The sequence below is a fragment of the Eumetopias jubatus genome, unplaced genomic scaffold, assembly GCF_037043125.1.
Source record: "Eumetopias jubatus isolate StellerSeaLion01/CBP00866 unplaced genomic scaffold, mEumJub1_p1.0 scaffold_14, whole genome shotgun sequence".
Classification (NCBI taxonomy): domain Eukaryota; kingdom Metazoa; phylum Chordata; class Mammalia; order Carnivora; family Otariidae; genus Eumetopias; species Eumetopias jubatus.
The window spans coordinates 66,893,516-66,965,604 of record NW_028274820.1 but is presented as its reverse complement, the minus strand read 5'-3'; positions in this window follow the sequence as shown (position 1 = coordinate 66,965,604).

Here is a 72,089-nt window from a genome sequence, read left to right as displayed (position 1 = left end):
TGTAGCCCAAATTGTGAATTTGGTATGTGAATTACTAAAGTTTCGGAATGCTTTTCTCAACCAGGGTGTTTTTCACTAGACAAATCACTCCCCATAAGAAAACATGTTTTATCCATAGCTTTAGTGAATGAGGTCCACTAAAATATTAATTATCTGAGCATTCTTAAGCATAACTGAATCAGCTTCAATTTGCTTAGATAGATAGACATTTTAGTGGTTCATAGCAAAATATAATAAACGGAATAACTGTAGGCTTTAATGTAATCTCACACAATCCTATTACATCCCAATTACTTTTTTGACCTTTTTAGGGTATTCCTTCCCTTAAAAACACACACAATCTGTAGTTCTAAATGTCTCCCCCGTACTATGCCAAGCAAATCAATAGATCAGAAAGAATGACTATCTTGCCATCTCTTCCATTTGTTATAATGCTGTCCCAGGAAAGGCATAATGTATGCCTCCCAGGCATTATAAATGTAACATTATAAATATTTACTTGTTTGTTAAAAGCTCCCCATTTTTCATTCCCATAAATTTTAGGACCTTGATAACATCTTTTATTTCCCTTAAACTAATAAACAAATTTAGGATCAGTCTTATTGCTGCCTCAGAAAAGGTGGGAGATTGGCTGAGTTAGACATAGATTTGATGCATGAAAGAAACTCCTCTTTTTTTTTTTAAGATTCCATTTATTTATTTGACAGAGAGAGACACAGTGAGAGAGGGAACACAAGCAGGGGGAGTGGGAGAGGGAGAAGCAGGCTTCCCGCGGAGCAGGGAGCCCGATGTGGGGCTCGATCCCAGGACCCTGGGATCATGACCCGAGCCGAAGGCAGAGGCTTAATGACTGAGCCACCCAGGTGCCCTGAAACTCCTCTTGAAAGTAAGTTTGTAATGCACATAGAGGTGAATGGCTGAGTCAGTTACACAGATAGAATATCTGTGTAATCTATATCTATATCTATATCTATACATATATATATAATATAGAATATAGTTACATAGATAGAATATCCAGGCTCTACATAGAACAATCCACATAAAGTCCAGTTGTCTCCAGCCACTTCCACATAAACAATGAGTTTGCTGAATGATAATGATATTAATAAGTTAATGCACTCATTCAAAATTAAATAATTAAACTGTCATTTATTGAACATCTGTGTATGTCAGGTTCAAAGCTATCCTTGGAGTGAACAAAGCTGTGTGAGACATGCTGACTGCCCTCTGGAGACTCGTGGTTTGGTAAGGAGGAAAGCTAGACCAAGTAAATCCCAGTACAGTGAGATGGAGCAAAGACAGAGGAGAGTGCCAGGTATGGTGGTGGCACAGAGGAGGCTATGATCGGCTTTACCTGGAAGAGTCTGAGAGCATTTCTGCAGCAGTAGGGGGATGAGCAGGGTCTTGAATGCAGAGGAGGAGTCAGAGGAGCACTAAATAAGGTGAGGGAAGTCATCTCAAAGTGGAAACAGATTCTAAGGAGGAGGATTAATTCTAAAGCATACTGAAGTACATTCTACAATCATTACTATTTGGGAAAGATAATTTTTAAGGGTTATTATGGCTGCATTCTTTTGCAGCACACAGAAAGCCCAATTAGTGCTTTAATTGGGCAAGGATTTATTTGTTTCAAGCAACAAGAGTGTGGTGTAGACCAGCTGGGTCTGGGATGATGGTTTGGGGATGAATTTGCAAATCAGGTTCCTTTCATATTTTGCTAGCGTTAGCTTATGGCCTTAGTCTTCATGTTTGTGCCTCATGGTCACATGCTGTGGCTCCAGACTCACAGCCACATCCAAGCAGGAAGGTAGAAGAGAGATGAAAGGATGAAGTCTATTCTTTCTAAAAAGCTAACTTGGAATTTCCTATTAGAGGCTTCAACTAACACCACTGGCTAGAGCTAGCTTACATGGCCATCCCATCTAAGTGCAAGGGAGTCTGGGGATCCAGATGTTAGCTTTCCAGCCCATGGCTGAGGAAGGCAAGTGAAAAGGGGGCTGTGGATAACATGTGAAGAGCCAGTGCACAAAGTCTAGAGCAGAGGTCTTGCAGGTGAGACAGTTCTAAGCCCAAATTGCATAATTTTAGCACTAATGGAGGTTTAAACATCTAAAGGAGGAGAAAACATCTCCTCTAAGCTCCTTATTTTATAGACGAGACAACTCAGGTCCAGAGAGGCCAAGGACTTGCTTGGGATCACACCAGTAGCATGACAGAGCTGAACTAGACCTCAGATCCCTTGGTTTCCAGCCTGTGGACACTGAGCCGACATGCTGAATGTGGACTATAGTTTACACTGATCTTGAATCGAACTGTAATACAAAATATTGAAAATTTCTGTAATTATTATAATCAGAACAGAAAAACAATAGTTACAAGCAATAAAAACTCTAGAAGAAACTGAAAACAAGATATATGAGAAAATATTGATAAAATAGCCCAATGTGTACTTGGTATCTCAGTATCTTACTTTTCCCTGGAACGGAGATAAGAGCTGGAAGACCATGATTATACTGGGCAAGAATAAAACCTCCCGCCTTTTGAGGAACAAAACGCCAAAGCAAAGTTCTTTCTTCCAGGAAGAATTCAACAGCCTAGACAGTGATTATCAAATCTTTCTCCTAACCCTTCATCAGATCTTTCAACGCAAGATGATATTCTTCCACAAGAAAGCTATTTTTCAGTGTTGCAGAGCCCATTTCTGATTACAGCACTCCTTCTTATCACACTATGTCTAAGGGTTTGGCAAATGTTAGTTTGCAGAGAGGAGGATAATGGATGGGAAACACATTCTGCAAAGACAGTATTCTTCCCTTTGCAATGAGAAAAGCCTGTTGTCCAATTATTGCCTCTTACCTAAAGGAAGGCCAATGAACATCCATAGTATAATTTAAACCATGTGGCACACAGGTTATTATAACTCATGTGAAGATTGATTTGGAAAAGAAAGTATATGAAAATGTTGTCATGACTTGATAAGGAAGCAAGTATGCCCAGTATTACCTTCCACTTGTAAATATTTTGAGAATGAAACATAATCGATGCAGTCACGCCTTATACATGTCTATAAATTCTATCCATCAATACATATTCATGGAAGTGGTTACCCAGATAACCTCGTCTGAAGTCTGTTGTCTTGATGTGAGTCAGGTATGTTGGTGGCTTATGAAATTTTATCTTCAGTGGTTTCTCACATTTTGTGACATTCTGTATTTTCAGTATTTTAAAATTTGTTCAAATTACCTTAATGTCTGCTCCGAATTTCACCATTTTGTACCCCTATAGCAATTAGTGGCCTCCTTTGACCTAGCACTAACTCAGGTAGAACTTTATTAAAATTCCATAGTATAAACAATCATGTTTAATTTTCTTGTGCTTAGCATATGGTAGGTACCCAAATATTGATTAGTTGAATCATCTTATATATATCTTCTCCGCAGTTAAACTGTGTGTGCGTTGTATTGAAATACGATGCTTCATTTTACTGAACCACTATGTAGATTTCCTGCAGACATTGAGTGTGGCCATATTCCCCTCATTTCAGTTAGTCCAAACCATAAATGGGTTGTATATACTATATGGATAACAGCAAGAATAAATGACCTCATTAATCACAATCAGGATCATAGGGATGCAGGTGTGGTGGACAGTTAGTGGTTTTTAGTGAGTTATAAAGTGCCTGAGTATCACAGATTGTGAGTGTTAGTCCTGCAAATAACTAACGTGCATTTAAAAAAATTAGTTTAGGATATTAATCATTGTCATATATTTTTATGTTTGATTTTCCAAGGCTGCACCACTCTGTTCACACACACACACACACACACACTGAAACAAAGTTTCACTTAATTGAACTCACCCTTAAAATGTGGGAAGCATGCTGCTCCCTGCCATTCTTTTCTAGTCTCTTCTGTTTTATACTGTCATTAACAAAAAGGTGGTCAGGCCACTAAGCTGATTTTATTACTGATTGTAAACTGCAAATTGAATAACACAGCTATAGGGAACACAAAATTTTGATGGGCTAATATATCTCCAGACGCATAGCACATGCTTAATAACTATTAGTTGGTGTATATGATCTCTTCTCTTCTCTTACAACCATGTAAAGCACACACTGAAAATAAAAATCCTGAACAAGAAGTAATGATATAAATCAGCTAAATAAATGAAGTTGCAAGGCTGTGGTATATGATTAAGAAATGAAAAAGTGGTATGGATGATAAATTTCATGAGTTAAGCTAATAAGGTGTTATTCCTTACAATAGAAACATAAACTATTTTTGTGATTAAAAAACCTGATTCTTGATATCAGTTTTAATTTGGTCTTTGGTTTTGAGACATATATGACATAACTAGACAAATCTCAAGACTTTTTCTTCTTAGAGAACTTTTGGGGTTTATTATTATAAATCCTGTTTTACAGAAGGTTCAAGAGGTGATCCATAGATTAAGGAATCTATGATAGCCAAAACCTACCATCCCTGTGAGGCTTTTCTACACAGCTCTGTTATAAGCAGTGATGGAATACGTTTCTACTTGTGTACCAGCTCCACATGATTGGTGGTGATTTCCTCAAGCACAGCGAGAGAGATTCTGAGGCCAAGTCTACCTTCAGCAGAATGAGTACTGGGCTGCTTATGATGTCCACTACAGATATGGAGGTGAATGTGCAAATATTTATGCCACCTTTTTCCTACCTTGGGTATCAAAGACAGAGCTGGAGATGTAAAGTGAAAAAGGGATAAACGAGAATTCCAGTTCCACTTCTGTGGTGATTTTAAAATATGTTGCAAATTGTTTGACACAGTTGTCCTAAAAAAGTGGAGTCTATTTTCCCCCCTCTATTGAATATGGGCTGGTCTTAGTGATTTGCTCCTAATAGAATGTTGTCGAAGTGATGCTATGGATAGCCAAGTGGATAATTTCCACTTGGCTGTCTATATTTTGGATTGCGTACTCTGAAGGTGGCCACCATGTCATAAGGACACTCAAGCAACCCGTTGAGGGTCCAGCTTGGGGAAGAACAGAGGACTCCCACCCACAATCAGCACCAGCCTACCAGCCATGTCCCAGTCAAGCATTCTGAAGACTGTAGTCCCAGTTGACAGCTTGACTGAAATCTGAAGCCAGAAGCACTCATCCCAACTCTCTCCCAGCTCCTGACCCACAGACACTGTGTGAGATGGTAGGTGTCTATTGTTTTAAGCTAAGTTCTGGGATAATTTATATTATGCAGCAACAAATATAGCTTCTTAGTAGTTTTATTCTTCCAGCTTTGTTTTCCTCATCTATAAGATGGAGATAACAAATATTTCATAATGCTGTTTTTAAGTGAGTTAATAGTAAAACCCACATTAGTTGAATACATTTGAGTACTATTACATAATCTTGCACTGTACCAGCCTGTGAATTATTTCCAGGTGCGACAAAACAAAGCCTTTATAATGCAGGCTGACCCATGCAAGCAATCCCTGAGCATTGTGAAAGGGAGGTATTTTTAGTAATATATGTGCTCTTCTTGCATTATATAAAGTCTCCTCTTTCTACCAGTCCTTCTTATTATCTTAAGTGGAAAGAAGTCAGACTTCTTGAGGGTTATCGTCCACATATACAGAAATCCTTGCACTGTGAGAGTTCAGAGGAGGTAATCAAGCATTTAGGGAAGGCTGATCACCCATTACTATGAAAACAAGGAACCACTATATGATGACTGTCTGGGGGAGAAGTGGAGGTCGCAGGGTTTCGAGCTTCTTCTCTGAGAGATGAGCCCAAATTTCTTGTGCTGATGCAGAGAAACTTCTTCCTGGTAAGGGGAAGGCTATGTTGTTCAAACTGGAGGTCTTGGTGGTTAACAAAGAGGCAGAGGTATCATCGTGAGTTGCCACCTGGTCACTCAGGTGGGTCTCTTCTCAGATAGGGTCAAGGTTTATAAATCTAGAAACTTCACTCTCCAGGTACATTAAAAACTTTGTTGATTCATATATTTCAACAAATATTTATTGAGAGCTTACCGTACAGCAGCCATGGGACTGAGAGCTGAATAGGAACCAGAATGGTAAATTAGTGACATCTGATGAAAAATATGAGCTTCAACAGGCTAGAGTGTGTCAGGGATGGGCTCCTTTACATAGTTCTGGTTTATTTATCCACTGTGTACTTGGAACAGGTAAAATACATGTCACAAGGAGCAGACTTATCTTCAGTCTGTTATTTTGAGACTACCTCCAGCCAGCTCTTCATTTTCTTATTTCTTTGCTTCTTTTCCTTCTTTTGGCTCTAGACCTTGGTTCCTGGGCTTCTCTGACCCCCAGCATGGACTTGGTTTTGACCTTAGACCCTCCCCCAGGAAGCATTTTGATGTTCACCCTCAAACCATGCAACCCTGGTCAAGGCCTCGTTGGCCTTGAGGGTTGGTTGCAGGTTCCATTGATAGTATATGATTCAAGTTTGTTATGCTTCAATAAAAACTGCAAAAAACATTAGCAGGTACAAAGTGACTAGACTTGGTAGTACAGCTTTGGATACAACTGTCCCATATGACACTAGAATTAAAACATAGGACTGTCTCTACAGAATATGAATATAAAGTTTAGAATGAGGGCAAGTATCCCAGTAATCTAATAAAACTCATTTTTTTGTTTGTTTTTGTCATAGTGACATGATTATTTTAGGAAGAAAGGAATTTTATTCCTCTCTTTGTCCTAGAAGAATTTTTGGTGCAGTCATCATCTCTGACTCAAATTAGTATAATGGTTCAGTGACAGCTAGCTGATCACCCGTATGACCATGTGTGAGCTGTAGTTTCCTCATCTGTCGGATGGCACTATTTATGCCTACTTGGCAGTTTGCAGAGTGGATGTGAGGAGATGTGTTGAGATGCCTGTAACATGCCAGGTATAGTGCTGGAACATGCACGTTCACAATAGTTTCTTTTCCTTCCCCTCCTTCCCCTGCCCTATTCCTCCTCCTCCCTTCCCTCCTCTTCCTCCTCATTTCCATTCCTGTTTTCTCTCTAAAGGCATCAGTGGGTATGTAGTATGGGTGTGCTGGAAGGAGCGCCCCATTCCAGATAAAGTGGGTAGAGTGCCAGACCAGTGCCTACTGTAGAGTAGATGCCCAATGATATAACAAAGATGATCTCTCCTTGGATTTTCTGCAACAAAAACAATGCACTCCAAAATAAAGAGTTGACTGTGTTTCCACTGCAGCCCCCTTCTCTAGGCAAAGTGACCATTCTCTCCCTCCCTCCCTCCCTCCTCCCTTCTCCCTTCCCCCTTCCCCCCTCCTCCCTTCTCCTTTCCTCCCTCCCTCCCTCCCTCTCTTTTTCACTCTCTCTGTTTCTCTCCCTCTTTCCCCATCTCTTTCTTCCTCCATCTCTTTGATTTTCAAACTCTAACAATGTTTAATGCTCTCTTCCAGAACTTTTTCAAATCTCCTCTTCCATTTCAAGTCTAAACTGGACCCGGAAAATCTAGGGCTGGGTTACAGTATAAATCACAGCAAGGAAAATTGGGAGGAGGGTGTCAATAAACAGAAGTGTGTGAACATGAGCAGGAGAAACTCTGTTGCTTCCGGGGTTACAGGAACAGGGGCCAGTAAGCTGTCGCTGTTGTTGGAGGAGGCCGGCTTCTTCCCAGGACCTGTGGCCTTCACTGGGGCTGGACCCTGTCTCAGGTGCACCACCTCTGGTAACTGGCTGACTTGCTCTGATATCTCCACTCCACCTTTTGGCAACATCACATGTGTAGATCAAATCTAGCAATTCAGTGCTCAATGAAACCACAGAAAACAGGCCATCTCTCTCAACTTCTAAAGGTATTGCCTATTATTATTCTAGGGTAAGATGGAAAAGTCAACAGCACCATTTTGTCTTAAAGAGCTACTTTTCTAATCTGCCAAGGGAAAAATAGGCAACAGATGAAGGGGTGCTGGTGTGACAGTGTCTGTTCTTTGGTCATCTGGCAATGAAGGGGATCAGAAATAAGTCAGCCAACAGAGTGTGCTGGAAAAGCATGGGTGTTGTAGACAGGTAAGCTGGGTTGAGACCCCAGTTCTGTTACTGGCCACCTGTGTCTGTGGTAGACCATTTAGCCTCTCCAAGCTTCTCCTCCCTCATCTATAATAAAATGAGGGTGACAGTCATTCTTTCATGGGCTGCTATGAAGAGTAAGGAGAGGACTGTGCACTGCCCAGCTCTGTGTCTGATACATAGTTGGGGCTCAAATGTGAGTTCCTATTCCTTAGACCTAATCTGAATCTGTATTTCTTCTATCCAGACCATATGTCAGCATGTATTTAGAAAACAAAATCACTTGCTTAATCCTCCAAAAAATATTTACTCTTTCTAAACTCTGTCAGACTATCCAAGGGAGAGTGTTTGGCTAAGTAGGAATTAAGTGCACGATCCTCATTCCGGCTCAGAGGGGCTCTGGAACTGCTCTTTTCCTTGGATAACTTCTGGGTAAAATCAAAACATAGCAGTTCCCCACTGAGAAGGCCTTGCTATTTCTGGAATGAAAGAAATGGAAAGCAGGACAATTCTGTTTCTGCAGCGCCAAAGCTCCATTCCCCTCATTGCTTGGTCATGCTCTGGAGGTCTTGTCAGCCAAGGCCTGTCCGCTCACCAAGGCTGGGCTCTTTGGTGTTGTGCTGGGCCTCTCCAGGCTGCAATGGGAGGCAGTGGCAAGACTTTAAGTCACTTTACTCTTTTCCATTTTGTGTATTTTAAGACCATAATGATTTTGGTAACATAAATTATCATCCCTTACATTTTACATTGCTTTTTAATTTCCAGAATGTCTCAGCCTGCACCATCTCATGATCCTCTTACCACAGCTTCACAATTTTCAGAGATAGGAAAGTATTAGTCCCATTTTACAAGTAAAGAAACAGAGAAGTTAAGAGATAGGCCTTAAATAAGGTTTAATAGCTGGTGATTTTCCCGGTGCTCTTGGCACACCCTCATCAGAGTTCAATGGGTAAGAGCAGAGCTGGGCATCCCACAGAACCCTTTAGAACCTTGTTCCAACACAGCTCCACTGCTTGTTGGTTGTGTGACTTTGCTGGGTTAACTTTGCTGAGCCCAAGGTCTAGGGAAGGGGCATTGGGGTGGAGTAATGATGGCGCCTGCTATTTTTGGATGCCTCCAAGGAAGACAAGACATTATCTTTACTCCCCTGGGACCTGAGGAAGGAGGCATCTTAAGCTTTAAAATCCTGGAATTTCTTCAAGGAGGGAGATAGTCTCTGTCTTTATCATATATGCTCACTCTTTCCAGCTTCTAAGGCGTGTTTGCTGTTCAGTCACTTCTGAGCAGAGCTTGTCAATGCCTTTGCTCAGAGGAACCAGACTGTGTAGAAATGACAGGAAATGTGGAGAAAATTGTCTCCCAACATCGGCAAAACCCGACCTGCACTGATAAAAGATTATTTGGAATCAGTATTTATGCTGTTTGAGAATCAGTCACAGATTTTGCTGTAGAAATGTTCATGTGTCTGATTAATTGGTGTCACCCTACCTCTGGTGGGGTATGTTATATAATACACAGTGTGTGCACATTGGCTTTTCCAGCACCCAAAAGAAAATGCAAAACACACTTCTGGCCCCAAAGATTGTAGCTAAGAGATCATGGCCCTGTATGAGAAGAAATTTTAGTGTTTCCTTTCTGTGCCCCAGTATGTCTGCTTGCATGTGGCTCGTTTTGGAGACTGTTGCTCTAGAGAAGTACGACTCCGAGTGTGGCACATCAGCTGCTGGCCTGCCATAGAGTGACCTTGGGCCAACATGTAAATCACGTCTGTCCCTGTATCAGCTCACTTGTTTCCCACCAGACTTAATAAAAAATCAGCAGGTTGCTTTTCATTCCGGTGAGTGCTCCTTATCTCACCAAAAGCTGCACTTGGAGAAGCACTGCTCTAGGGCAGGAGCCTCTCAAAGACTGGAGCCTTAGCCTAACCATCTTTGGGTCTGAGTTCTATCATGGCGCCCTGAACATGATGGATGCTGGACACTCTTCTTTATACTTGCTGCATGGTGCTGCCCAGGGATGGACTCTCTCTCTAGCTTTGGCCTGCCTCTGAACCCCACCCCCTTCCTGCTCTCTCTTCACTTACAGTGTAAACACCCCCTCCTCCAAGCGCCTTCCCAGTGTCTCCTACGCAGGAGAAATTGCTCCGTTCTCTAAACCTCTCTAGCGACACATCCACTGCTCACTTCTTACAGTCATATCGCTTTCCTTTCAGTTACTTCCGTTCATGATTCCTGTCCTCTACCAGCTGTAATTCCTGCAGGCAGAGACCCGGTTGTACTCGGTGTGCTTTGCACCCAGCCTGCTCCCTTTCTCACGCTGGGGGCTTCAGAAATAGTTTTCCATGAACAAATATTATGTACTATGATCATTGCTAAGTTCTCAGTGATCATCTACTGCCAGGACACACGTCTCTGAGGTGAGAGTTTCAGAAATGACAGCTGTCTAAATTTACATCAATATGAAACGAACTTCCATGTCCATAGAAACCATTTCTTCAAAACGCTGCCCTAGTTGGCGCGACATTGATGTACACTAAGCTCTACAATTTGTAACAAGTTAAGCACTGAATCCAATGCTTGCCACAGAGGAAGTACTCAATAAATATTGCTGTTATCATTTTTATTGATGTTAATATTACCAGACATATACTTTTAGGTGTGTTCTCTGGCATTAAGAAATGTCATTCTTTGTTTAGTGAGTCTGTAATGGTCTTAAGACCTAGAATGGCCAGTCCCCTGGCAGGGATTTGCTCATCTGTCAGCCTGGCTATTTTCTAAAACATTCTTAGGTTGGGGTGCCTGGGTGGCTCAGTTGGTTAAGCGTCTGACTCTTGATTTCTTTTTTTTTTCTTTTAAAGATTTTATTTATTTGACAGAGAGAGATACAGCAAGAGGGAACACAAGTAGTGGGAGTGGGAGAGGGAGAAGCAGGCTTCCCGAGGAGCAGGGAGCCCGATGCGGGGCTCGATCCCAGGACCCTGGGACCATGACCTGAGCCGAAGGCAGATGCTTAACGAATGAGCCACCCAGGCACCCCTGACTCTTGATTTCGACTCAGGTCGTGATCTCAGGGTTGTGAGATCGAACCCTGCATTGGGCTTTGTGCTGAGAATCTCTGCTTGAGATTTTCTCTCTCTCCATCTACCCTGCCCCCCGCTTGCACGCTCTCTCTAAATTAATTAATTAGTTAATTAATAAGATATCTTTAGGCCAAATCATGTTGTGTGGTGCTAATCCTTTCCAGGACTTTTGGCTGGTGGCTAGCTGCTGATGGGCAGTCCTGACACGGCTGGTGTGTCCAGAGGCATGACTGTATATTGTGTTGTTGGCTCCACACGTTGTCATGAGGAGATCTTTCTGTAACTCTGTGGCGCAAGGACAGAAAAGACAGAACCATACTCCAAGGATAAGCGCCATGGTCACTGAGCTATTTGGTGTTTGGCAAATCATTTTAATTTTACTGGGTTTTCACTCCAGGAGCTGCTGAGTTGTTGGATCTTTGGCAAAACCATAATCTTATGTGGAAGTAGGAGGAGTTTGTCTTTTCCTCCCATTTTCTTTGGATCTGCCTCTCTTTCTCTGCAGTGAACCTCCCACCAGCCACTCAGTAAGCCTTTCAAATGTGCCCTCGGGCAAGTATACACCATCTGGAATTTATACTTCCGCATGATGTTGATTCTGAGAAGTGCCTCCCTAAGAAGTAGTTGATTCTGTCATTATTTGCAGCAGTTATGTCCTGTAAAGTTGCCACGAATACTGAATTAGCGAATATGGAGTCATCGCTCCCAGAGGAAATAAATACAGGGTGAGGCTCCCACACATCCCTGGTCACAGATTAATCCATAACCTTGTTTTATGTGGGTTTCTGTTTAAAGACACTATTTAATATATATTTTTATACATAATGAATTAAATGTGTTTTCTAATAAAACTATATTTTAATTACAGTAGGGGATCATAAATTCCTTTGGCTTTCAGATTCACAACAATGCTGCCCACTATGCTTTTTTTTTTTAAAGATTTTTTTTTTATTTATTTATTCATGAAAGACAGAGAGAGAGAGAGAGAGAGAGGCAGAGGGAGAAGCAGGCTCCCAAGGAGCAGGGAGCCCGACGCGGAATTCGATCCCAGGACCCTGGGATCGTGACCTGAGCCGAAGGCAGACGCTTAACCATCTGAGCCAGCCAGGCGCCCCACCCACTATGCTTTTTAAGAATTGGTTGTCCTCTTATGAATCCACAAATTGAGCTGCTTTTCCATCTTTTCTATCCTGTCATCAAGCACCGTAGGTATTGCGTTAATCTCTCTCTGCCAACTAGGGACATCTGTATGAACCTCTACTGTAGAAGTAAGCCACAAGAGAAAGCTGGCGCTAGCTGGATTCGATCTTTTGGTATGGGGGGGGGGGTGGCAGAGGCACCTCCCGTGTGTGTGTGGTGTTTTTGTTGCATCGTGGGTTGGGCATTGCTCCAGCTGCCTAGCCCCTAACACCGATTCTCTGACCCCCCCTCCCCCCGACCCCTGGAAATTCTGCAAGTTGCTTGATTGTCTTGAATAGATTCACTTCTGCTTGAATGAGGTAGAGTGGACTCAGAAGTTTGCAACTAAGAATCTGACAGGTAGAGAGTCAGGGAAACTGCTATCATTTCAGAATTGATTGCTCACTTTCACTGGTGGTAGAGTGTGAGGCACGGATGGGCCAGGCTAGTGGGAATGGAACCAGGATGATGAAGGAAAGACAATCAATATCCTAATTCTCCACATTGGCAATATTGACATTTTGGACTGGCTGATTTGTTGTGAGGGGCTGTCTTGGGCATTGTAGGGTGTTTAGAAACATTTCTGCCACTACCTACAAATGCCAGTAGTACCTCACCCCAAATGGTAACAATCAAAAATGTCTCCAAACAACCAAATGTCCTCTAGGAGGCATTGGTTGAGAACCAGTTTAGCCTAATCATGCCTGACAGAACTCCCTAGTGAGAAGGACTGGTAGATAATTCCAGAACCATGTCAGACTTGTATGGTATTTGAACTTGTAAATGTATGTATTTATGCTTACATTAACCTTCAATAACATAGATAAAAAGATGGAAAGATAGACATGTAGTTTAATGTATATATAGTTGCGTAGTGTGTATTTGAAGTTTCTTAATCAAGTTAAAAGAAACTCTTTAGAGGAGAGATCTGAACTGGTAGACAAATTATATGTCAGGGTTAGCCATCTTGGGCTTTATTTGGGCACTGAATAATGAGAATTTACACATTTAGTGCCTTTGCATGGACTAGTCATATTTACTTGACTCACTATTTACAAAATGGTACCCAAGCAGGGGTCAGCCATTGGGGTCTGCAGGTAGATGACTTGTGTCAAGTGGTTCCTGCCCTATTTCTTCAAACAATACAGCTATCTTGATTCTCATCAGGAACACTGTGATTTTCTAAATTTTAAATGGGTAGAAGAGGCTAGCAGTTTAAGGTCTCCTTTGAAGTCTCAATTAACTTATGCTGCATGTTTGGAAAACCCAGTTATAGCTAATAAATGTATCAGGCTACTGCTTTAGGGTTACATATTTCCTGTCTAGATTTTTTTTTTTTGACATATTCAGATAAAAGGCTGCATGGCAGAGAGATTTATGGGTTTGCTCTGACTGTCCCTTCCTTATCTCTTGTTACTGAATTGGAGCTAACAGCCGGCCGGCCAACCATAGCAGCTCCCACTGTGGAAAGAGCTTGACCTTTCCAGCATTCTGATACTGTGTTTTTTTCCCACATTAGGCTTGAACTGAGCTGCATATTTTCCAGCAACCAAACCAGTGTCTTTGGGGGTCTTTATCCCATGATGGCAAGAACTCATTCCGCCTAGCTGTTTAATTGCCATTGTGTTACCTCAGTTTCCTTAAGATAGTTATCCCTGGGGGAGGCCAAAGATACCACAGATTGGAGAAACCACAGACTGAAGTAAGTGCCCAGTGGGCAGGTAAAGCATAAGCATGAAAACCAGCACGTGGTATCAAGTTTATGGCAGGGGCTCAGCAATTGCTAGTGTTCTTACTCTCCCTCCCTGCTCTTTGACACTCCTCTCAAATGGAACTACTTCTGATAGGCCCTTCAGAGCTTTGATCTGAACTTCCAGAACCATCATAGTTTTGGTTACATACCATGTAATTGATACAACTTGGAAACCATAGTCATCCAAAGCATCTTACTCATTGGTATTCTTCCTCTGGATTCTAGATTCTGGTTCAGTCTTTACTCTAGCATCAGGTCATACCCCTGTTGTCTGAACTCCTTGATAGGGACAATACACTGTTCCATCAGGAGGGACCAGGCTGAACTGTATTAAGCAGTATCTACCAGCTGGCAGAAAAATTCTCATCTAGCCCAGACAAAATATTTCTCTGGAAAACTATGTAAGATCCAATCTTAAAATTAAATTATTTTAGGGTGCCTGGGTGGCTCAGTTGGTTGGGCATCTGCCTTTGGCTCAGGTCATGGTCCCAGGGTCCTGGGATCGAGTCCCACATCAGGCTCCCTGCTCAGCAGGGGGTCTGCTCCCTCTCCCTCTGCCTCTGCTTGTGTGCTCTCTCTTTCTCGCTCACTCTCTCCTCTTTCTTGCTCACTCTCTCAAATAAATAAAATCTTTTAAAAAAAATTAAATTATTTTAGGGGCACCTGGGTGGCTCAGTACGTTGAACGTCTAACTCTTGGTTTTGGCTTAGGTCATGATCTCAGGGTTGTGAGATCAAGCCCCACATCAGGCTCTCTGCTCAGTATGGAGTCTGCTTGTACCTCTCCTTACCCCTCTCTCTCTCTGCCCCTCCCCCTCGCATGCACTCATGCTCTCTCTAAAATAAATAAATTTTAAAAATCATTAAAAATTAAATTATTTTAAAAATGTGCTTTAATTGTGCCTGTGCACGTGCTATTTCTTAATTGAAAGCCTTCTATCATCTGAAAAAGATAACCCTTCTTTCTATTACCTCTAACAAGTGTTATTCTATTCCTAAGAATTGTTACACACACACATATGCACACACGGATTTAATTGGGAAGGGGCAAGAACCATAACTGATAGTTTTTTGATTCACTGACTTGAAATGTCCCTTTTTCTTCCTTCATTCCTTCTTTGTTGTATCTACCGCCTGGAATTGTTTCTTCTTATTGTGGTTGGCTTCCTGTGTTGTTAAAGAGAATCTTCTATCCCTGATGACTGACTGACTCCATGCTACTGCTCATCACACGTCACAAAGACAGGTGGCTTAAGGGGCAGAGGAAGTTCAACTGCAAATATACATCTTCAGAATACCTGCCCTTGGGACTTTTGATCTAAGATTCACATTTGAGCTCTGTTTTCTCCACCGTGGCACCCTTCTCTATTGTGCATGTTCCCCACCCCCCCACCCACCACTTAGACCCCTTGTTAAATGTCAGTTCAGGTTGACTGTTGACTTCTTTTTTTCTTTGTTGAATAAGAATGGTGGGAGTGGGCATCCTTGTCTTTCTCCTAATTTTAGAGGAAAAGCTCTCAGCTTTTCACCACTGGGTATGATGTTAGCTGTGAGTTTGTCATGTGTGGCCTTTATTATGTTGAGGTATGTTCATTCTATACCCATTTTATTGAGAGCTTTTATCATGAAACGGTGTCACATTTTGTCAAATGTTTTCTTTGCATCAACTGAGAGGATCATATGACTTTTATCCTTTATTAATGTGGTGTATCATATTTATTGATTTGCATATGTTTGAAACATCTTTGCCTCCCAGGGATGAATCCCACTTGATCAGAGTGTATGATCCTTTCAGTGTGTTGTTCAATTTGGTTTGCTAGAACTTTGTTGAGAATTTTTGTATACATAATCGTCAGGGATATTGTCAGGATGAAGCACATGGGCTCTGCCACTTACTGATCGTTGACACTTCTCTGGGCCTCTGTTTCCTATTTTGTTAAGTGGGGTAATAGTCTCTAGCTTAATAATGAGGTTGCCGAAAATATTAAAAGAGCTAATGTATGTGAAGTGTTTGGTAAATAGTATGTACTCAAAAGATACTATTTTTATAAAAACTTACTATATATTTGTGAATAGCTTCAGCAAATTAATCTCTGAAATATTCAGTTTTCTCACCCATAAAATGGTCATGATAATAGATTGTTAACAGTTAACTATACAAATCAGTTATTTTCACTATATTAAGTTTGCAGATGGTAAAAATACTGTCTTTCTCTGTTATATATTTTGATGCTCTCTGTCTATTGAAAATGGTGTCTGACAAATAGCATACGTAATAATAAAGATATGTTTTTATGGTTAATTTTATTTCCTTTATCCCTCTTGTGATACTCTCTCGTCCTCTTTGATTAATATTGAGTAGCTACTATATGTAAGAAACTGTTTGAAGCTCAACATGCACAATTTGTCATGTTCTCTGCAGCTCCTAACATGTGTACATATTACCCCCATTTTAGAGAATAAAAAATTTTGGTTTAGCTAAAAACAGAGCACCTTACAATATATTTAGAAATAAAGGATACCATCCTAGTTCTCACAGAGCTCACTGTCTTGTTGAAAATAACCTGAGATATTCTTGTTTGAACCCAAAGTGGTGGCATTTGGGGCATCAAATGGCACTGTTCTCTCTCTACAGACACTGTGAAGCTCAGCCTTCGCGAAGTGCGAGCCACACCTGCTCTCAGCAGTTAAGAGTTTCTTGTGCTCCCCAAGGATGTCCTTTAGGGCAAGATAAGCACTGCAATGAAGGTAATGGAGTTAGCTAATTTACGGCAGTCTTCTTGGCTAAAATAAGCTATTTAATTTCCTGCTCTTGGAACTGGATCTACTTAGGGAAGATAATGACTCTGCACAGCCTATCAGGGTATACTCAGAATTATCTGAATGCCCCAAATGAGGCTGTAGCAAATTTTCAACCAGACACCAGCTAGCTAGCAAGGCCTTGAGAAATTCAGTCTTGGTAGAACTTGGCATTCTTCCTACCTGAGATATTCTTCTTTTTATGATTATTATTTTATTTCTTATTTTTAAGACATTCTTATTTTTAATAATGTGGCTTGTAGGATAAAACCCTTAGGTAATTCATGAGTAGGTAAGACATTTCTAGCTCAAAAATATCTGTAATCTACCCTTTCCAAATATAACAAACGGAAAGAAAAATTGTAAAATTTTCTTAGAGGAAGATTTCATTCCAGAAGGCCCCATTTTTCTAGAAGTGGTGGTTGACACCCCCAGCTTATCCCCTGGCTGGTGCTACCTCTCTAAGGACCTGATACTCTTTAAGCTGAAGCCCACATGCTGTGGGGTTCATGGTTGCTCGTGGAGCAGCCCAAGCCTATCACAGGTGCGACAGGGTCAAACACTCACCCCTAGTGTGTGTTCACTGTCTTCCCAGCATCCCACTCTCTAAGGCAAACACTGTCGATGCTTGCTCTGTTCACTGCCTGCTTTAGGGCCAGAAGAGGCAAAACTGAAAGAGAGTCAATGGTGATTTGGCTCTGACGTGGTCCAGGTATACTTACCAAAGAGAAGAAGGAATAGATATTGAAGGAAGGGGACAGTGGAAGTTCAGAGAAGGGCCATGAGGGCCCATATTGGGTGGCGAGTTCCTGGTAGGCAGTTGAGAACGAGGTGTGAGGAGAGAGAAACAGCCACTGGCTGGGAGACATAGCTGGTGCGATGAAATGGAGACATAGCTGGTGTGATGAAATGAAGGCTTTGTGGTGTGGCAGAGACTGTAAAGTGGTGTTTGCTTGGACTTTCTTCGCAAAGTGCCAGTAAAGCTTGGGATTGATTTCTTTTATAAGGAACTGCTTTATTATTATTTTTATTATTTCTTTAAAGTAATTTCCATACCTGACCTGGGCTCAAACTCATGACCCGGAGATCAAGAGTCCGATGCTCTACCAACTGACCCAGCCATGTGTCCCAAGCTTGGGATTGATTTTAATTATTTGTGGCTCCTGGACTATGTTTACTCAAATGAAAAATTGTGCCAGCATAGACTACTTGGTGCTTTAGCTATGTAGTGCTGTGTGACAAATTACTCCAAAACTTAGCTTAAAATAACACACATTTATCATGTCACAGTTTCTGTGAGTCAGGAATCTGGGCATGGCTTACCTGGGTCTTCCAGCTCAGAGTCTCCAATGAAGTTGCAATCAAGATGTCTCCACCTTGGCTGACAACCACCCTCAATTTCTCCCACAGTGGCCTCTCCAGCTGGCTTTACTTAAGTGGTGGGTGGAGGGTGAACAGTTGAGCAAGCCAGCAAGTTGGAAGGTACAGTCTTTTGTAACCTAATCTCAGAAATGACGTTGTATTACTTTTGCTGTATTCTATTTGTTATAAGCAAGTACCAAGTTTAGTCTACATTCAAGGAGAGAATTACACAAGGGTATGAACATCGGGAGACAGGGATCATTGGCGATCATCTCAGAAGCTGGTCTACTATGCTTGGCACTTTCAGTGAGGTTTGGGTTCTATAGATTTTTCCTGAGTAGTTGATGAGGAACTGATTCTCACCAGGATGTAAACCTCCATGAGAAAAGCCTGCCTTTAGTTCTTCTGAACAGTTTTGGTTAGTGTCATCTTTTAACTATTGCTTTTGAGATGCAGTTCCTGTCATTGTGATCAGTTCCTAGCATTGTCTCACACTGAGAAAGGGAGCTAACATTTTTGAGGGCAGACTATAGGATATAGCATAACGGTGTGCTATAGTTTGTAGGTGTACTACAGTGTGCAGGTGTACTGTAGCACACAGGCGTAGGATAGCATGTAAGTATAGTCTTTTTTTATTATTATTATGTTATATTAGTCCCCATACATTACATCATCAGTTTATGATGTAGTGTTCCATGATTCATTGTTTGCGTATAACACCCAGTGCTCCATGCAGAACGTGCCCTCTTTAATACCCATCACCAGGCTAACCCATCCCCCCACCCCCCTCCCCTCTAGAAACCTCAGTTTGTTTCTCAGAGTCCATAGTCTCTCATGGTTCATCTCCCCCTCCGATATCCCCCCCTTCACTCTTCCCTTCCTGCTATCTTCTTCTTCTTCTTTTTTTTTTTTTAACATATAATGTATTATTTGCTTCAGAGGTGCAGATCTGTGATTCAACAGTCTTGCACAATTCACAGCACTCACCATAGCACCTCCCCAATGTCTATCACCCAGCCACCCCATCCCTCCCACCCCCCACCACTCCAGCAACCCTCAGTTTGTTTCCTGAGATTAAGAATTCCTCATATCAGTGAGGTCATATAATACATATCTTTCTCTGATTGACTTCTTTCGCTCAGCGTAACACCCTCCAGTTCCATCCACGCCGCTGCAAATGGCAAGCTCTCATTCCTTTTGATGGCTGCATAATATTCCATTGTCTATATATACCACATCTTCTTTATCCATTCATCTATCGATGGACATCTTGGCTCTTTCCACAGTTTGGCTATTGTGGACATTGCTGCTATAAACATCGGGGTGCACGTACCCCTTCGGACCACTACACCCTTTATATCACCCTTTGTATCTTTGGGGTAAATACCCAGTAGTACAATTGCTGGGTCTTATGGTAGCTCTATTTTCAACTTTTTGAAGAACCTCCATATTTTCCAGAGTGGCTGCACCAGCTTGCATTCCCACCAACAGTGTAGGAGGGTTCCCCTTTCTCCGCGTCCCCGCCAACATCTGTTGTTTCCTGACTTGTTAATTTTAGCCATTCTGACTGGTGTGAGGTGGTATCTCACTGAGGTTTTGATTTGGATTTCCCTGATGCTGAGCGATGTGGAGCACTTTTTCATGTGTCTGTTGGCCGTTTGGATGTCTTCTTTGGAAAAATGTCTGTTCATGTCTTCTGCCCATTTCTGGATTGGATTATTTGTTCTTTGGGTGTTGAGTTTGATAAGTTCTTTATAGATTTTGGATACCAGCCCTTTATCTGATATGTCATTTGCAAATATCTTCTCCCATTTTGTCGGTTGTCTTTTGGTTTTGTGGACTGTTTCTTTTGCTGTGCAGAAGCTTTTTATCTTGATGAGCTCGAAGACTAAAAATAGTTTAATTTTGCCCTTGCTTCCCTTGCCTTTGGTGATGTGTCTAGGAAGAAGTTGCTGAGGCTGAGGTCGAAGAGGTTGCTGCCTGTGTTCTCCTTTAGGATGTTGATGGACTCCTGTCTCACATTTAGGTCTTTCAACCATTTTGAGTCTGTTTTTGTGTGTGGTGTAAGGAAATGGTCCAGTTTCATTCTTCTGCATGTGGCTGTCCAATTTTCCCAACACCATTTGTTGAAGAGACTTTTTTCCATTGGACATTCTTTCCTGCTTTGTTGAAGATTAGTTGACCATAGAGTCGAGGGTCCATTTCTGGGCTCTCGATTCTGTTCCATTGATCTATGTGTCTGTTTTTGTGCCAGTACCATATTATCTGGATGATGACAGCTTTGTAATAGAGCTTGAAGTCCGGAATTGTGATGCTGCCAGCTTTGCTTTGCTTTGCCTTTTCAACATTCCTCTGGCTATTCGAGGTCTTTTCTGGTTCCATACAAATTTTAGGATTATTTGTTCCATTTCCTTGAAAAAAGTGGATGGTATTTTGATGGGGATTGCATTGAATGTGTAGATTGCTCTAGGTAGCATTGACATCTTCACAATATTTGTTCTTCCAATCCATGAGCATGGAACGTTTTTCCATTTCTTTGTGTCTTCCTCAATTTCTTTAATGAGTATTTTATAGTCTTCTGAGTACAGATTCTTTGCCTCTTTGCTTAGATTTATTCCTAGGTATCTTATGGTTTTGGGTGCAGTTGTAAATGGGATCGACTCCTTAATTTCTCTTTCTTCTGTCTTGTTGTTGGTGTATAGGAATGCCATTGATTTCTGTGCATTGATTTTATATCCTGCCACTTGACTGAATTCCTGTATGAGTTCTAGAAGTTTTGGGGTGGAGTCTTTTGGGTTTTCCACATAAAGTATCATATCATCTGCAAAGGGTGAGAGTTTGACTTCTTCTTTGCCGATTTGGATGCCTTTGATTTCTTTTTGTTGTCTGATTGCTGTGGCTAGGACTTCTAATACTATGTTGAATAGCAGTGGTGATAGTGGGCATCCCTGCCGCGTTCCTGACCTTAGGGGGAAAGCTCTCAGTTTTTCCCCATTGAGAATGATATTCTCTGTGGGTTTTTCATAGATGGCTTTTGTGATATTGTGGTATGTACCCTCTATGCCTATACTCTGAAGAGTTTTGGTCAAGAAAGGATGCTGTACTTTGTCAAATGCTTTTTCTGCATCTATTGAGAGGATCATATGGTTCATGTTCTTTCTTTTATTAATGTATTGTATCACGTTGATTGATTGGCAGATGTTGAACTGACCTTGCAGTCCAGGGATAAATCCCACTTGGTCCTGGTGAATAATCCTTTTAATGTACTGTTGGATCCTATTGGCTAGTATTTTGGTGAGAATTTTTGCATCCATGTTCATTAAGGATATTGGTCTGTAATTCTCCTTTTTGATGGGGTCTTTGTCTGGTTTGGGGATCAAGGTAATGGTGGCCTCATCAAACGAATTTGGAAGTTTTCCTTCCATTTCTATTTTTTGGAACAGTTTCAGAAGAATAGGTATTAATTCTTTAAATGTTTGGTAGAATTCCCCTGGGAAGCCATTTGGCCCTGGGCTTTTGTTTATTGGGAGATTTTTGATGACTACTTCAATTTCCTTAGTGGTTATAGGTCTGTTCAGGTTTTCTATTTCTTCCTGGTTCAATTTTGGTAGTTGATACATCTCTAGGAATGCATCCATTTCTTCCAGGTTATCTAATTTGCTGGCATAGAGTTGCTCATAATATGTTCTTATAATTGTTTGTATTTCTTTGGTGTTGGTTGTGATCTCTCCTCTTTCATTCATGATTTTGTTGATTTGGGTCATTTCTCTTTTCTTTTTGATAAGTCTGGCCAGGGGTTTATCAATCTTGTTCATTCTTTCAAAGAACCAGCTCCTAGTTTTGTTGATCTGTTCTACTCTTCTTTTAACTTTATTTTTTTTTAAAGATTCTTTTATTTATTTACTTATTTTTGCATGCACATGCGCACGAGAGAGAGAGAGAGAGAGAAAGAGAGGGAGAGGGAGAAAGAGAGCATGAGCAGGGGGAATGGGAGAGGGAGAAGCAGATTCCCTGCCGAGCAGGGAGCCCGATGTGCAGGGCTCGATCCCAGGACCCTGTGATCCTGACCTGGGCCAAAGGCAGACGCTTAACCGACTGAGCCACCCAGGCACCCTACTTTTTTTTTTAAAGAATACTTTTTATTTTTTAGGATAGATTTTTTTTTAAAGATTTTATTTATTTATTTGAGAGAGAGAGAGAATGAGAGATAGAGAGCACGAGAGGGAAGAGGGTCAGAGGGAGAAGCAGACTCTCCGCTGAGCAGGGAGCCCGATGCGGGACTCGATCCCGGGATTCCAGGATCATGACCTGAGCCGAAGGCAGTCGCCCAACCAACTGAGCCACCCAGGCGCCCCAGGCACCCTACTTTTAATTTTAAATATACTTTTAACACTTATGACAAATCTCTAAGGCAACTATCATCAGCCTCACTTTCCAGATGAGGAAACTGAGGCTCAGAGATTAAAGGATCTTGATTAATGTCACTCAATTAAGAAGTGGCAGAGCTAGGATTTGAACTTGGGCCTATATTCCTCAAAGCCTATCCTCCTGCCAACTCCCTTGCAGCAGCAGCTAAATCCCTTACCAGATTCCAGGAATTTTCTGAAGCCCGAGTTCAAACTCAATCACTTCTGCTCTGCCATGCCTAGACAATGGGCTTTCCACTCTGGCATAGGGCTGAAACTATAAGCAAAGAGAAAATGAAGAAAACACATTGCTTGCCACTTGGCGGTACACATGAGTGGACAGACCAGGAACGTTGGAATTAGACAGGCCTGAGGCCTCCAAATGCTGGCTCTGCCTCTTTGCCTGTGTGATCTCAGGCAAGTTACCCAGTCTCTCTGATGCTGTTTCCCTAACTGTCCCAAGGGAATTATCGTACAGATGAGATGGTTATAACGTATATAAAATGCAGGGCTCAGCACACAAGAAGCCCTGAATACATATTCTCTTTCTCTCCTTCGGTGTTCCAATTCTCATTCAGTTAATGTGTGTTTGTTTGTTGTTTTTGTCAGTCTCTTCTGGGCGAAACCAGTGTCCTAGCCACATCAGTGTATTTGCCAGTAGAAGCTAATTCTAGGTGCATGTCATGACTTACATTATGTTACAGATTTATTTTGTGCAACATGGAGCCTGTTCAGCTGTTTCACCAAAATTGCCACCAGCACAATCTGTTTCTCCACACGTTTCTGCAGGGAACCCACAAAAACAGCAATGCCTTCTGTTGGTGGGGAGTTCTACAGGTTCTTGGGGACACAGGTGCAGCCTCAGACAAGTGTTTGCTTCTGATCAGTCTGGTACTTCACTCCTCTTCTATAGGGGGAAGGAGTGGCCAAGAGAGTCAGTCATGTCCCTCATGTGGAAACATGAAGCCAGAGGGAACGAGGTTACCCTCCCAGCCCAATTCCAGGGGTTTGCCCTCCTTGAACTTGGCTATTATAATGCGTCATTTTCTCATTCTTAACCCCTCTATTCTCTCACCCTGCTCTTCAGCAGTCATACGTGGGAGGGTTAACGATGGCTCAAGGAGGAAGGGGGAAGTGCTTATGTGACAAGAACCCAGCATCAAATGTCTAGTTAAAATGTCCCCACTGATTTACTGGCATGGGTAAGATTCTTGCCCCATCCTGCTTGTGTTGTCTTCTGGTCCACCACATGGAGACAACGTGTGATTCTTTGTCTTAGAATATTCATATTTTACCCTCTCCCCAGCTGAAAGGAAGGATCTACGTGATTTCAGTCTCCTCTCTTCTTTTGCTGCTGGACATAGAGAAAGGACCCAAGAATCAAGATACTCAGCATGTGGCAGAAGCTCAGTGCTGACAGAGAGAAGGCAGACATGGCCAAGGCAGGTGAAGGTTGCTGTGGCAGGCAGATGTCTTTCATTTCCCCTGACAAGGTTTTCCCTACCCCTGTCATAGGGTGTGCGTTGTTAAGTGTTGGGGAGGAGCTGAGAAATGGGAGTGAGTCATGATGTGTTGTCGTAGGAGAAGAGTGTTTTCTTTTGGGAAAAAAAAAAGCCTTGTTCAAAATGTCTGGGAGGGGCTTTACACGCTTTGCCTCAGCTTCCCTGGGGTTCAGCCAGAAATCAGGCATCAATAAAATTTCCTATGAGATGGTGAATTTTCTATGATTTGGTGAGTCTCATCAAATTCTAAGTTACTCGGGAACGCCCAAGGGGCCATGCCTACTCAATAATGCTAAGGACTCCCCCATCTTTGGTTGCTGGCTTATTGTGATCTGCATGGCCTTCGGACATGGGGCTCCATTACTCTTTATGAAATTGGACACCTCTCCCATTGCTCATGCCCCATATTGCACAGGAGGCCTCTCCTGGCTAGAGAAGCATGACCCACCAGCTCTTCCCCAGAAGTTGCTCTGTGTGTTTGTAATTTGGTCACTGTCCTGGTATTTTACTATTTCTCTGTTCTTTCCCTATCACCTTCCTCAGTTCTTGTTCTGCCTAAGGCTTTAACATTTTTGTTTCTTAGTAGACAATGGCAACCCCTTTCTCTTTTCATTCACTTTCTGCCTGGGCCAAAAAACTCATTCACTGTCACAGTTTCCACCACTGTCCTATGATGGAGTCATATTACAAGCCTGTGATTCCAAGTAGAATTTTCTCTGGAGCTCAAGACTCTGTGTCCATCAAAATCTTTCCTCGAATGTACCAAAGGCTTCTCAAACTCAACCTGCCTAAAGATAAATTAATTTCTACCCCACCTTAACAAAATGTCTCTCTTGTTTTTCCTAGGTACTTGGAGACATCACCATTCCCTGGCTTCCGAAGTCTTTATCTTCCTACATTCATCCTCGATTCTTCCCCAAATCCTCCCCTCCCCACATCCACTCAGTGGATACGTTCTGCAGGTTTTACCTCCCAAGGGTCTCTTTCATTTGTTTCCTCTCATCTCACCTTTCAGGAGGAGTGTGGACCCTCCTCTCTTCTTACCTGGACCATTCAAAGTTTGTCGGCATCAACTTAAGCTTGTGCCTTCTTATGTTTTCCCTGTAAGACCTTTCACATATAAAATAATACAGTTTGGAAATTTTCTTTTTTTATCTTTATAAAGTCTTTCTTACTTGAAAAGAGCAAAGAATATTTAAAACAGTGACTCATTACATTATTTGAAATAAAAACATTTGAGTAGATCTTTGGAACGGCGAATTTCCAAGAAAATTCCCCAAAGGGAAAGAATGGTAACATTTGCTGTCATGTATCAGGTTCCATGGGATCCAGTTATCAGTGATGTATCTGCTCCAAGATCTTCAGATAGAGGTTTGGATCAAGCCCTGGAGGGAAGCCCAGAGTCTCGAATCCTGCCTGGCACATTTTGGACTCCTGGCAAATCCTTGCTGAATGAAAGAACCCCTCTGGGTCTTAGCTTCCTCCAGAGTGAGGGGAAGGATAAGACCAGACTGCATCCGAGCCTTCTTTCTGCTCCCATGGTTTATGATTCTGATTTAATTACAGACAAAGAGAAACTCAGAAGGAATGGTATAACTGCTTGTCACTGGAGAGATGGCTCTATCCATGAATGGACATTCTCTAATGGGGTCTCTATCTTAAAAAAATCTTTAACATTATTATTTTTGCTCACAAAAGTAATGCACGCTCATTAGGTACCTTTAATTTGGTGTCTAATCTTTCAGATGATTTCTTATGCATACACTTACACAATTATTTTGTATTTTCTTGCTATAGATTGTTCCTTTTTAAAAATTTATCAATATATCATGGATGTCTTGCAGAGGCAATTTTCTTTATGGAAAAAGGCAGTGAAATTCTTTGGTGGCTGATGTCAGTGGCTTCCATTAAAAATAGAAATAATACTCCCCTCTTTGTATCACACTCTTGACCAGAAAAGTGGTCTAGTTTTCTGAAGGAGGAGGACTCTCTAACGTGGACTTCAGTCGAAAGTACCGATGCCCATCTCACATATTCCATGAAATTCCTGGTCATACCTTAGGAGTGCCGTTCCCTTTTAGGCCCAGGAATGCCTTCATTGGCATCTTTTGGCTGCTGCCATTGAACAAACCAGGCTTTTGGCACCCATCAGAAATGCCAAGAGTGGGTGCCACGGAGCTCAAGTCCCTAAGACTCGTAAGTGTTCCCTCCCCTCCCACCACCAAAGAGGCTGGAACTCTTCCAGCTAAGTAGCCTGAATCCCTCCTCCTCTCTGCACCCCAAGTCTCACTTTGGGGGCTGCTTGATATGCAGCCAGCATCTACTCAACATAATGTGCCTTTACCTGCCAATGTGCTTTGAGGGATATTGTTAGCATTAAATTTGCCATTTACATTTTCATGTCTGACATAATTGAGGAATGAATGCTCTTATGAAAATTAAACTTGTGGTTCTCCTGGGCTGCTGTAACCCTGTTAAAATGTAATGTGATTTTTGATGCTTCTTCTTGAGGTTTTTATTAAATAGAATATCAGGATGACTAATTCCCTGGGCCTAAATGCAGGCTGGGAAGCAGCATTATTGATAGAGCTGTGTCCAAATGGTCCTCCGTGCTCAGCCTCTAATGGCCTAATAATGCATTATACTTGAATCAGAAATACTTTGAGTTGTAGTGCTTATTGCCATTATTGAAAACACCTGGATGCTCCATTCATCAAGGTTACATCCAAAGGGGCCCATTTGTTTATTAGGCTGTCAGTAAACATCTTTATTTGGTCTCAGTTCAGCCACATTTGGCCACACTGGAAAGAACTCAGATCCAGCTGGGGCTTTCTTGTGGTTTCTCCTGATTAGTTTTCTCGTTAAGAAAAAAGCAAGCTAATGAAAAGTTGGGAGTGGCTTTATAAAAACACATTTTACCTCACATAATCTGCTGTGATGGTAGCAGAGATCAGGGAGGCAGCCGCCCTGCCTCTCTCAGCCAGTGCCAACACTCACCAGCTTGGACTCCCGGCGGGGTGCCCAGAGGCCCCTCCTCCAGGCTGTCTGCAGCTCTGCATCCCTCTGGACCTGGAGACATGGATTCCTGCACTCTAGAAGGGGTAAATCTCCCATGCGCCACCTCCCACAGAATGAAATCAAATTCCTCTCTCGCGGTGCTTAGAGAGTGACATTTCCCTTTCACAGACATTTCCTGACTCATGCACGGCATCACTTTCAGGAGGCCTTGGCAGCAATATTGTGATTAAACTGGTAATGCTCAGGATGCCTTTCTTTTAAAAAGCCATGCTTCAAAAAAATTATGAAATACGACAAACATTCCACTGCATAAAACATAAATATACAACTGAGTGAACTTTTGTGAAGTCAAAGGACACTTGTGTCACCCCAGCCAGGGCAAGATCTAAAACTCTGGCCAGACCCAGGAATCCTCATGGCGTGTCCCACCCAGATCCCTTCAGCTGCTGTGGTAGTGGCCTGGCAACCTCATCACCACCATGAAGTTGGAGCCTGTAGACCACCGGGACTAGTCACCAGATCCACCCAACTTTCCCTTTCATAGATGTCCTAGAACAGGCTACTGGCCTTTGCTTTCCAGTCCTGATTAGAGTGAAAGAGGGTGTCTGACGATGATGGACTCAGAGGAATCCATCCCGTAACCAAAGCCTGAGACCGAAACCCAACGCTTCTGCGTATGATTGTCCTGCCCTCCTGGGGTGGGGGGTGGGGGCTGGTCTCCTGGCATCCATTCAACCACTGGCTTGGTTTGTGATTCTGATCATAATGCACATGCTTCCACACCCCTAAAATTGTATTATGTGACTTATAGAATGAAGCAGGAAAGACTGAATTTGCATCCGTTAAAAATTACATCCTCAGGGGTACTCCATAACTGTCATCTGAAAAGTGGAACAAAATCATCAAAGATGGGTTGTGTGCTGGTCCCCAAAAAGTGTGTGCCCCTTAGCTTTCACTGCTCCACACCGCCCCCCCCCCCCACCGAGATGGTTCTGTGATCTTTTTGGGCTTCCCTTGCTGTGGGAGGCCAAGGCAGCCTGGGCTGTGAACCCCAGAGGCTAGGGTAGTGGGAGAGGTGGGGCTCAGGCCCACTGGAGAGAAAGGGCCTCCTGCCCAGAAGGAGGGTCAGGTGCCTATGTTGGGCATGTGACCTCTGTTAGCAGTATTTGTTGTTCAAGGCTCTGGGGCCAGGTGGGGAGTGGGATAGGACAAGTCCTCCTCTGCAGACCGGAACCACTTGAACACACCGTTCTCCCTTCCGAAGCCTTCACAAACTGTCCTGTTTTCACAGTCCCCCTGCTGGGAAATCCAGGGGTCAGAGCGGGGCAAAGGCCTATGGACCTGTACTTGCTGCTTTGAACCCCCTTCTTTCTTTGCAAGCTATGAATGCACCTTCACCTCTGCCCTCCAGGCCCCTCAGGCTTCGTCATGTGCACCACAAAGACCTGATCTCACCCAGAATCTCAGTTACCTAACTCATAGGCTAGCGTGACAATGAAATGAACTTGTTTTGCACAGTGGCTGGGCCAAGTGCTCAACAAGTGGAGGCTCTTACCACCATTGATCAGGGGACTTTGTCTTGTTCTCTGTACTTATTCCTAGACACTGCAGAGCATCTGGTAGTCAGGAAGCATGAATTGAATGCATGGAAGTGTCTTTTCAAGGGAAAGGGTGCTTGCTGTTTAACAGAATAGGAGGGTCTTTGTTGTAATATCTTTCCTCTGAACAGATTCCACTGCTCTGACCACCCCACTTACCCTCCATTCAGCCAAAATCAATTGTTTTAAAGAACTGGACCATCTGCGGTTGGGCATCTTCCGGTTGTCAGGCCCGCCCTGGGAGCTAGGATACTCTGGAGCTGGGGGATGGGAGGGGCTCAGGAGGTGCTGTGGCTTTGGCTGCAGGTAGATGTGGTTTGAGACCCAGCTCTGATCCTCACTAGCTGAGACCTTGACAAGGGCTTGACTACCTAGGCCTCGATTTTCCGTCTTAAAAATGAAGTCAAGCCTTATCAGGGTGTTGTAAGTTTTCCAAGTCCAGCCCGTGTGGGTGTTCAATAGATACCATTGCCTTCCCCTGCACATAGGATTAAACTGAAGCCTAGAAATCTAAGGGAGGTGCTTAAAGACACAGACTCTTTCCTGCAAAGTGTGGGCTTTTAGGGTATTAAGCAAAATAATTGAAAGCAGTCTTACTGCGCATCTGAATGACCTGAAGCCTTGTCAAAATACGGATCGCTGCTCTGCCCTCAAGGGTTTCTGATTCAGTAGATCAGGGTGAAGCCCAAGAAATTGCATTTCTAACATACTCTCTGCTGCTGCTGCTGCTGGTGGTGGGCCTGGCACACGCTTTGAAAACCATTAATATAAAGGCAGAGATACCAGGGAAATGGGCACCCAGAAAGCCTGAAGGAAAGCAACAAAATAAAATGGACTTTCTTAAAATCTCCAGGATGCACATATCTCAGGCCACATCCAAAAAAACTGAAAACAGCAAATACTTTGTGAAAGAAAATACTCATTTATGATATGGACAGCTGACAGGATTGATTGGCAATAGTTCATCCCTCCAAAAATCCATTTATTTAGGAAATAAATGAAAGGGAGGTCCTCTGAAATGGATTGATTGTAAGGAACTGTAATCACTTATCCCGTTTCTGGCTTTTGATGGTGAGCGTGGGGATTCCGGGGTAGAGGAAGCCGTTTCTGCTTAATGGCCCTGGCTCCAGTGAAGATGGGAAAGATGCTGCTTCCTCCCTCCTTCCTCATCCTGGCCTTGTCAGGAGCTTAGCTTCTTGAGGTCAGAGCTCCAAGGACAGCTTTTCTTTAAGAAGCCTACAGCCCGTAGGGGTGTCTTGCCTGGGGGGAGCCTCTCTGACCATAATTGGTAGCTGTGGGGGGGGGGATACCCAGCCTGGTGCAGTATGTTTCCACCCCACCTGCACTCTAGACTCCCCTGGGGAGACTGACAGGTGTGCAGATGCTGAGCTCTATCTGGACTCAGATCTTCGGAGGGTGGAGGTGGTTTCTTTGCTCATCTTTATGTTTTGCAGGGGATTTCCCTGTGTTTCAGGGCTGATAATCCCTGCCAGAGGCCCTGGTTATAACATCTTCCTTGATTCGTCCTGCTGCTCTCTAGCCTCCTACTCCATTTTTCTGCATTTCCCCCTGATATTTGTTCAGAGGCTAGCACAGGGGTTCAGCTGGTGGTTTGTTGACAGAGTCTCTCCTTGATCAAACTTCAGCCAGGCTCCTCTGATTCCTCTTCCCAGCTAGGACTTGAATTTTGGGCTTCTGTGTCCATCTTGCATCATCCAGTTTTAGCAAGAATCCTGCTAAGTCAGGTTAGCCAGAGTCTCCACCCTCGATATCTGATCTGGTTCCTTCTCCTCCACCTGAGGTCTGATCACCCCAGCCTGCCTTCAGCAAGAGTCCTCTTAGGTCAGTTTAGCCAGGATGCCCCCCGACCACAGATGTTTCCTCTTAGTAATTTTCCATCCACTCACTCCCACCTGGCTCCTTGGCCATACCTTCTCACTTTTCCTTGTCATGTTGGAGTTGGACCCAGTCTTTCTCCCGTATTGTAGAAGCCCATTGCTGTGGCCCCTACACCCGTCGCAGTGGTATCCAACGAAGTCTGCCTTAGTGTTTCAGTCAGTGTCATGATTCGTGTTTTCTTTGACATTGTTTAGCTGGAGAGCTCTCTCTGGCTTGATAGTTCACCCTTTTGATGCAGCATTTTTCAGTCTGTGGTGTCCCAGTAACATGAATGTCCCCTGAGATGTTAGGAGAAGTTCTCTGAATGAGAGAGATGAAGGGAGGGAGGAGGAGCAGGAGAGGAAAGAGAGAGGGAGAGAGCTCTGTGGTCAACTATTTTTGGAGAACACTGGGAAAAAGACATTCAAAAGTTCCTTTCCTGCAGGATTTTTGTCAGAGCCTTTATTATACTAATAGAAATTCCCACTTTATTTTTCAGGGAACGGCATTCACATCTCAGAGAATAGATTTGTGTCATGACTTTGGGATCATTGCTGTCTGCCTTCCTGGACCAGTTTTGCCACTGCCCAGGTGCCTGGGAAAAGTCCTCCTCTGTCCCGTCAAGTGTACAGTGGGGACAATGATGATCCCACTTTATGGCATTGTTGGGAGGATTACATGAGCTAATGCATGCTAAGCGCTTCGCTTAGTGACTCTGGAAATAGGAGGTGCTCAGTGTAAATTATTACCTAGCAGAAGCATCAGCAGTGTCTGTGAAGAACTAGAACAGGAAGGGGGTGAAATTTAGATGTGGCAGAGTAATTGGCCAGGCTTGCTTCTGGGCACAAATGAAAACTGGTGTGGAAAGGAGACCATAGGCCTAAGCTTTTGCAGCTTGATTTGTCATTTACCTGAGATCTACATGGAGAAGAAATGAGGAGACCACAAACCATAGGATGGGGACCACCACCCCTTAGGTTTTTTAATCAAAATAATCATGTAATGTAAATTAACCATTTTAAAGTCTACAATTCCATGGCATTTAGTATATTTCCAGGGTTGTGCAAGCATCACTAGATAGTTGCAAAACTTCATCACCTCAAAGAGAAACCCCATACCCATTAAGCAATCACTTCCTACTGGCCCATGTACCCCATCTCTTGTAGCCACTAATCTATCTTTCTGGATTTACCCATTCTATTTCATATAAATGGAATCATAAAATATGTATCTTTTCGTGTCTTGTTTCTTTCACTTATTTTAATGTTTTCAGAGTTCATCTATGTTGCAGCATGTATGAGCACTTCATCCCTTTTCATGGCTGAATAATACTTCATCACGTGGCCATACCACACTTTGTTTATCCATTCATCTGTTGACGTACGTCTGGGTTATTTCTACCTTTTGGTGATTGTGAATAGTGCTGAATGAACTTCCAAGTACAAGTTTTTGTTTGAATATCTGTTTTCAGTTCTTTTGGATATCTACCTGAGAGTAGAATTGGACATATGGTGATTTTATGTTTAGCTCTTTGAGGAACTGCCGAATTGTTTTCCACAGTGACTGTACCATTTTTCATTCCCACCTGGAATGTACAAGGTTTCCAGTTTCTCCACATCCTCACCAACACATGTTACTGTCCACATATTGGACATCCCTCAAAGTTGGGACTCTGTTTCTGTCTTGCTTATCCTTGTTGTTGTTAAAACATCACCTCCACATCAATACGCTCTGGCTCTTTCTGGCTGACTTCTTGTCAGATCTGATTAGATTGTCATTACTTTTATCTAATGATGTGGCTGAGGACTTGCTCTGATGGAGAGCATAAGTGTCACGGCGAGCTTTCTCTTGCCGTTTGCTGTGCTTGCAATACCATCATTATCATCTGTAATCTGCCATTTCTTGGCAGGACTTTTTAAAGCTACTTGTCTATTTCCTGAGGGCCGGTTTTGCTAAATCTGAATACCAGAGTCATAAATCGATGTCACTGGGCATGTATCAACTGCCGCCCAGCATGAGGCACTGAAGGCAAGCAAGGAGGTAGGTGAGGCCTCTGCCCTGGGAGCCCCGCCTCCTTTGGGACCCCTCAGGTCTCCTGTCACTCGTGCCAGGCTCTCTGTGGACCCAGTAAGTGGCTAGTGTCGGCTAGGTCATTAAATGTTACTAACACTTAACCTCTTTCTTATTTTTTGATGAAAAATACAATATAAATAGAAGCTCTCATATTTTCTCCCCACATCTCAATGGATCATCTTCTGTACACCCTAGCGTGCACACGAGCTACTTTGGAGACCATTGCTCAGGACAAAACATACCTCCGCACCCTGCCCTGCAAAAAAATGCAGAGTGGGTTCATTGACTTGAATCATATATATATACACACACACAACCTAACCGATCTATATATATGCAACCTAAAAACTACAGAATTAGTACATATTCATTGAATAAAAAAAAATGGAGAATATTATTCTGTAATCTGTAATACAGAATATTATTCTGTAATCTAGTGATAACCACAATTTATTTTTTGGTTTATATTCTCCGAGACGCAGTCTTAAAGTTGTGTGTGTATGTATAAAAATACTTTATATGTACTTTATATATACATATCCTTTATATATATAAAAAATACACTTTTTGTTTTTTACAAAAAATGGGGTCATACAGGACACATTACTTGTAGATAATCTTATGGTACATCCCTGTTTATTTCCTCAGGATATACTCCTTGAAGTGAAGTTGCGAAGCAAAGGATATGCACTTTGTAAGGGTGTTTGGGGCACATTTCCAGTTGCTATACAGAAAAGTTGTACCTGCCATTCACCGGCAGAAAACGGAAGCGCCTTTCCCCGTGGGTCCTCAGAAATACTGCCACCTTTAAAAAACAAAACAAAACAGATCCAAATGTTGTAAATGTAATGGCCTAGTGTATTTCATTGTTATTGGTACCAGTGATTCCTAGAGAATTTAGTAGTCTTTTTATATGTTTAGGGCCATTCATGTTTATTTTTTTGTGGATTGCCTTTTCATGTTCCCTGTTTATTTTTCTGTTGCAGTGTTCTTCTTTGAATACTTTGGATTGATCCATTTGATTATCAATTAATTTGAATCCATTAATCGGTTGATTTGTCCCCTGGTTAGCTCAGGTTGTGCGGACAGAGGTGATGTCTTTTCCTCCCATTATGGCTGCAGGAACCTGGCTGTGAGTGTGGAGAGCAGAGCTACCCCGCACTGCTTTGGCCAGTTGGCTTGTATTTGGCTTGTTCTCAAGGTTCCTGAGATAAACCATGATATACTGGAATGAAACCTGCCTAGGGTGGTAGCAATCTGGAATTGGGAAATGCAAACTACGTGCTAAGAAATCTTCAGTAGAAAATCACATTCTTGAACCAAAGCTTCTTTTCTTAAATCCTTAATGTTCAATATAAAAAAAGAGGCCTGCTTACTAAATGCTATTATTTCCTTGTAACGGAGGCTGCAATTATAACTGTGCAGGTTTCTTCCGTAGGTTGGCATAGTCTTGCAGTTACACAGCCTTTTGTTGGTGTGGCTCTGGGCTGGGTCTGGGCTGCAGTCCCAGTTCTGCCACTTACCAAATGTAGACCCGAAATAAGTTACCCAATCTCTGCAAGCCTCAGTTTCTTCCTCTGGAAAACAGAGATGACAGTCGTAGAACTCATAGCCGTATTACAGGGCTGGAGTGAGAAAATGAGTACTAAGTGCTTAGTAAGGAGCCGGGCACATATTAAACACTCAATTACTATTTCCATTATCTATTATTGTTATTATCAGCAGCAGCAGCAGCAGCAGCCTGAGATTTCCTCCAGAAAGTACATCCTGAGCTCCAAACAATTCACAAACTCTCTTTAGAAATACAGTCTATTTCTGGGCTGGATGTTCTCTTTATTCCCCAAATTGTATTGCATTCTTTCAAAGCTCTCAAAAGCCAGGTATGGAAAACAATCAATTCACCAGCACCTTGCACATGAAGTTCTTAAAATTATCTATTGAAAGAGAGAAAGGTAGGATGCGAACGTGAGCAATGTAAAAGTAGTCATCCCCTAAGTAAATGTGTGTTGAATGAACGGATGGTGCTAGCAGTCAAAGTCTTGTCTTGAATTCTTCCCTCAGTGGGAGGAGGAGCCTTTGAGACCCTCGGTTAACCAGGAGAGAGGCTTCTTTCTACTGTGGCAGATCTATTTGCTATTTCCTATAAACTAGGTATTATCTTAATATTTCCTCCTCCCTGCTTCATTTAAGCAGACTCCCTGTTCTCATTACCTTCCACTGAGGTGTTGATGGCCAAGGTACCTGGGAAAGGAAGCCCATGGGATGTTTGCACCTAATGGGGATCATACATAAACCAAGAAAGCTGAGAGCTGCTGCCAAGAAGGGAGGCAACAGAAGAAGTTGCCATGTGAGTTTCTGGCAAAAATATACCAGACTTTAAGGCTGGCAAGTATCGATAGAGTCCCTGTAGCTAAGCATTATCGAATACTCAAGTATTTATTAGATTTGCCACTGCCGAGTACAAGGGACTGGTGTGGCACTGAAAATGTCAGAGCCATCCCAACTTCACAGACAAAGTGAAGAGGAGAATTGTATCATAGGTTCACTCAAAGCATTTCCATGGAACTCTAGCCAGTGTGAGGGTCCCTGAAAAGGAGGTTCTAGCACCAGAGTTGTTTGAGGAAAAAGTGCCTACCCCAACTGCTTTTGGGGACTGTCAGTACACATTAGCTCATGAAAGACTAAGAAATTTTATCACTAGGGACCCTGTGGAACTCTGTTCAATGCATGCCTTCCCAACTTGGATGACAGAACCCGATTTTTGTGCTTAGCGACATCCTAAGGGAGTACTGTTCCCCAGGATGCCTTTGGCAAATAATGTTTTGGGTCATTCAGCCCCTTCATCTAATACGTGTTCATGAGGAAATGCCTGGGATGGGGGATCTGACTGCTGCTGACTGAATGTGTCCCTAAAATGATCTTCGATGGCAATTCTGCACTTGACTGTGCCTTTGTAGAAGGAACGTCGGTATCAGATTCCCAGGCCAGGTTTCAACAAACGGGCATTTACTGAACCCCTGCTCTGGGTCAACCACGAGTTATGCAGAGTGGGTGGGGATGACAAAGAGGGTGAAGAGATGGCAGAAGTGTGGTGGATGGCCGTGTGTGTGTGCGCGCACGCACGTGCTATAATAGGTATATAGAATAGTGGTTGAGTATGGGCTTTACAATCAGAAGTCCCTGGGTTCAAATCCCAGCTCCTCTGCTTAACGACTGTGAGGCAACTTGCTTACCCTCCCCAAGCCTCACGATCTTCATCTGTGTAGTGAGGCTAGTGTGCCTCATGGAGTTGCTGAGAGATGTAGAGGTGAAAACATTTCCACAGTGCCCAGCTCAAGTAAGTAGGTGCCTAATAAATGGTAGTTGTTGTCACCATTATTATTATGAAATGCCATAGCACCTGTGGGGTATAAGATGGCGCTTGCTGTCTTCCCAGTGAGAGAGACATGGGTCAAATTAGAACATGTACCCCCCAAAAACTTCTGACACGGAGATCCGGCCAGTCAAGAAGGTCAGAGAGGGCTTCCTCAAGGAGAAAGGAAAAGCCTTCCAGGCAGAGGGTGTGGAATGTGCATCGATCCTGGAGAGGCAAGAACCAGGGCCTGAGAGAAGGCAGAAGGCGGGTGAAGCTGGAGAGCAGAGAGCCAGGGGAGTGTGGTGTGTGCAAAGAGCTGGGAGGTAGGCAGGACCTTGTGGATGACTTCACTTTCTATCCCAAGATAAACAGAAAGCTACACAGTGGTTTAAATGGAGGGTTCTGTTTTGACCGAATGTTATTACAAGATGCTATGGGTGAACAGGGGCGCTGGCAAGGTGGGCGCCAGGAAGACAGTGGGCAGCCCAGGAGGTAGGCCTGGGGAGAGAGCGCCCCAGTCTCTCCAGCCCCAACAGTGGCTCATAGTGGCAAAGCCTTCTTTCTTTTCCCGGGTTCAAGCTGTCTCTTCCCATAGAGGGAGTGGTGTGCCAACCAAGTGGGAATCACAGTTCACTTTCCTAAGAAAGGAAATGTCAGACCACTGCTTCTAACACAAGTCCCCAGAGCCTGTTATTTGAAACCGTTATAAGGGAGAGCCACAGGGCACGGAGCTGGGCACCTCTAGGCCACACACTCAGCTATGAGCTGGGCCACTAGCAATCCATCCTTAGTGCTAAAGGACCAAAGCTTATGGATGATTTATTTGCTTTATAAGTGGACACAAGTACAGATATCTGTATAATAACCACACACTTACACACTTGTTTCCTCATCATCTCTCCAGAGTAAGAGATAAAGGACTGTGCAGGATTTGCAGACATTTCGCTTTTCTGAGCCCAGGAGCAATCTTATCGCTGAAACATTAGGTGTGCCAATTGCAGTTGGGGCTTGTCAATTGTGAGGTTGTAGGGAGTTTTCTTTTCTTTTCAATTCTATTTTCTTTTAAACTTTTCAAGTAGTCCTTTTAAACATTTTTAAGTAACCCATGGATAAGTTTTTAGTGAGGGAGAAGGAAAGCACGGCAGGTGACCAAGGGAGGGAACTGAGCAGTAGGCCTGCACTCCCCTTGCAGGTGAAGGTGGCCATGTTTTGTGTTGCAACCCACCCCCCGCTGACAGCCAGGTGGCTCTGGGTGGGCCCTAGGAGACCCAGTTCTTGGCCCACTTCTGGCCTGCCCTCGGACAAATCTCCTTCCAGCTCCAGGGTTCCAGAGTGCCTCTGTGAAAATTGGTGACTACAGATGCAAGTGTGGGGAAAGTGGCCATTAAAATGCTTCTAACACTAGATGGCGTCAGTGTCTAGCTGATCTGCCCTTGGGACACTCCTCACAACACAAGTCCCGCCTGAGTCTGTACCGCAAAGGGGCAGCCCTTAGTGGGAAAACGTGGACGACATGTGCCTTCTGTCTGCTGCGACACGGTTCCATACGTGCCCCATGCGCTCCCAGCCCCCACCCTACGCCCCCTACCCCCCACGCTCCCCATACACCCCCCACCGCCTGATGCGCCACAGCGCCCCCACGCACCCCTACACTCTTAGACTCCTTGACACTCCCCCATTCTCTCCTCCTAGACGCCCCCTGGCCCTGACCTCGCTCACGTGGCTCCCCGCGACGCCCCCCCCCCCCCCCGCCCCCGGCCCCGGACCTTCGCACGTTTCTGATGTGCCCCTTACCCCCACGGGCCAGGGCAGTGGCAGGGCCTTCCCAGTTCACCTCCGAAATTGCGAAAGTGCTCCTGTCCTTGGGCAGGGGGGTCCTTCATTTCCTGCCGCCCCTGTCCTTGGCCCAGAGTCTGTCGGGGCAATCCTGAAAACAGCCCCCAAACCCCAGACCTCTTGTTTCTTTGGGTTTCGGGTTGTGCGTGTGGGTTTTCCCTGTGTTCTGGTGTGGCTCAGCCCTCCAGTTCAGAAGCTGGGTGGCCAGTGGGCATGACCAAAGGCTTGAGTGTCTGTTTGATCCGGTGCTCTTAGCACATCCTGCAGTTCTCAACTGTCATGTGCTCTTCATCCCTGTGACTTTGTGACCTTGGGTAGTCTGTTTAGCCTCCCCGCACCTTATTTGGGGGATTAGGACTTCTACTTTGCCTGAGGTTTTACTGGGTAACATATGAAAGAGCCCTTCTCAGTGCTGGGGCTAGAGCAGTGATCAATAAATATCACTTGTTCTCTCACTCACTCACCCACCCCTTCAATTCCCATTCTCCCTCAGGGGTGTGGAGGGAAGATGCCATCCCACTAGTCTTGCTTTTATTGCCCTGTGAGGTTCTGATACCTCACTGGAGACAGGTTTCTTCCTCCACGATTTGGGTTTCATGTAGTTGCTAAAAGTCGTGTTTGGCTTGGCAATAAGGGGGACTTTCTTGCTCTGTATATTGCTTCTTCTCTGATTTCGGGTGTGGGTTTGGGCCATGTGCCCACTGAGGGGCAGTGGCTATTGGCTAGAAGTTTGTTCTGTTTGCCAGACCCCATTAGTACACAGGTGGTAATATGGCAGGTCAAGAGGGCAGACCAGAGTTCCCAAATTGTTGAGACCTAGTTCTGTGAGTTTGTTCAGTGAGAGATGGCTGATTTTCAGCCTGGTGGGATTCAGAGCTGCAAATAATAACTGATAATTCATCTTGACCTTCTAATGGAATCTGCTGTCTGCCACAGAACATGGATTTGGACCAGAGGAGTCCTCGCTTGGCCAAATGAAATCAAGTTGCCGTACAACTAGGGGCAGAAGTTGGAGGAGAGCCCCTGACTGGGTGGGTTTTCAGTCTTGGGTGGGCTGCAAGGTATGGCAGAGTGGGTCTCCCTAGTGAGAGATGAAAGCCCCAGTTCCTTGGGCTCTTGACCTTTACACTAGAGAGTCCTCTTGAGGCCTCACCCAGGTAGATCTGGGGGCATGTCCAGACCCACCATTCAAGACCTTGGCTGGGAGGGTCGGGTAAGACAAGCTTGTGAGTGCTCCTAGCCAGGTGTGTGATCTAGAAGAGCTAATCAAGCAGACTCACTGTCTTGTCTTCTTCCTGTGCTCTAATGAGCTAGGGCATGGCAGGATAATTTCTTCTCCTGGAGAGTGCCTGCCAAGGTCTGTATGTGAGGTTCAAAAGGGAGTCCCCCCCCTCCAGGCTTGAGGGAGAGAGCCCTGGGTTAGGGGTCACAGGACCTTACCCCCATTCCTGGTGCATTTTATCCCTGGCGACTTGATGGTGGGGAGGTTACGGAACCACTCTGAGTCTCGGTTTGAGCTGCCTGCTACTTAGTGCTTCCTGGTTTCCAAGTTCTTTGCCAGCCCTTTGAATCTAATGGTGGAAGGGATCACTGCCCCATAATGCATGATGTGACGGAGGGTGGCTTGGCACAGTCCAGCCTCCCTGCTAGGAAAATAAAATCTCTCAGGCTCCTGCTGTGCCTAGTCTTCACAGGCAGAATGGAGGGAATGTCCACCAAGAGAGCTACCTACTTCTCAGCTCACCAGCTCCAAACCCATGGGTGATACCACCCTGGAGGGCACTGATTGTCACATTAGATGATGCACACTAGAGTTCTCTAGAAAGTTTTAAAAAATATCAATGAGTAGGTACTGCAGGTCTGTTAAATTATAATCTCTGAGGGTGGGGTCCAGGTATCATAGTTTTAAACATATCCCAGGGGTTCTAATGAGCAGCCAGCATTGAGATCCTGGGTGGAATAACTTTCCTTTTTGCAAATAGCACATATTTTAAAAAAGTTTTTATTTAAATTCCAGTTAACATACACTGTAATATTAGTTTCAGATAACAATATAGTGATTCAACACTTCCATGCATCACCTGGTGCTCATCATGACAAGTGACCCCCTTCATCACCATCACCTGTTTCACCCATTCCACACACACCCCCCACCCCCATCTCCCCTCTGGTTATAAAACCATCAACTTGTTCTCTGTAGGTAAGAGTCTGTTTCTTGGTTTGCCTCTCTCTCTCTTTTTTTCCCTCTGCGAATAGCGTGTATTTACTGTCACAGACCCCCTGCTCTCCATGTCCCTTGGAAAGGGCATGTCACCCTTTCTCACCACGTTGGGCAGCTCCTCTTTGGGCACTTATTATACTGACTTGATCTGACCTGTTGGAACATGCCCACACCTCTGTGATGTTATGTTTTAGGCTTTATAAAGCCTTGCTGCTCAAAGTGTAGTTCCTGGACCAGCAGCAGCCACATCACCTGGAAACTGGGTAGAAATGCTGCCTTGTCCTCACCTCCTGAATCAGAATCAGTGTTTTATCAGTGTTTTGTTTATGCATATTAAAACCCAAGAGGTATGGGTTTAAAAGAACATTCTTCACTCTCACAATTTTTTTTAAATAAAACATTTCAAACGTAGAGCTGAAAGCCATTTTTTAAAAAAGATTTTATTTATTCATTTGAGGGAGAGAGAGAGAGAGGGCAAAAGAGTGGGGAGGGTCAGAGGGAGAGGCAGACTCCCTGCTGAGCAGGGAGCTCGATGCAGGACTCGATCCTGGGACTCGATCCTGGGACTCCAGCATCATGACCTGAGCCGAAGGCAGTTGCTTTACCAACTGAGCCACCCAGGTGCCTGAGCTGAAAACATTTTACAGTGGATACCCCAAAACAATTTCTGTGGTCACAGTCCAACTTCTGCAGAGGGCAGAGTTCCGAGGAGCCTCCCTGGAGGAGGGGTAACATGCAGTGCTTCTCCACGGTGCCTATTGTGTGTCCCATTTAGGAATTCTGGGCTCTGCTGACTGTATGTGTTGTGGGGCAACTCCTGTACATTCATGTTTTCATAATTCATGCAGCGCATTTCCATCACTGAAGGTAGTCTGTGCATGTCTCTTCCTTGCAACTTGTGGGTATATTTTTCACCTTGGACTCTCCAGCTCTCTGACAATGTCTGGCACATAGTAGGTCCTCAAATTGTATTTCTTGAATGGAACCTCCAGCCCTCATCATGAACGACATGACATGGGTAATTGATTCAGGGAGCAAAGTTAATTGAGTCATCCAATAACAGTTAATATAAATTTGGTAAGTTGAAGGGAAATAGAATTGACTAAGTCAATACAATTTTGTCTTCCTCATGAACTATCTGTGCCTTCATTTTCTAAGGGAAACTGGAAGGTAGCTCCCTTCCTGGCAGGTACAACCTCCATCAGAACATCAAAGACACATGGAAATTGGGTTTGCAGACCATTTTCCAGAACTGGTCTATTTGTGTTTTATTAGGGAAGAGTGGAGAATTAAGAATCCTCTTAAGGATACTCCTCCACAATCCACCTCTTTCCATTCCTTCTTCTGTCCAGCATGGGGGAGATGAAGGGATGATGTTCTGAGAATTGTCCTTGGCATAATGGCTCCCCTCTGCCCCTAGCCATGAAGAAATGCCCTCTGCTTGGGGAAATCATTTTCATCCTCCAGAGCCCATGGCAGGTGTTGCCTTCTCTGAAAATCATCCTGTAATCTCACCCTGCATCCCCCAAACCCAATCTGTCACTCTCCCACCTTTGTGCCCAACTTTCCTAGTCTGTTGTCTGTGTTTCTTGTTCTAGTAGAGCTTCCTGAAGGCAGGGAGGACATCTTTGTTCTTGGAGTTTGGAAAAGGGCAAATGTGATCCTACCACCTGTCTGCCTTCCTTAAGTGTCCCATGTCTATCCTATCTGAATCCCAGGCACCTTGGATCCCTGGGGTGGGGGGTACTTGCTGGAAGGCCCTCCCTACCCCAATTGTATCAGTGCTCATCTTTCCCTTCCTCAGGTCCATTCTCCAGGCTTGGTATTTTCTTGAGCTTTTGCTCATTTCACACAAACTGTCCACAAAAATGCCATAAGGACTCCAAGTCGGGGTCCATTGCAAAGAGTTTCTGACTCAGACAACAGCCTGCAGAATCCAGCTTATGGAAGGGCACTCCTCTCTCCCCACACAGAGCACTGGGCTGATCACTAACCCTCATCTCCACAGAATAGTCTGGATGTGGCTGGAAAATGTGGACATACATTTCCTGACTTGGCTATCAGCCACCACTGTTAATTTTATATAATACATATCCTTCTATAAATTACATATTTCCTCTGTATAAATATTCTGAGGTAGATAAAGAGAACTGTAAACTAGCCAGACAGGCCTGCACATCAGGAAGCGGGTTAAGAATGAGAAGGAGTGGGGGCACCTGGGTGGCTCAGTTGGTTGAGTGTCTGACTCTTGATTTCGGCTCAGGTCATGATCTCAGGGGTCATGGGATGGAGCCCCATGTTGGGCTCCGTGCTTAGCAGGGAGCTTGCTGGAGATTCTCTCTTCCCTTCTCCCTTCTCCCCTCCCCGCCCTGCTCTCTCTCAAATAAATAAATAAATCTTAAAAAAAAAAAGAATGGAAAGGAGTGACCAACCTCTGGTAGCAGCATAATGTGATAAAGCTGCACTACAGGGCTGCAAGTCGGTGAACTAGCCAGATGTCTTCAGATAGCTGACTTGGCATTCCGTTATTTTTAATTATTTTTTATTGAGATATAATTGACGTATAACATTATATTAATTTCAGGTGTACAACACACATTTTCTTCTTGTGATAAGAATTTTAAGATCTAGTTTCTTAGCAACTTTCAGATATGCAACACAGTATTATTAACTGTAGTCACTGAGTCCAGTCCTGACTATGGTGTCCATCCTGAGGATGGACAGGGCTGTAGTGGAGAGCAGTGACGAGGAGGGAAGCTACCTTCAGTCAGGGCTCTCAGAGGCAATAAAGTCCATTCCTGCTGCTAGACTCCAGCCAGGGAGTGGCTGCTGGAGACAGTTCTGCTCAGCAGGGTGGTGTCCCGTACGAGCATGCTGCTTGGTCTGATTCCTGGCCTGAGTTTGGGTAAGTGGAGAGCCAGCAGCATTTTTACATTTTTAAAAATGTAAAAAGTCCTAATTAAAAAAAAATCAGTGTGTGGGCCAAAGGAAAGAAAAGCACCCCTGTACCCCTGTAGGCCACGTGTGTGTGTGGGCTTTTAGTTTGTGACCTCAGGTCCAGGCAGACAGGGACAAGGACAGCCTCAGGAAGTTCCACGCCCAAATGCCACATGGACAGGGCTGTCTGTGGGACGGCACAAGCCCTGTGGGCAGTGGTCAAGGAATACATGGACACCTTGTCCCACCGAGATTCCTGTGCCATGTGCCCAGTGTGGAGAGCAAAGAGAGGGAATAAGAAATGCCTAGAAAGACTGATGTGCACTGTTCTGTGAACCCACGGGAATGGGGCTGAGAGTCAGAAATCAAGGGAAGTGGTAGGAAATAAGGCAAGCAGCCTTCTTGCTCACCTGAGTTTGTGGTTCAAAATTCCCACTGCGTAGATTGATGATGCCAAGAGATATCCAAAAGCTGAAAGCTGCTCCATTTATGGAAGCTCCACTCCGATGGGGCTAAGTCAATCTATATAAAATATCAGAGTTTATTAAATCTTATTCGGTTAGATTTAATTCCATTAATATCACCATTCAGTTCTGCCAAAGGTATGTCTAAGATTTTTTTTCCCCTAATAACACAAAGAGCTCTGGTCTAGATGAGTTTAAAATAATAACCCTTTAAGAGGATCTGATTGAATGTGTCCCCGCATGGCACCAAGGTCTGGGACACGAAAACTCAAAAGTTCATGTTGATGGCATTAAGGAAATGGAAAGAAATGATTTCTTTCTTTCTCCCCCCACAGTTCATCACAGCATCTAGGTATTTCTATAAATGATTAAAAACCAACCTAGTCCAACCCTCTGGCTTCACCACCAAGAAAGGCTGCTCTTGAAAATCTGTAGCATGTTTATTTCTAATGACTTTAATGGCTGAAAAGTACACATGGGGCCTCAACACCCCAGTTTTCTCCATCAAGTAGAATCTAGCATAAGGTGGTCCTGTCATGGACCCATTCAAGAGTGCTAATTACTGTTGTCCCAAAAACACCATCAGTTTTAATGCAGCTTTGTGCTGTAGTATCTAGCACAGTGTTCAGCACAGAAAGGGTCATCATGAACAGTATATCCTCAGTCAGTGAAACACAAGGACCCTGGCTTAGAGTCCTCCTGATTTCTTCTTTCTTCTTTGTCCCTGACATCCTTTCCCTCAGCCTGCAAGTACAGTGATTTCACCTAGATGGGTTTCTTGTCTCTTCTTCCTCAAGCCTGCTGTTCTGATTGAGGGTCTCCTTGTGACCACTCCCACTGCTGCAGGGGATGCCCCCATGCCACATAACTACCCGCAGAATCTTTCTAAAACACCAATGGATGTTGTCACTTTCCTGCTTAAGGATCCTAGAAGACCCTCATTACATTCAGGCTGAAGCCCAAACTTCTCAGGAAAGCACTCAGTGTTTTCCCCACCCAGCTTCACTTCCTACCACTCACAACCCTGCTTCTTTCAACCCTTACCCTCCAGGTCAGCCTGGACCCCAGGCTGGAGGTTAGGAACCCCAGGTTCCGCAGTCAGACAGACCAGGGAATAACTCGTGACACTTACCAACTTGGGCAGCCCGGGCAAGTCATTACCTTCCTTAAACCTCCCTATCTCCTTGTCTGGAAAATGAGACTGACATTCATGCCAATCTCCATACTAAGACCTCTCTTTCTAATTGTACTTGCTGTACAGGTTTATTGTGAGGATAAAATGAGGTGGTGAAAAACCCTTAGCAAAGTGCCAGGCAAGGGGTCAATGATGGATTAACACTGGCTGGGCAGAGACATCTGGAAGCAGGTAAGCAAGACACTAATAGTGGCTATCCTGGATGGTGGGACTCGCAGGGGGCTTTTTTGCTTCCCTCATCATATCTTATGTTAGAATATGTCAGGATTTCCTACAACCTGTAGGTCTTATCAAGAAACAGTTGGGGGGCCCCTGGGTGGCTCAAGTTGGTTAAGCAGCTGACTCTTGATTTCAGCTCAGCTTATGATCTCAGAGTCCTGGGACCGAGCCCCGTGTGGGGGCTCCGTGCTCAGGGGGGAGTCTGCTGGAGATTTTCTCTCTCTCTCTACCCCCCTCCCTCTCTCCCTGTCCCTCCCCCCATGCTTGCTTGCACATGCTCTCTTTCTCTCAAATAAATAAGTAAATCTTAAAAGACAAAAAAGAAATAGTTGGAAATGATTTCCACTCTAGAACCTCCCTAAGTCCTGGACAAAATTAAGTCTCCCCTACCTTATCTTTCTGTTAGCACTTCTTGTGTCCCTCCTTGTGATGTAGCCGGCATGGCAGGCGATGATTCATTTGCCTTCCTGCTCTCCACACTGGATGGTACCCAGAATTCATGTTCCTGTGGGTGTCTGTCTCCCCAGGACTCTGCCCAGCGCATGGCATTGAGTATGTGCTCTGCCAGAGCTGGTTGGTGTGACTTGAGTGGAAGCCTCTCTTGATAAGAATCACCGGGACACCGCATCCCCGGGCTCTGGTATTCTTCTGTTTAGTGTTTACGACATTTTAGGAAATACACATTTTCTCCCGTGAATCCACAGGAAGTCAGACTGTTCATTGTTGTGAGGATGTAGGGAGGGCAGCACAGCAGCCAAGAACACAGCCTGCTTCACCTCTTGATGAGCATGGAAAGCTGTTTTTCCTCTCCCTCCCAGCTTCCTGGCCCTTTGCAGGGCCTCCCAAGTCCAAACCGCCAAGTAAGGACTGGGTTCCTCGACATGCTGCTTGGACCTAGCCCCGTCAGTACAGCCGCTTCTGGAGGAGCTGGGATTAGTGTCCAGTTTGATGGGCTTATCTGAGAGCAGAGTTCTCCTCACCTGTGTGTGAGGAAGCCAGGGAGACCCAGGGCCTCTCATTTTGGGGCAGGATGTGCTGATTCTTTCTAAGCAGGACACATTTTGGTTTTAATCCTTATTCTAGATTGGACGCTTTGAAAAAATATATACTCATTTCCTTACTTTGGCAAAAGAGGTATAGGTACAGGTTAGTGAATAGAATTTAACCCCTTTAAGATTTCACTTTGGTGTATCTTAGGAGTCAACAAGATTTCTGAAACAAAAATCCTACCCACATATGCATTAATTGAATACATATTAAGGTATAACATAGTAAAGCATGTTTAACTCAATTAAGGTATAACAGAGTAAGTTTAATTACTATAAATTTAATTAAAGTGTAACATAGTAAAGTATGTCAAGTACACCAATGTTAAGTGTACAGCTTGATAATTTTAATGTAAGTAATTGCTTGTGTAACTTTCACCCAGATGGAGATACCCTAGAATCTCTAGAAGTTTTCCTTATGTTTATTCCCAATTTCTTCCCCCAGCCTCAAGGTAACTACTAGTCTTATTTCCATTTGTAGATGGTATGAAATATTTAGACTTGAACATATTTTTCTCCAGAAAGTCTCTTGTCCTCTGCAATTGTCTTGTTTTATAGCCAGAAACATATCTTATGGGTTTTATGGCTTCTGTTATTAAGAACCACGTTGCCTTTTCACAACTGTAGGAATGAGTGGTGTTTTGAAGTGTTGGGATTTGAGTGTTCTTTCCAGATTTTGTTTGACTCTATCTAAGTTACTGTTTTTCTGGTCTCTTGGGAATGCTGGCATTCAAGGTTTTTATGTAGATTATTCAGCTAGATAATCCTAATTAAAAATGATATAAGCTGCTCTTTTCCATAATAGGTTTTAATATTAAAACTTACTTGTTTAATTTATTTATTGCTTAAAAGATTGAAGATAACTTCTAAAGAAAAATATATGATGTGGAAACAAAAAAAAATAGATGTGAAAGGAGAAAGAAAGAAAAGCAGGGCAGAGAGTGGACCAAGAGCATTCAAAATGACAAGCATCACTTGGGTGTTCTTAATATTTGGATTTTCCAATTATAAAGTTGATTTCATTAGCTTATTTAATTATAAACTATCAATCATCTAGATAATTGAAGCTCGTCTCAAATGGACAGGTTGCTTAGATAAAACGTTCTTATAGAAGTAGGCCCAAGTTTCTCTATAAAGATTCTGAGATGGAAAGTATTCATAAGGGCATTGATCCCACCTTCCAGTGGGAAATCTTGGAAAAGACAAATTGATACCTACTTTGGGTACAATTATCCTGCCTAACAAAATGCCAATGGGCCCCTTTTCACTCCTTGTTGGCAAAACCTACTTTAAATTTGGAAATATCTCTTAAGCAGAATTTCTCATAGGATGATTTTTGAGATTCTTCCTACTTGGAAATGTTGCTCTTAATCCTGTTGGTTGGTGGGAACAGGTATCATAAGAGACTATGTCTGTCATCTTTACCAGGCTATCTACCGCTCCCCCCCCATAGTGTCTGGTATGTAACAGGCCTCAGTAAACACTATTGGATGTTGGATGGAGGAATGATCCTCATTCCTTGCGCACAAGAGGAGCTGGGAATGATCTGTCCCGGCACATGGCTCTCCTCCCTTGCCTGCCCTGAGAGGTCTGATAAGAGCTTTCTCATCAGCCTGAACACATCTGTTCACATCTGTTACTAAGTGCATGAACAGGCTTCCCATTTTGCTTTTATCACAAAATGTAGTACATCAGACAGAGTTCTTATGACATAAATGCTATTGCCTTAATTTTTTGGGAAAAAAGCCTATTTTTCAAAATACTAAAGACCCATTTAGGAAATCTATAGAAACTAAACTTCACTTGGTTTAGTTTAGATGCTCTAATGAAGAGCCTTCAAACTTTTTTGTGTGAACGTCCTGTCATCAGGGTAAAAACGATCTTATGGTTAAATCAAATTGTGGTTGATATGGAGACATTGAACATGGGTTCACTTTTGTGAGTACTTCAATGAATATTCAACCCTGCAGACGAAACATCTACTTCAAATCCCTGCCTCCCCAACATACGCATTTTGTCACAACATAAATCATGGTCAAAATCATGTCTCTCCATCCACCCCTATCAAATAAAGATAAAAGGCCCACCTGTGAAAACTCTGCTCTCATTGTTAAACCTTCATTTTAAGTAAAGAGAGGGTAGAGTCCAATTTCTACTAGGGGCTGTCTTGTATCCTCCAGTCCTCTACTCTGCAAGCTCCCAGCGTTCTCGTTGTGCAGTAACACAAGTCTCCTGTAGGTGGCTCTACCTCCCCATTGTCTTCCTCTATCTGGAAGTGGCCACAATTCTTTAAGCTCCGGACAGAATGCTACTGGAGCTTGAGCAAGGTGCTCTGAAATGCAAATACAGACCGCATGGGCCTGTATATTAGTGGATGCTGCCTGTACAGAAAAGAAAGCCATTAGACATTTAAATGAGAGGGAATTGGAAAAGTCCCTTGGTGGGCAGGCCCGTCTAGTCTTGGCAGCGCTGCCGCTGTCGCTGCCGCTGTCACTGCCGGCTGGTGATGGCAGTGGACCCGACCCAGGTCCTGAGTGTCAGACCAGTATTTCCTGACATGTATTTTCCAAGACATCAATTTAGCAAGATTCTCAGTGAAAAAACAAGGCAATGTAGTTAAATTTGGGTAAAGTTATATGCTGTTCTCTTTGGAGTCTCGTAAAGCATCTTCGTATTTTAAGAGGCTTGAAAAGTCCTGCAGGAAAAAAATCAGTTTGACTTTGCTTAGCTTGAAATTTTATGAACTCAGGACCTACTAATATCAAGCAGAGCTGTGTTCTGTTGGAATGTACTTTTGGAAGTGGCATCTACAATGTTTCAAAGGGTGGGGCAAGAAGCTGGGGCCTCTGCACTTTTCTGGGGTGGGAGGAGGGTGTAGCAAAGGCTCTCCTTTTTGGCAACTCTGCCAAGCAGCCAGGTACCACGGAAGGGTGTGTGTGTGTGTGTGTGTGTGTTTGTGTGTGTGTGTCCATTGCCCAACACACATTGTGGAAGCTGCCCAGTCCTCCCAAGAATCAGCAAAGGGAAAATCCCATTTATGGGTGCTTTATCTGGATTCCTTTTATGCATAACTAATGTATTCCTCATGGCATTTCCTGAGTAGGTAGAACCCCCATGTCACAGGTGAGAAGACTGATTAGCTGAGGGGCAGGCTCACTTGCTTGAGTTTGCGTCTAGCAAGTGGCAGAGCCAAGATTTAAACCTGTTGGCCTTGAATGTCTTTACTTTGTGTTTTGTTTTGTTTTAATACACTATACGAGGGAACTGCTGAGAGCGTTTTCATAAGGAGGTCATTTGGACTGATTTACCTTCAACAAGCCGTTAAGATGGAGAGGAAAGAAAAGTGAATCTAAATCAGGAGACCCAGGGAGAAATTCCAGCATTACCACTTCCTGCCTGTGTGGCCTTTGGGCAAGTTATTTAACCTCTTTGAGCTCTAATTACCTCTCCCCTAAAATAAGAATAACTGATGGAGAACTAAATTGGAACTAAGGGTACGGACCCTTAGTACATAACATATGCTCCAGAATGTCTGTGTAGTCCCTTGAGCCAGTTCTTGTGTACCCACCAGCCACAAGCAAGAGATGGCTGCTCCCATTCTGCCTGGGGCTCTGAATCATTAGGCCTGAAGGCCCAGTCTTGGGGCAACACAACTCAGGTCGCCTCTTCTAAACTTCCCTAGGGTGTTGGAGCCTTGGATGTTAGCCAGGACCAGGTCAGAGAATAGACCCGAAGCATGGTTCCAGTTATCAGGAGTCAGAGCTAAATTTAGGATGCAACTGTGAAAATGAGTACTCAGCAGTCTCCGTGAAGTAGGGAGGTGAGGAATTATCTGGCAAACTTGATTAATGTAGACAGGCCATGCTGATAATTTGCCCCGTTCTCAACCAAATAGGCCCTCTCCGGTAGTTTTCTTCTTGAAACCATCTGGGTCCTCACCCCTAGGATCTTTATCATGTGTTTTGCCTTTAGTTGCATGGCGTTTTCTTTGGTGGGAATTGTTAAATATTTGCTTTGACTGAGCTCTTCTCTTACTCTAAAGATGGCAAACTGGTAACTTTAGAATGCCATTCAGCTCTCAAAATGTTCCTTGTGGCCTGCACAATTTAAAAATAAATTGAGCTTTCATTGGAAGATTTGGAGATTTCATAAAAAAATTTGTATCTAAAAAAAATAGGAAGATAGAGCCACACAGGTCTCGGTTTCTTCCAGGGCCACACAGGTAGCTCCTGCCCCTTCTCAGTGTCCCCAGTTTCTTCCTGTCCTACTGCAGCTACCCAAAGCCCTGGCTAAAGATGGAATTTGTTAGAAATGCAAATTTTCGGCCCTACCCCAGACTTACAATACAGAATCTTGGTGCAGGGTGGAGGGAGTGTTTAGAAATATGTGTTTTCACAAGCCCTCCAAACGATTCTGATCCAGACGCAAGTTTGAGAACCCCTTGTATAGAAAGATCCTTGAATGAGACTCGGCAATCCTGGGTCTTTTCTTCAACTTTGGCATTAGACCCTAGTTAAAACTTGGTCTCATTCATTCATCCATTCAGCCAGACATTTAATGCACAGATTTATGGAGCATTTCTATGTAGCAAGCACTTTGCTAGTTGCTAATGATAAAAGAGCTGACCCAGACAGTGTCTTGCTCTCACAGAGTACGTAGTCCAGTGAGGGACAGAGACAGAGACCTCAGTTTTAGCACCTGCTCCTATCACCAGTGCTGGTTTTCAAGTTGAGTTCTTCAGAGTCCCAGGGCTCTGATGAAGGGTGTGGAGCTCCGTAGGGGTAGGAGACACAAAAGGAGGCTGAGGGATGGGGCTCAGACTTCATCTTTGGATTAACCAGAACATCTTTATTTTTATCTCTCTCTTTTTTTTATTTTAGGGTTCCAAATAAGACTTATTTGGGAGGGAAAAGAAAGATTCTGCTGTTAAAACAGTCTGAATGCTACTAGACTAGGCAATCTTTTAGGTACCTTCAGGTCTACAGAAGAAGCTAAGAAACACAGTGGGCATTGCCAACCATTCTTTTCTTTTAGGTGATGAAAGGTGGGGGGGAACATCCTAAAAAAGCCATCCTACACCACACACATTAGGATGGCTTTTATTAAAAAAAAAGCAAAGAACACTTTAAGTGTTGGTAAGGATGTGTAGAAATTGGAACTCTTGTACATTGCTGGTGGGAATGTAAAATGGTGCAGCTACTGTGGAAAACAGTGCGATGGTTCCTCAAGAAATTAAACATAGAATGACCATATGATCCAGTAATTCCACTTCTGGGTATATACCCAAAAGAATTAAAAGCAGGGACTCAAATAGGTATTTGCAGACCAATGTTCACAGCAGCGTTACTCACAACAAACAAAAGATGGAAGCTTCCCGCATGACCATTGATGGACAAATGGGCAAACAAAATGTGTTCTATGCACACCATGAAATATTATCCAGCCTTAAAAAGGAAAAACATTTTGACAGATGCTACATGGGTGCACCTTGAGGACATTATGAAATACATGACACATGACATATATATGAAATAAGCCAGCCACAAAAGGAAAAATATTGTGCTTACATGATTCTGCCTACATGAGGTATCTAGAGTAGTCAAAGCCATAGGACCAAGAGTAGAGTCGTAGAGGTTACCAGGGCCGGGGGAGGGAGGAGTGGGGAGTTACTGTTGAATGGGCGCAGAATTTTAGTTTGGGATGAGGAAAAAGTTTAGAGATGGGTGGTGGTGATAGTTGTAAAATGTTGTGAATGTACTCAATGCCACTGATCTGTGCACTTAAAAGTGGTTAAGATGGTAAAATTTATGTATATATTTTTCCACAATAAAAAGAAGCCCATCCTACAATTTTCCTACAAAAGCTGGCCTTCCCTTGCCTCCCCCAGTCCCCTTCACTTTCTCCCCGTTCACTTTGTCTCCATTCAAGATTTTTGTTGCTAGTGCAACAAAACTGTTTTGAATAACTTACGGCTCTTTTGTTACTGTTTTGAATAATTATGGCTGGGAAAGTCAGGGCAAATGAAATCATCTCACTCACTGGGCGGATAGGACAAGTTGCTCCAAGCAGGGGCTGACAATTGCAGCTGGTGGAAAGGTCCGTGTCACTGCCTGAGCTAGTGCGCTGAACTTGAGGGGAGGATGAGTGTGATCTGGGGACAACGTACAGAGGAAAATAATTGTAAGCACTCCCAGAAGATCTAGACGATTGTCATCTTCTGGAGCCTCAGGTGTTTTCCCATACAAGGCAGAGAGAACTACTTCGTGGCTTGGTAATCTTGGCCCCGTGGTGCTTTGAACCCTTTGCCTGGTGGTCCTCACACCTGGGTATGCATCAAGCTTATCTGAAGACTTTTGTTATAACACAGATTGCTGGGCTCTACCCCGAGTTTCTGATACTGATTCTCTAAGTTTCTGATTCTGATTCTCCAAGAATTTGTAATTCCGGGTGATGGTGATGTCAGTTTGGGACTACACTTTCAGAAGGACTGCTTTTGGCAACTTTGTTTACAGCTGAGAAGGAATGAAACACACGTGCAAAGGAAAAGTCAATAGTGAGGGTGCTGGATGTGCGCAGGGCAATGGATGGGGGGAGGGGAAGGATGGAATCTTCTCAGTCTGGATTCCAGCGTCATTTCTCTCACCCTTGCTGGGGCTTGGGGCAAGTAACTTAATTTCCTTATCTTTAAAATGCAGCACTTTTGTGAGGATTTGAAATTGTGTGTGTAACTCCTGGCACCATGCTTACTTTAAGGTGGCTACCATTTTGTTATGTTATCCTGGTGGGGAGCTTTGGGCCTCCCCACAAGCATACAGAAGGCCTCTGGGCAGGGGCACCCAGAAGGAGAAAGGAGGTATCGGAAGGGGCCATGGTTTTGCCTGGGCCTGGCTTTGTTCCAAACTCAATGGATTTTGAAGCCTTAGAAAAGCCTGCAATTAGATTCTTAAGGAGGTTCATCTAACCACAAACAGATCCCACTTGCTCTAAATCATCTTTAACACTTCAGCTGGCTCGAGCACACCATGAGTCATTCACAAGGGTGCTGAAATCCGGAGACTTCCCTAAAGGCCCCAGAGGTACAGCCTCTCAGACCCCAGGCACTCTCAGCTGATTGAACATGATGGGAGCTCTGTTACAGTATGTCACCGGGTCCCCTATCATTCCCCCCGGCCACCATCTCCTCAATCACCACTGGTCAGTGTCACTGTCATGAAGAATTAGCACATCTCCTTGGCTGGTATGGACACATCAAGGAGCGAGTCCAAGGTCCCTTCCCTGGTTTGGTTTCCAAAGGAAAGCCGAACACCAACCTCAGGCCTGTGTGGACATAGAATCTGGTGAAATGCATTTTCATTAGGGCTACACAACAGGCTCCTGGGTGAGATCTGGGAGCCACCTGGCTGACAGCGCTTTATTCTGTTCCACTGCTGTCAGATCTATGCCGGTGAGTGACCTGGGAGTGCACACGTTGCCAGCAAGTTCTCAAAGAGAAGAAATGCTCACAAATATCCCTGCAATCCCTGTCATTGTAGTAAGACTCACTTATTTTCAGCATTTTCTCTAAGGAAAGAAAATGTGGATGATAACAAGAAGAATAATACAACAGTGGAGCGCCTTGGTGCCTCAGTTGGTTAAGCATCTGCCTTCCTTTGGCTCGGGTCATGATCCCAGTGTCCTGGGGTCAAGTCCTACATCGGGCTCCCTGCTCAGCGGGGAGCCTACTTCTCCCTCTGCCCTTCCCCTCCTGCTTGTGCTCTTTCTCTTTCTCTCCCAAATAAATAAATAAATAAAATCTTAAAAAAATTAATACAACAGTATCCAACCATTTAGAGTGTGAAGTGACAAAGCCAAGGTCAACTTTACTGGGGAAAGGAACATAAACACTCGCTGCTGGGTGTGGCATCAGCCCAGATGCCTCCTTCCTGTGTGTTGAACCAGCCGGAATGCAGGGAAACTGACCCTGGAGGAGGCAGTGCAGAGGAGGCTCACACAGGTGTCTGTTGGGGGAACTTCTGGTTTCATTATTTGTGATGGGGCCATTGTTGCAATGTGTGTTTGCAGAAAGCAGAAAGAAAGCAGTTTGGGAAACACTTTTCTCCAGCCTGCCATTTCCCAGACTGTCTTGCAGGAAAGCAGCTCTGCAAGATGTTACTAGAAGTACCTCACAAAAGTGATTTGGAAGTTTGGGGAACATTTCACCCAATGCCTGCCACACCTGTGGTCAGCGGCCTTGTTGCACAAGGTCAAATCAGGAAAGAGAAAAATTTCCAGGCTCAATTTAGGAAAATGAAAAAGATATTTTAAGTCAGGGAGCGAAAAATTGGCAGCTTTGCTTAAGTGTTCTCTCCTTGTCTCCTGCTCCCTGAGCGGGGAGAGAGGAGAATTTCATTTTTCTTTTCGGGCCGGTGACTTTCTTGCTCCTGCAGTTTGTTTGTTCCAGAGGCCCAGCATTTGTAGTCCTGCAGGGGTCCTCCCCAGAGGCAGCCTCTGTTCCGGACTCCGCCCTGGGACAGCCACCCAGCCTTGGCTCTAGGTGACCCCGAGGACACAGAGCTGGCCAGTACAAGGTCAGGGAGCCCTTTCTAGGACAAAGGACACAGCAAGGGAATCTATCTCATTTAGTTCAGTTTCTTGTTCCTGAAATTTCATCAGGAAAACAGATCACAAAGCCTGGTGACCATCGGTTGCTTGTCTCTCTACTAGACTGTAAATTTCTTGAGACTTGCCTTGCACCTGGTACATGCTCTGTGTGTTTTATGTATACTTGAAAACAACATATATTCTCTAATTGTTGAGCATAGTTAATATACATCCAGTTTGTTCACTAGGATTTTTTGTTTGCTTGTTCCATTTGTTTCTGTGACAACTATCTTAAAATCTTTTACTGTTATGGTGGACTTAATACTTGCTTTCTGTAATTGCAAATTTTTCCTTTGTATGACCTGAGACTATGTTATAATCATACAGTTCAACATTGTTTTATCTTCCTGGCAGAATTGTTCCTTTTATCATTGGCCTCTTTTATCCCTGATGATGCCTTTTGCCTTAAGATGCCACTGACTTCTTCATTGCGCAACACACCCACTTCCCCAGGTGCATCTTATCCTTTGGGGTTGACAACATCTGGGCCTGCTGATCTGTGCTTTATGAAACTCCAATCTCCCTTGGCCACTGTTATTACTTTCTTCTGGTTGTCTTTTTTGGCTTTTCTATTTTAAGAAAAAAAAATATGGAAGGTGATAAAATAACAAACCCTATCATTTAAAACCAGACCAAATTGTTTCTATTTCCTTTGAAAATCAGCTCCCTCTGATTGAAATACTACCTCCTCATTGTTCTTCGTCTGCTAACTCCTTCATCTGCTCATCCTTCACTTCTTAGCGCAGGCATCACCTCCTCCAGTTAGCCATCCATGAATACCTCCCCTCCATCAGGGTACACTCACCGGTTTGGAGGCTTTCCTGTGTCCTTTCTGGCTTCATGTGCAGCCCATTATCTCAGATCCCTCACATTCTGAGTGCTGCCTATTCATCTGTCTTGTGGACATACCTGCACGCCGGGAACCAAGTCAACTTCTCTGTTCCATCTCACGCCCGGTCTGCCATGCAGCTGACACTCTGTAAATACGGTCGAACTCAACAGACAGCTATTCCCTTTACCTTACTTTAGGTGTGTGTCGAGTTCAGTCCAGCTTTCTGAGCGTCCCTCCCCCAAAGCCCTCACACCTCCCTGGCTCTAGCTTATGCCTCCAAATTGACGACTTTCGGTGTCTGCGCCTTGAATCCTGTCCTCTCTCTGAGCTCTGTAGCACATCTTAGAAGCCTAGACAACCAATCCCACTTGCTAGTCAGCAACCCCACCTTGCCCCCCCTGCCCCCCGTGTCAGTCTGCACACCCTCATCCTGCACACACCATTTTGTTCCCAAAGCTCCTACCCTTTCTGGAGTCATTTATTCCCATCTTTAGCAGCTCCCTTATTTAAACCTGTGCCCAGCCATGCGCTCAGCTTGTCGATTTTCCCTTTTAAATCTCACTTTTGTCTTCCCTACTTCTCAGGTCTTACTACCCTGACCCTGCTCCAGGCGTTCCTCCTTTGTGCCACTCCGACCTGAACCCCTGTCTCCAAGCTGCTTACAGGGTCCCCCTTCACAGCCTCATCCCCTCCTCACCCCCCCTCATCCTCTTTTTCCGCTTCTCCTTGGTGCCACCTCCCACCCAGTCAGACTGGGTTTTCCTGCCAACCAGAACCTTCCTTCCCTCCTCTGGGTTTCCTTCTTTTACCTGGACTCTCCTGTCATAGCCCCCCATATGGGCAAATTCAGCTATTTGATAGGTGTGGGCACTGACCAATCACAACGGACGCCATCGCGTCAGGAGGCGAATGGACCAATCAGAACAGACGCTAGGCGTAAACGATGGGCGTTGTCCAGTATCAGCTCCTCTGCTTCCTGGAAGGAATCTCCTCGGCCTTCAGGGTCCCTTCCAATCTTATCAGGGGATTGGATCCACCCTGGCTGCTGCCGCCTTCATTGTTCTCTCTCTCTCCTCTGGAGTCCACCTGTAGTCATTGTCTGAGTCACACCTGCCAACTTACGATTACTCAGAGGCCTTTGCTGTTCACTAGAGCTTCGTGTGAGCTTTTCTTTTCCTCAACTGGACTAAGAGCTCCTCGGGGCAGAGACCACACTTGCCATTAGTGGGTATTAGAGTGTGGTACAGGAAACGGCAGGATCAGAATCACCTGGGAAATTAGAAATGCAAATTCTCAGGCCTCACTGCAGATGTACCGAATCGGAAACTCTGAGCTCGGGACCAGAGTTTAAACAACCAGCTTTTAAGTGATTTTGATGCTAACTCAAGTTTGCGAACTAACTCATTACATAACCTGGGGAGACTGAGTGAAAGTCTCTATGGCGGGATCTCAGTAAAAACTTACCCTGCTGATTAAATGTTTATTCCATCTTTCTCTTCTCCATGGTGCATGACATTAATTATATATAGTACCGACACTTAGGTTTGGATCTGACACACATTTAGTAATCACTCGGTAGGTCACAGATTCGGGGCTGGGAACATTTCTGTGGGTTTATAATTTTATTCTTAACAACAGTCTGGTAGATGTAAGTGACTGAATGTCCTCCCTCCCCTCAGAATTATATATTGAAATCCTAACTCCAAGATGATGGTATCAGGAGGTGGGGCCTTTGGGAGGTCATTAGGCCATGAGGTTGGAGCCCTTATGAATGGGTTTAGTGACCTTATAAAAAAGGCCCCGAGAGATCTCTTGCCTGCTTTCTGCTGTATGAAGATACAATGAGAAGTTGACAGTCTGCAACCAGGAAGAGGGTCTAACCAGAATCTGACTTGATCTCGGTCTTACAGCCTCCAGAACTGTGAGAAACAAATTTCTGTGGTTAATAAGCCACCCAGTGTATGATATTCTGTTATAGCAGCTTGAATTAAGGTAGTAGGTCTCACTACTTCCATTTAACAGATAAGGAAACTGAAACCCAGGTAGTTCACACCTGGCTCAAGCTCACATGGGTACTAAATGGCAGGGCTGGTATCTGAGCCAAGGCTTTCCAAACCCAAGTCCAGTGCTCTTTACTTAATATGTTTTTGTTGGGTTATATGGAGATGGGGCCTTACTGTGGCTCCAGTGATGACTTCCACGTTCCTATGAATGCTGATGACTAATAACAGTATTTATGGAGGTGGAATTTGAGCTCTCTTCTAGAGGAGGAATTAAACAAAATACTTTATTTCATCGATTGACATTTTAATATTTCTGAAATTAGGATGTGTTTTATAATCAATAGCATGTCATAGTTTAATGATGTGTTTTATAATCAATAGTGTCTTAGATGCAGTGAAATTTGGTAGAAAATGTGTGGTCCTTTCCATTTGGGTAAAATTGAATGTGGGTGAATGTGTGTGTGTGTGTGTGTGTGTGTGTGTGTGTGTCCACTGCCCTCTTGCATTTATTCATAACAAACTGTTTAACACTAAACTCTGGGCTCACAGGGGCAAAAAAAATCTGTGAAATATTCTGTGCCTTTAAGATTCTCTTTGGACTTAGAAGAGATACTTTTAGAAGAGGAGAAAGGGTAATAATTGACATTCTCCATTTCCCAAAGGGATAACACAGATCCAGCCTTCTCAACTCCATTGTGTATGCCTCAGGAATTTCAAAATATACAAGGAAAAATGTGAAGTCAGTTTCACCTTTCCAAACAGTGACCTGAATCTCACCATGCTTAGTCAATACTTAAGAAAAATAACAAGTTTATTCAGTTAGGATTTAAAATAGCAGCTCTGATGATCTGTTATACATTTGCCACTTTGGTTATTTATCTTTTGAGGCAAACATATAATTCTGCACAGTGTGTTTGTAAAAGCAGAAAGGAGAAAGGACCCATCTGAAGCTTGGCCACCCTCACAACAGGCCCCCACAGGGAAAGAAGTGCATGGTTTTCTGAGTGGCAGTCTTGGTTTTGGCAAACATGTTGTGAGTCACAGCATGTCCAAATCCAGTATTTTCTGACTGAGGTTAAAAAAGATGGTAAGTGGAGTTTTTTCTGAAATGGGGGTTTGGGTTGGAATGTGTAACTCCAAACCCATCACTCCTCTTTGCAAACACCATCAATAATTCTCTTGCCTTCTGATTTGCATAAAAACACTACCATTTGGGACCATGCACAGCAAGACCCTGACCTCCCATTTTGTTTATTTCACCGCCCCTTCGCATTTTCAACCAGGCTGGTTCTCCCAGGTATGCCCTCCTCTTTCCTGCCTCTATTGTTTGGAAGAAAATTTCAACTCTCCTGCTATTAAAACTCTCTCTCTTTCCATGTTCTTATCCCAAGTACCACCTCTTTCAGGAAGCATTCCCAGTTTTCTCCAGTGGATCCAATCTGTCAATCCTTTGGTTCTCTCTAACATTTTTTTTTGGCCTAATAGTTATATCTGGTCACTTTCTTATTAAAGTTTCTTATTAAACTTCCCATAATAGTGCAGTGCTTCTTAAGGTGTGGAGAGTACCACTCCTATTAGAACCCTCAGGATCCCGTTCGAAACCTGTTGGTCCAGGATCTGTAGGGACTCAGGAATATGCATGTTTAATAAGCTTTCTAGTGTTCTGTGCCACTGCCCAATTTTGAGGATCACTGTGTAGGGGAAGGGGCTCCCCTGCCTTTTTGTGTTAGGGAAATTTTCATATGGATTTGAAAGCAGAGGGGATAAAATAATGTATCTTCATGAACCTGCCCCTCTGGTTTAACAGTGATCAAAACGGGGCTGATTATGCTTCATCTACACCCTCCCCCACTTTCCCCAACACCCCTTGGAATTGTTTTAAGAAAATCTGTTATAACATTTCATTTATAAATGTTTCTTAATGAAATCTAAAAGATAAAGACTATTTTATTTTAAATCGTAATCACTACAGTATTACCACTCCTGAAAAATCCTTAATTCCTTGTTGGGGTAGGCAGAATAATCCCCCCAACCTTGAAGCGTCCACAGCCTAATCCCCAGAAACTGTGAAGACCTGGCATAAAGGACTTTACAGATGTAATTAAGGTTAGGGACCTAAAGATAGGGAGACTATTCTGGATTATTGGGGTGAGCCCAATTGGTCACACTAGCCCTTAAAAGCAGACAACCGTCTCGGGCAGAAGAGAGGTGCAGAGGAAAGGGAGTTTCGAGAGGCTCCATGTGTGAGGAGAGCGGGGTGAGTTGCTTGCTGGCTCTGAGATGGAGAGGTCATGAGCCAGGATGGGAGAGGGGCCTGGAAGAGCTAAGGACGGCCTCTGGCTGACAGCCAGCTAGGAAACGGGGATGTCAATCCTCCAGCCACCGAAAACTGGATTCAGCCAACAACTTGAATAGTTTGTAACTTGGTTCTTCCTCCGAGCCTCCAGAAAGGAACACAATCCTGGTGATACGTTGCGTTTTGCCTTGTGCGGCTCTCAGCAGACCAGCTGAGCCACGCTATACCCCGACTTCTGATCTACAAAATTGTGAAGTAACCAAAGGGCGCTGATTTGAGCTGCTAAATCTGTGGCAATTTGGGAGGCACCTTATGACTGGTTGTCTCTTCTTTTGAGGTGTTAGGGTTGATCCACCCAATGTATAATTCCCTATCAGATGTTTTACCTGGTGATTTTCTCAGTCATCGATGATTATCACAAAGAACTTCATTATTTCTTCACTAGTGCTTGCAGAGTGGTGATATTTTAAATCTATCATTCTTTTTTCATTTATTAGCCAGACTCTCCCAAAACACACCACTCTGTGGTTAATCCAAGGTACAGTTCATACAGGAAAGTCAGGGTAGCTGCTTGATTCTGGAAAGGCTTTGAAGACAAGACAGGTCTGGGTTCTAATCGTGCATCTGCTGTGTAGTGGCTAGCTTGCCTTGAGCAAATTATTGTACATCTTTGAGCCTCAGGTTCCTTACTTTAAAGCGGAGACAGCCTTGCAGGGTTGTTACAAGAACTCAGTAAATGAATTGTGTGAAAGCACGGTGCCTGCTATCCAGTAAGCGCTCATCAAATGTCTGCAGTAGAATAAAATTCCAGGGCTGGCCGCCCATGGGGGATCTTCAAAGAGCACAGGCTCAGCTCGCTGTCGGAGTCTGCCTCTAGAATACTCCATCTGCCTCCTTTGTGGGGACTTAGCTCCTGCCGTGTTTGCTGCTCTGAGGGCTGGACTTCCTCCCTGGGCTGCTCGAGGCCCTCTCAGAGTCCCTCAGAGCTGCAGCTGTGACCGGGCAGGCTCACCCCTGCTTCTCAGGAGCAGCCCCAAGGCTTCTTGTGCACGTCTCCCCAGGGCCTGAAGTTTGTAGTCGGGTCTCTGTTTCAGTGTTTCCAGCAGGGAGCAGTGGGGAGAAGCACAGGTGGCAGGGTTAGGAGAGGGCAGCCCGACTCTCCTCCCAACTTGGCCATCAACTGGCTGCTTGGCAAACCAGTGGAGCGCCGCTGGGACCTGAAGCAAGTCCCTGGGGCCCCTTCCAGACCTCATCTCCTTTCTTATCCTAGTGCAGCAAGCCCGGCAAGCCGGGCCAGGAGCCTTTCGCCTGCCTCTCTAACTTCCCACAGCCAGGCCCAGGAGAAGGTTCCACAATCTCAGGACACCCAAAGAAGAGTTGCCGTCCCTCCAGCCTGGCTGGGCTGAGTGACCGCCTCTCTAACTGGCTGTGACCCTCTCAGGCTGGCTCTGCATAATCAGAATAAATTGGAGGCTAAAATATTTGTCTGGACAATTCTGATCAAAAACGTCCCTTCCTTTGATCTTTCAGTCAAAACAAGGTATTCTCCCTGAATTCTGACGATATTAACCTTGAGCCACTTGTTCAGCTGGCCAGGCAGGATTCTCAGGGCTCATTAAGGCCCTTACTCAGCTGCTCAGCTCCAGTGAGGCCCAGGGCTTTGTGCTTTGCTTCCGTAATGCAAATAGTTATTGGCAAGTGTGGAGCTGGGCCTGGAAACCCAGACTCCAGCGGGGCCAAGCTGCTACCTGCCTTTTGTCTGCACAGTCAGGAGTTGGGTCGAGCACCCTGGAGAGGGACAGCCGTTAGTGGGGGAGCCAAGGAGAGGTGCAGGCACCTGAGTAACGGCACTTTTGGGGAGAGATTATGGAGATCAAGCAATCTTTCTTTCCATTTTCCTGCAAAGAGCATTGGCTCAGGAGCTTCGGCAATTAGCTCCCTTAAATAAGTCACTGGTCTCAGCTGACTATGCTAACTGACCCTGGAATGCTTACCTTCCTCCCTGCCCTTTTCCTTGGACTAAGAGGGAAACCCTCAAAACTATGATTATAAAATTGGGGGCAGGGCTCTATACTCCATAATCTGTCCTATTCCTATCACAGGGCAGTGAAGAACTTTGAAGACCAGTAAACTGATTTTTATTATGAGTGTTACTTTTTAGACCGCTTCATGTCTCAGGGATGTTGGAAAGGACATTATTGTATTTTGTCTGCGAAGGATCCTTTCATTTGGACTGGTTGCGTGGTCCTGCAATGCATGAGGCTGCTAATTACTGTAGCTACCCCCACCTCACCCTTGTTCTAGCCAGGAGGGTGGGCACATGACCCAGGCAGGCCAACTGTAGTATTTTTTGGGTACGTAAAGTACTATTTGTTGAGTTAATCCAAGGAATGTTTTCATTCTTAGATTAACATTTACTTCCCAAAGTAGGTCATGGGTACTGTTGGAAGTGCACAGTGGGAGGCTAGGGGCACCAACAGCCACAGACTAAATAAACAGATGGCTCTTCTTAGCTGGTCGATTAAATTAATTCAATATATTTTTATATAAAAAAGAAAATGGATGTCTTATGGAGTAGAATATACAAATCAAATGACTCGTTAAGATAAAAGACAGGAATTCAAGGGAACCCGTTGCATGTGGGGGGGCTGCTGTCCTTTTCCACTGAGTGTGCCCCGATGACAGGGCCGCGGAGCGCTGCGGAGGGACAGCACGGGCCTGGGCGCGGGAGGTGGCGGCTCCAGCCTGCCTCTGTGGAGCCTGCGGACGCCGTTTGGCCTCTCCCATTCTTTTTTTCTCATCCAAACGGTGGGTTTGTCTCCAGAAATTTCTCTAAGAGTCTAACATCCCATCTCTGCCGTGTGAGTTAGTGAATTGCTTGTCATAAGTAGTGTTAAAAAGGAGATTGAGTGGATTCATTTATTAGTTATAGGGTTTAACTAGTTTAACTTCAGGTCCAATTCTGTGATGCTACTCTGAACCTTAGCTATGTAAAGTGCGACAGTTTACGATTGGGAGGGACGTTGTCTAGAAGTATGGTGTTACCCAGATTTTTATAGTAGCAGTCAAATAGTATCCATTCAGTGTTGATGTCAATACAAATCCTATCGATCGTAATATAATCATCACGTGTATGTGTCATAACACTATAGCATTAATCCTATATCATAAAGTCAATCATCAAATAATGATTTTAATATTTTAATACTAAATCATATAGGTATGTATGGCAGGGTGCTTAAAGCGAAGAAAGTTGGCTGGGCATAAACCCAAGCAGGGAGACCCTGTGGGCATCTGTAGGGAACAGGCGAGGGTTTTCTTAAACATGCAGAGTTAATTTAAAGCTTTGCCTGGCAGACCTGGAAGAGGACTGTGACAGAGACATTTAGTGCTTGCTAAATGTCCGTGGATTCTCCATTCTTCCCAGCCTCCCTTGAGAGTGGGCAGGCCCACATGACAGGTTCTAACCAATCAACTGTGAGTGGAAGTCACTTCCAAGCTGAGGTGGAAAAAAGGCTCTAGAGAGACCCTCCAGCTCTCTTCTCCCCCTGCCACTGAGATTGTGGAGTTGTGTTTTGAGAAGGCGGAGACATAAGATGGGAAGCACCAGGATCTTTGAGACAGTGCTTAAAGGATGCCGCTAGAGCCATGGGCTGGGCTGACTTTGAAATAAGGTATTGTGTTGATTTGGGGTTGGTTATCACTAAAGCTTATCCTGCCTGATTCATGGACTGATGTTTATGGTTTCTGCAGATCTTACAATGCAAACTTGATGATGCCGCCTCTTGCCTGAAAGCCACTGTTGGCTACCTGAGCTCTTGGGATGGTAGCACAATCCTTTCCATGAAGTTGCCCGCCTCCTGGCCTTCTCTTGCACACTCCTCTTGGTGACCTCTTCACCTGGCCAGCTCTACATCATGCCACCTGGAGAGGGACAAGGTATTCTCCCTGAATTCTGACGATATTAACCTTGAGCCACTTGTTCAGCTGGCCAGGCAGGATTCTCAGGGCTCATTAAGGCCCTTACTCAGCTGCCCAGCTCCAGTGAGGCCCAGGGCTTTGTGCTTTGCTGGGAAGCCTGGGGGAGGCCTGCCCTCACCCCCACCCCCACGGGGTTCCTCTGACCTGCTCAATAAACACCCTCTACTTACCATTCAGAGGTTATTCCCATTGTGATTTGAGCGATTATCTGTGCAAGTATTGGCTTGATACCTGTCTCCTACTGTGGAGAACAGAGGCAAAAGCTGCCTTACTCACTGCTATAGCCTCAGAGTCAGGCCTAAGGCTTGACACACGCAACATCTGAGCAAGTAGTTGCAGAACTGCGAAAAGCTTTCCTGCACGAGTCTGAAGGACTACCTCTCTCCTGTGAGAGGCGGTTCTGGGACAGCAGGCCAAAGGCAAACCTCTTCATGTTATGTGATAATGACATTACCAACAACAGTGATCCTAGTAACTGATAACGTTTTTGGACACTTAGCTCAATGCTCAGAGCTCTCCTCCTCTCCAAAACTCTATCAGGTAGTTGCTGTCACTACCCCCCTTTTACAGATGAAATCATTGGGGCATGAGGACCTTAAGTTCACATGGCTAATAAGTCATGGAGCTAGCACTCTAACACTCCTGAAAACGCTCCTCCTTGGTTCTGAGCCTGGCTCCTGGGAGGCTGTCAGCATGGTCCCCCCCCCCCCCCCCGTTCTTTGGCAAGAGGAGAGAGCCCTTGGGAGTGATAGAGACAGGAGGAGTACCAGGCTGCAGTGTGGCAGGGGGATGGATGGGAGGGCCAGCCTTCCTGAGTCCCCAGAGCACCCAGGACCCTCCAGGAGGCTCAGTGAGGGTAGCTTGGGAGGGACGTGAGGCTTCACCCCTGTCGTGTCATTTAAAAGTGTGTGAAATGGACTTAGAAGGCATCCAAAATGATCTTTTCATTACAAAGATTGTCTTTGGTGACTTGGAAAAGGTTTAGTGCAGCACCGAACATGATTTTTCTTTTCTCCTAATTAATTTATTTTCTGCCAAAGAAATTGACCATATCCCTTTAAGCAGCACCAACCCCAGAGCAAGGTGCCCCGGGAGGGAACCATGGGATCAATTTTTCAGCCAGGGACCATGCAGCTTGGCTATACAGGCTTAAGGCTTTTAATTTGCTTATACATAGAGTGGCTTGAGCTCTATACATCACCAAATCAATGCAAATCAGTTTACTTGAAGCTGGTTCAATTTTAAAAGAATTTCATTAACCAGCAATAAAAGGCCTGGTTTAATATGATTACTATAGGATCCCAAGCTCATCAGGAAGGATTCCTTTTCTATAATGATCTTAACATTTATATTATGGCATTTTCTAAGAAAATAAAAAAGGGAAACAAAAAAGCATACTAGTGGAAGACACTGAAAATAATGCTTTTATTCTTACGGAATTTAGTGTTGGAACCACCATCAAACAAACTTCTTTTCCCAAATGGCAAGGACCTCAGGGAGGAAACACGTTTATTTAAACATTCGTGTGTGGATGTCTATAGACACACACCCCTAGACACATGTTCATTGCATTATCTAATCCACACAGAACTGTAACCACTCCAAGGCGGAAGAACCTTAGTGGCATTTAATACAATCACTTAATTTTACTGAAGAAACTGATGCCCAGAGACTGTAAACGGTGATCAGAGGTCAACCATCTGGTTAGCAGAGATGAGGGCCTGGAAATCAGGTCTCTGCTCCCCTCTCTGTACCTCCCCACTGGTGGCAAAACTTGGAAGCCCTTGCCTGACTCACAGCAGGTGATGAGAGGCACGGTGGGAAATAACCTCCCTGGAAGTACTTTTCATAAAAAGAAAAGGAATCCTGTAATTTGCAACAACATGGATGAACCTTGAGGACATCATGTTAAATGAAATAAGCCAATTTCCGAAGGACAAATACTGCGTGATCCACTTACATGGAGGTAGCGTGGAGGGCATACAGTTTCAGTGAAGCAGGAAGAATAAGCTCTAGAGTTCTGCTTACAACGTTGTGCCTGTAGATGATAGTACCATATTGTGCCCTTAAACATATAAGAGAGGGCATCTCATATTAGGCGTTCTTACCACAATAAAATAACATTAAAAGTAAAGATCCATTTGGAGGTACGACATTTATATTTTTATATGGAGAAGCTCGCATCACCTTTGGTGGCTTGGAAAAACGTTTAGTCCAGCACTCATTGTGGATTTTCTTTTCTCCTAATTAATTTATTTTCTGTCAAAGAAATGGAATGTGTCCTTTAAAGAGCACAATTCCCAAAGCAAGGTGTCCCTGGAGGGAAGTGTTAAGGAGGGAAGTTCTATTTCATCTCACCAAGATTTCTCCCCTGTGCTCATCCCCCAAACTAACTCTGTCTTCCCCAGGGAGAGTGTTAATCTGATTTGTTGGAGGCCCGAGTTCCTTCTGGGCCCCACTGACTATGGGGTGGGCTTAGTGACTTTCAAGACCAGCACCCCACCATACTCCCCCATGTCCTAGGTCTTGCTGCCATTTAGCAAGTCCACTTGTGTTCTCTGGGGCAGGTCCAGCCACTTCTGCTTCTGTTCTTCCTCCTCTGCTGACCATGGAGCCTGGTGGGGAAGGCAGCCTGGGTCTGCTCTGTAGCCCATTCACCTTAGAGTCAGAGGACAGAGAATGGAAACCCAAGGAAGGAACTTGAGCCCGAGCACCAGGCTCTAATTCAACTTCCACCAAAGAGCCTACATTAGAGGAGATCAAGATGTTGCCTAGCTACTCCAAAAGCAGTTCTTTTGTTTTGCATCTGGTTGGAAACTCAAAGACGAGGAGTGAGAAGCAGGGCAGGGACGGACTGTTCCTAGGTTTTCTGACCTTGATCTAAGGCCACAGGCCCTTGTCCAAAGGGGCCCAGGAGTGTTAAGAGAATTCAGAAGTATTCTGTGGTTATTAGGCTAGGAAGTTGGTCCTACCATCTGGTCAGGGTTAAAAATCAGTGTGGCTGGGAGTAGGGAATGTTTAATTTATATTGAGATGATGTAGAATTTAATGAGGCATGTGGACTTGCTTTTTTAAAATACTTCAGTACAGGGCGCCTGGGTGGCTCAGTGAGTTAAGCGTCCTCCTTTGGCTCAGGTCATGATCCCAGGGTCCTGGGATGGAGTTCCGCATCGGACTCCCTGCAGGGAGCCTGCTTCTCCTTCTGCCTCTGCCTGTCTCTCTCTTTCTCTCTCTCTCTCTCTCTCTCTCTGTCTCTCATGAATAAATAAATAAATTTTTTAAAAAAGAATATAATAAAATACTTCAATACAGAACTAAACAGTTGACGTCTTGGCCACTGTTGGGCTGATGGGATTTGGGTTGGGCAGGTTCCCAGGGCAGCCTGCTCCACCTGCTAACATCATCTTTCCCATGTGACAGAGTGATGGTTACAACCATGAGCTTGGGAGATGTTCAAATAGTTTGAACCCTGCCCGCTGCTTATCGAAGTTGAGCCTTTAGGAGAGACATCTAATAGTCTAATGCTTGGTTACCCGCTTTAGAGATTGAGTTATCTCATCATATGCAGTGTGGACACTGGATGAGCCTGGTCATTGTTACTGTTTGGTCACCCCGCTCGGGTGTGGGATCCTCATGGGTAGCATGGTGGTATCCCATTCATCTTTGCACCCCAGGTTCCTAGTCTGAGCCTAGAACATAGAATATGCTCTGTAAATGCTTTCTGAAGGTGGAAAGAGATGGGTGAAGAGGACTGGCAATCTGCAAAGCAATTGCTCACAATGTGCACTTGGAAGGCGTATGAGGCTGATTGTCTCTATTCACCCCCAGGCCTCCCCTCATTCTCCTCTGGTTTGCTCAGCAACCTCATCCCTTGGGCTCCCTTCACCCTCTGGCTTCTGGTTGGGTTTGGCGAATGGGAGGCACCAGTGGAAAACAGGAGAGTGGAGAAGAGTGATTCAGGGTGTTTCCTTCTGCACCCTCCTTGCTTCACTGTCACAGTTTGATGGCTATGGGCCTCAACTCCTGTCTGGGAAGCCCCTTCTCACCAGCCATCAGTGACATTTCCTTCTTTATCCCTCCAGACCTGAGCTAATTATGGCATCCTGCCATTGTTATCCCTGGCTGCCTCAGAATCCATTTGGGGTCCCTTTGCCCTGCCCACACCTCTTCAATGGAAACCCCCTAAGTGGAATTGTCTTTGCTGCCAGGGCCCTGACTGACATTCCTAAAAGCAGTTCTTTTAAGACTGTCAACATACATCAATAGCTTATCTACATCAGCTCATAGCAGGCTTTTAAGAAGAGAAAGCAACCACTGGAAGGATAAATTGGGTCCTTCTGAATTAACTTGAAGTTTTAGTAATTGCATTTTGTTGTTCACAGAGGAAGAAGGGAGAGGACGTTTGCAGTGTGCACAGCATCAGACTGAGGCAGCAACATGCCCATTTTACAGATGAGGACAGTGAAGCTTTAAAAAGTCACCTGTCCTGTCCCCAGTTGTCTGTTAGCCTCTGGCAGAGAGAGATCAAGGTAGCATTCCATCTGCTGCTTGTAGTTTGTGAGTAGAAAGAAAACCCAGGGCACCTGGGTGACTCAGTAAGTTGGGTGACTCTTGATCTCAGCTCTTGATCTCAGTTCAGGCCTTGATCTCAGGGCCATGAGTTCAGGCCCCATGTTGGGCTCCATGCTGGACATGGAGTCTACTAAAGAAAGAAAGAAAGAGAGAGAGAGAGAGAGAAAGAAAGGAAGGAAGGAAGAAAGGAAGAAAGGAAGAAAGGAAGAAAGGAAGAAAGAAAGAAAGAAAGAAAGAAAGAGAGAAAGAAAGAAAGAAAGAAAGAAAGAGAGAGAGAGAGAAAGAAGGAAAGAAAGGAAGGAAGGAAGAAAGTAAGAAAGAAAGAAAGGAAGGCAGCCAGAAAAGGAAAGAAAGAAGGAAAGAAATTTAGGAAGTTAGGAAGGAAGGAAAGAAAAGAAAAAAGAAAAAAGAAAAAAGAAAAGAAAACCCAATAGGACTTCTTTGTCAAAAAGCCAGTTGGGCCAGAAAAAGCTGATTTGGCTCTTCAGTGGTGGAAAGTATTTTTCTTGATCTCCACTGGACATTTCTGGCCATGATAACATTCTGCTCTGGCAAGGGCTTCTTAAATTCGTCAGGTAAGAATGAATTTTCCTTGAGGCCACCAAGAGGCATGGAAGCGGATGGCCTCTCTTTTCTGCATGAAGCCAGTAGAACAGTCTTGGGAGGCCAGCAGCATTCCAAAATGTGGGGCGAAAGATGACGGTGTTGGGGAGCTCAGCCCCAAACAGCAGTGGGAGCTGTGGGAAACGGTCTGATTTAGAGCAGATGTGAGAGGCTGCCGGGGGTCGTCTGTCCTCAGCTCATTCAGCCCTTCTGTTGTGTCTGCCTCTGTTTGCTGCCTCAGCCCTCATGGCCTGGGCTAGTCCCACTCTATTTTTAGTTCACATTTCACCTTTCTGTCTGTGAGGTGCTTTTCCCAGCTTAGGAAAACACACTGCAGCCACAGGCCCCTGTGACCTCGATGGGGGTGAGAGGCTCCCACTTGGAGCTAAGCGGGGCTCCTTCTGGGGGTCTCAGAGGAAGGCTCTCATGGTGCAAGAATTCTTAGAGGTTGCTTAGTGGGACTGGTTGTCAAGAGACCCCAGGACTCTATCTTGACCTCAAAGGAGAACACACAGGGTGAGGGGCTGCTGGACTAGATAAGTGACAGCTCAGACTTGGTGGGGGAAGGCAACTTGAGGTTTTCTGGCCCCTTGGGCAGGGTCTCTACGGGGCCCTGAAGAGTGCAGCTCCCTCACATCTTCTTCATTCTTGATGTTCTCAACCAGGAGAGGGGAGGGAGACATGCGTTAAATTTCTATGACTTATTGTTATTATTGGTGATAATATTTATCTGCTAATTAGGGAAAGTTTTGAAAATATAGAAATAACCAAGGAGGAAAAAGAATTTAACCTATTTGATACCATCTAGAGACAATCACTGTTAATGCATTAGTGTACTTACTTCAAATCCTTTTGAATACATAATATTTTTACATAGTTATAATCAGATGGTAAATACAAAATTGCACATAGCAGTTGTTAAAGAGACTATTTTTTCCCCTTGGTTATAAAGGCAAAGGCATATTATATATACAGTTTAGAAAATGTATGAAAAATAAAAAAGAAAGGGAAGATTTCTAATATCTTTCCACCCATGGATAATCAATTTGTTGGCATATGTCCTGACAGCCTTTTTCTCTATGCATTTTTAAATATAATCAAGATCATTTTGCCTATTTGATTTTTAAGCACACTCAATACAGGAAATTCACAGGTTCTCGAAGGAAGATGATATGAAGAAGGACTTGATAGATATCAGCTCTTGATCTTTATCTATTAGACTAATGATTCAGTTAAACAACCAACTTTTAAAGATGCAAAATGACTTTAGTTCTCAGGCAACCAGACTCAGGTCATCTGTTATCCTCCACAAAGCTGCCTTTAGGTGTTTATTTCAACAGTTCTCCTGACAAAGTGTTCCAAGTATGTAAAATGTTTTCGTGGTGTTAGGAAGTGATGGAACGGAATGGCACCCATGGTCATCGAATGCAATAAACATTCTGAACAAGGTGAAGGATCGTGGAGTCAGAAGCACAATTCCTATTGATGAAAGGAAGAGGGAACTTTAGCAGGGCCAAGTTCATGCTCGTTTTCAGAATCGACCTACAACACATCATCCACATAGCTGCCTGAGTTTGGAATCCCAACCGTGTAGAGGAAAAGGAGGTAATTCAGTGAATCTCTTTGTTAGTGTATGTCTTTAACCACTGTGCTTGGTAAGGGTACATGGATGCCGTATAAGTAGAATGGCTCAGGACTGCCCTCTCACACGGAAGATAGCTGGTTTGGGTTTCACATTCCTGTGCCAGCACCTTTCCGTCCTCAGAACTGTGTAGGTAAACTCTACATTCTGGCCTTCAGGCCTGCACGGCTGTCTGGGGCCAGCCCAGTCTTTATTCCTTTGCTTGTAACATGTTTGTAGGACTTTTATCTTTATTGTGGAAATGAAAATATTTTCCCAAAAATATATATTGATGTTCATTGATATTAAGCTAGAATGTGGTGACCCCTTTGTTCTGAACAACCACGCTTCTTATTTCTCCTGGGGAGTCTTTAAAACCTCTGTCATTCATTCATTTTTAAGATTTTATCCATTTATTTGGCAGAGAGAGAGTGAGCACAAGCAGGGGGAACAGCAGGCAGGGGGAGAAGCAGGCTCCCCGCTGAGCAGGGAGCCCGATGCGGGGCTTGATCCCAGGACCCTGGGTTCATGACCTGAGCCGAAGGCAGACGCTTAACTGACCTCGGAGCCACCCAGGCGCCCCTAAAAGCTGTGTCTTAATGAAAATGTCATTGTAATCTTCTACCTTAGACATCTACAGCATTGATTATCCATTTTCTGTTCTCTGTATTCCTCATGTCTTTTTTCCTTTTCAGCTCTTTGCTCTGGTCCTCGTCTCTGCGGGAGTTTCTCAGGTCCACCCTTTACACAGTGGTCCTGTTGGCGGCAGGTGCCAGGTTCACTCTCTGCAGCCTGTGATGAGAATTTTAATTCTGTCATCACATTCTGGGTTTCCATTCTTTTCTCTATTATCTTTCTGTTTAGTTCTTATCTTGTTGTCTTTTTATCTCAGCCCATGTCTTCCTAATTCAGTTTTCTGTTTCTTACAGACGGATACCATGACATCCACTTGAGGAGATCAAGCGCTCAGTGAAAAATTTCCTCTTGTTCAGGTAGTAGATTCTTTTTCTAGAGGTACGCTCTTCCTCTTTGTGTTCTGGATGACCTTTCCTTTTCCTTGGTCTCAAATATCTATTTTTTCATTATTTCCCGTAATCTATTTTCAAATGTACTCACCCTTAGTCACAGGAAAATCTAGCCAGCCTCAGTATTTCTTATCAAATATGTGGCATGCATTTACCTTGAGATAGATTTCTGTTCCTTGGTGATGGTGGAGTCTCCTTACCTCATCTACACCCAGTGGGCAGTTGATGTACACACTTAGCAGTCCAAATCCCAGTATCTTGATTCAGGAGGGCTCGGCCACTGTCAGCCTTAGTTTTTGGTAGAACTGTGAGTTTCTGCCTTCTCCTTTATCCCCACATGATTCAGGAGAAGTTGAGGGAGGCTATGTAATATGTCCTTATTATGGAAAGTAGTCAAGGCAAGAGAAGCTCTTACGTGCCCGTCTTTGGGAGGTGATGCATGTACACGATCTCATTGAGTTTTCCCAAGTTCCATCTGAGGTAAGTATGATTACCCCTCTTTTACAGATGAAGAAATATATTTCGTTTTGAGATGAGGTGTCAGCAGGGAGTATCCAGCTTT